The 66641-nt window shown below is 43.0% G+C and overlaps 6 protein-coding genes across 21 annotated transcripts in view; 2 read left to right on the forward strand and 4 right to left on the reverse strand.

Moving 5' to 3' along the window:
* The first annotated feature begins 7263 nt into the window (after positions 1 to 7263).
* Positions 7264 to 11699, forward strand: LOC135615411 (ABC transporter G family member 25-like). Of its 2 annotated transcripts, XM_065113863.1 has the most exons (5): positions 7264 to 7500; positions 7602 to 8430; positions 10306 to 10446; positions 10550 to 11174; positions 11271 to 11699. In XM_065113863.1, the coding sequence occupies exons 1-5, from the start codon at positions 7384 to 7386 to the stop codon at positions 11398 to 11400; spliced, it is 1842 nt and encodes a 613-aa protein (XP_064969935.1). In that variant the 5' UTR covers positions 7264 to 7383; the 3' UTR covers positions 11401 to 11699. The 2 variants fall into 2 exon arrangements, with proteins under 2 accessions (XP_064969935.1, XP_064969934.1); XM_065113862.1 differs by having other exon boundaries at positions 7265 to 7500; positions 10550 to 11699.
* A 944-nt stretch (positions 11700 to 12643) lies between these two features.
* On the reverse strand, positions 12644 to 31860 carry LOC103989070 (exosome complex component RRP45B). Of its 10 annotated transcripts, none has more exons than XR_010488015.1 (10): positions 31506 to 31860; positions 30213 to 30422; positions 29947 to 30042; positions 29745 to 29859; positions 29474 to 29554; positions 29177 to 29365; positions 27751 to 28010; positions 27575 to 27633; positions 26804 to 26875; positions 12644 to 12961 (listed from the first exon to the last, which is right to left on the reverse strand). XR_010488015.1 is itself a non-coding variant. In XM_009407814.3 (10 exons), the coding sequence occupies exons 1-9, from the start codon at positions 31640 to 31642 to the stop codon at positions 14580 to 14582; spliced, it is 1347 nt and encodes a 448-aa protein (XP_009406089.2). In that variant the 5' UTR covers positions 31643 to 31860; the 3' UTR covers positions 12644 to 12961; positions 14550 to 14579. The 10 variants fall into 10 exon arrangements, 8 of the variants coding, with proteins under 8 accessions (XP_009406089.2, XP_064969941.1, XP_018683667.2 ...); XM_009407814.3 differs by lacking the exon at positions 26804 to 26875 and adding an exon at positions 14550 to 14779; XM_065113869.1 differs by lacking the exon at positions 26804 to 26875 and adding an exon at positions 14550 to 14779 and having other exon boundaries at positions 30213 to 30415; positions 31506 to 31643.
* A 562-nt stretch (positions 31861 to 32422) lies between these two features.
* On the reverse strand, positions 32423 to 46352 carry LOC135586731 (uncharacterized). Of its 6 annotated transcripts, XM_065113864.1 has the most exons (15): positions 46171 to 46351; positions 45878 to 46028; positions 44211 to 44305; positions 43811 to 43872; positions 43629 to 43720; positions 43412 to 43547; positions 41601 to 41687; positions 40408 to 40495; positions 39835 to 39942; positions 38799 to 38899; positions 37260 to 37325; positions 37076 to 37163; positions 36256 to 36316; positions 33673 to 33736; positions 32423 to 32610 (listed from the first exon to the last, which is right to left on the reverse strand). In XM_065113864.1, exons 1-15 carry the CDS (start codon positions 46226 to 46228, stop codon positions 32476 to 32478), a joined length of 1392 nt encoding a protein of 463 aa, XP_064969936.1. In that variant the 5' UTR covers positions 46229 to 46351; the 3' UTR covers positions 32423 to 32475. The 6 variants fall into 6 exon arrangements, 4 of the variants coding, with proteins under 4 accessions (XP_064969936.1, XP_064969937.1, XP_064969939.1 ...); XM_065113865.1 differs by lacking the exon at positions 39835 to 39942 and having other exon boundaries at positions 46171 to 46352; XR_010488013.1 differs by lacking the exon at positions 32423 to 32610 and having other exon boundaries at positions 33691 to 33736; positions 37057 to 37163; positions 46171 to 46350.
* Positions 46353 to 53864: 7512 nt separating this feature from the next.
* Positions 53865 to 55820, forward strand: LOC135613624 (probable alkaline/neutral invertase D). Its single transcript, XM_065110653.1, has 4 exons — positions 53865 to 54251; positions 54338 to 54769; positions 54854 to 55412; positions 55525 to 55820. The coding sequence occupies exons 1-4, from the start codon at positions 54069 to 54071 to the stop codon at positions 55818 to 55820; spliced, it is 1470 nt and encodes a 489-aa protein (XP_064966725.1). The 5' UTR covers positions 53865 to 54068.
* Positions 55821 to 57825: 2005 nt separating this feature from the next.
* LOC135613625 (alpha-(1,4)-fucosyltransferase-like) lies at positions 57826 to 60122 on the reverse strand. Its single transcript, XM_065110654.1, has 3 exons — positions 59525 to 60122; positions 59266 to 59439; positions 57826 to 58577 (listed from the first exon to the last, which is right to left on the reverse strand). Exons 1-3 carry the CDS (start codon positions 60092 to 60094, stop codon positions 58014 to 58016), a joined length of 1308 nt encoding a protein of 435 aa, XP_064966726.1. The 5' UTR covers positions 60095 to 60122; the 3' UTR covers positions 57826 to 58013.
* Positions 60123 to 66078: 5956 nt separating this feature from the next.
* LOC103989073 (alpha-(1,4)-fucosyltransferase-like) overlaps positions 66079 to 66641 on the reverse strand; it is a 1457-nt gene continuing 894 nt past the window's right edge. Inside the window, exon 3 of the mRNA XM_009407824.3 lies at positions 66079 to 66641. This exon is cut by the window's right edge and continues 74 nt beyond it. Within this exon, the coding sequence (XP_009406099.2) occupies positions 66152 to 66641 (490 nt within the window). The 3' untranslated portion in view covers positions 66079 to 66151.

A 66641-nucleotide genomic window follows, 5' to 3' on the forward strand; every position in this document is an offset into this window, starting at 1 on the left:
AGAGAGAGAGAGAGAGAGAGAGAGTTTGGCTAATCTCCATGGGATTGTGGTTTGTGTTGGCTTATATGGGGCCATATGAATAAAGGTGGAACATGAAAATGGCAGAGACATAAGCGACTTGTCAAAGAGAGGTAGATTACTTCCTCCAATTCCATGCTTGAGTGACTTCAATCAACACGCACACAATTCCTGGCAACGTTTCTACCTAGTGCAGTTTTCACTGCACAAGCAACCTTGTCTTGCAATGGCAGCAAGCACGGCGATGGACTTCAATGGGGACCTAAACTCGATGAAACGACAAGTATGCCGCCCTCCCCGCCCCACTCTTCTCTCGTCCAGACACGGCGACATTGCTTCGACAACTCTCTTTACCTCGGACGACATGCATGCGTGCCTGCCATCCTTTTCCGCTCCACTGTCACTGGATCCACCACCGGCTTCCTTCCACGGCTCTTCTTGGTCTCAAAAGACGGACATGTACGAGTGTTCATCCTGGCAAGACGAGAGTGTGGAGTGTGGGAGTTGTTGGGTAAGATGTGACGAGTCCTCCTCGTGGTGAGGCTCGCTTGCAGTTTCCTAGGGCATCCATCATCTCATCACGAGTTAGTGGGCATGATGGGTGAGTGAGTTGGTTCCATCTCAACTTCGTCGCCGTGGGGCGAAACTATACATGGCGTGCATGCCACACGTGGAGGCTCACACTGCGCTCCGTGACACCAGCAGCCATTTGATACCTTTGAGGTTCTTTCTTTTTAGGTCAAATCTGATGCAACATCCATTAGCTTGACAACCCATTTGAGGAGATCTTGACCAGCTTATATTAATTGTTTCCTTTTCCACGGTGAGTGGGCAAATGGAGACCATCCTCTGACACACGTCCCTCCTTCCTCCTCATCTCGTTCCCACACCCTGAAGTCGTGCCATCTTTTCCCCCTTCTTCCGAGGGCTTCCGATGAGGCACGTCATGCCCACCATGCGAGATGATTGCATGGAGGCCTGAAGCGACCATGCTCCTTCACTGAGGGTTAGTTGGCCATTAGAGGAAGGAGTGGCTTTTCTTCATCCACTACCAGAAGCCGTTCTCTTCTTTCTTTCTTTCTGCACTAAACTATAAGGTGTCCTGTTGCAGTCCATCTAATTAGGAAGTCTCATATTCTATGCCCAGTGCGCCGGCAAAAGAAGACTGCAATATAAATATATATATATGGTCAATATTGGATAGTAGTACAATTTATAAATGGTCAATTCCAACATTTGTAGTATGGTATTTATAGCAACATGCGACTAAGCTTTTCAAAATTATCTCCAGAAAAATAAAGATGAAAATGTTTGGATTCAGGGGAATTTATAGGCATCTTCTTTTTTAGATAATGTCTTCTTAGATCTCACGTTTACTTTCTTTCCTTGATAAGAATGACAGTTCTACGGGAGAATAGAGAAGAAAGAGATTAGAATTAAACGAAGAAATAGAGAAAATACAAAATAATAAATTTGATAATTCAACTTGTAATGCTGTCGTCTTCCACGCTCATTTCCTCTTTTGATTACAAGTGTTGTAGGACTAATCTAAGGCTTATATTATATCATTATAATATATGAGATGTTAAGTTTATTTTCCAATAAAGGTATCAAAAATCAAATTATTGAAACCATGATTTAGAAAGATATGACTACCAATGTCTTCGTCAAACTCCATTGATTCCACTGTTCTTTGGCATAATAATGTTGGATGAGAAGTTGTTTTTTGTTTGCCTCTTTGCAGCTTCCAATGCTCTCCTCATCCTTGGCTGCTAACTCTCTTCCTTAACTCTTCTCTTTCTTGGAAGCAACACAGTCAAGTCGGGAAAGTAGCCATTTCCAAGAGAGACGACACAGGCACAATATTGCTCGAATGTTGCAAGGAAATTCTAGACATTTACCTATGATATTTAGATTATTTGCAAAAGTGTTCCTGTGATGGTTATTGAATCACATATCTGATGCATTTGTTAGAAGCACTATTCCTCCTAAACTTTGAGCAAGTAATTTTATATCCTTTAATTGATAACAAATAAATTCGGGGATAAGAAATTCAAGTTTGGAAAGACCTTTGCTTGAAAAATATTACCTTAAAAATTAAGGGTCTGTTGCTCTATAAATACTTCGAATGCTCCTAAGATTTTCTTCTAATAGATCAAGAGAGTTCGACGAAAAATTCTAGAGTATACAAGAGGCTTAAGGCTGATGTTTGAATTAACTCAAAATTATTCTCTTCCTTGTATACTATTTTTTTCCATGTAATGAAGAATTTAAGTCTTTTAAAGTTCATTATTTTTGTATCTATATTTATAATTTATTTTCTTGATTATTCTTTTGGTATCGGGATCTTTTCTTCCCAATAGTACCTCTCCATGGATCATGTAGAGAACTCTCCTTTTCTCCGGTCCTTTTGTTTAAGCCACTAATGTTTTGTCCCCCTCTTTTCTCATGGGGAGATCAACAACATTCTATTGCATTTCATATCTAGTGAACATTTCTCCTATAATCTAAGTGGACACATTAGTACTGCTTGTGGACTCTACTTATCTTTAATAATTGATTTTGTGGAAGCCCAAAAAGTAGAGTAGCCACTCCAAGTCAACCATTCACTGTGGTCTATCCCAACAAGTTTATTTTTTACTCGAGACTTCTAGAGGGTTGCTGACATCTACAATCTCTAGCTAGAGAGGTCTGAAATGGACATGTAAGGTTAGAGAAATTCTAGGAGTATGACATATATGTTATGCATACGTTTCTTTCAAGTGCAGGAGTCGACAAGGTTTTCAAGGCAGGACATGATGATGGCGGGGAGAGTCTTAGCCATGGAGAGTGCACTGGCACTATCAAGACCCACATGCCCGTGCCTTTCTCGGCCAAGAAATGTCAGGACTTCAATGAGTGTCACCATGAGATACCTGATAAGTCTCTGCAGGTCCTCTACATTCATTGACCATTCATCATTCATTGCATACTGCTTGTTGACCGGTCGCAGCTAAGCTGGTCCTCTCGATACATCTCCATGAGCTGTAGTGGTCAACTACGGCTTGGTATTATTATTTTTCGGCAGGGAATTGGACCGGCACGAAGATATCAAGTCACCAAGTATTTTAGCGCTCAATGCAAGGGTAGATGTATCGCGTATCGCGAGCCTCATGTTCGAGGAAGGAATCACTCTCCGATGAAGAACGCAGGATATATTAACTACGTTGCATGCGCCATGCACGTACGCAGGATTATAGTATACGTACTTTTAGATTGGCAAGCCTACATTTGATTCATCATCATATATCATCGTGACGTCTTTGAGCTAGCATGCATGACCTACAAGGAGCACTCACGTAAAGGCGACAAGTAGGGACCCGAAACCTGTTCCCTGGTCGAGAGATCTGCTCGAGGTGGGGCGGTGCCTGATCGATTTAGTGCACCCAAACGCCACCGTTTTCTCACTCGTGGAGCACGAGGAATGGTCATCGGCCATCAAACAACACCTAAAGGCTTATCATCTCAGCTTTCAAGGCTCATCAAACATCTCATCCCTGTTTACGCGTCATCATAAGTTCACGGACAAGAACATACTTAGCACCTCAACAACACGAAAACTATAAGCATCAAACTAAAGCGATTCTCGTGTCAGTGGCCAAGAAGATGAGAGGTACATGCACTCTTTTGCAAAGGAAAATGCTAATTGGGAAGGAGGACGATGCGTGGGGGTTAACATCATTGATGACATTTTTATAGAGTTGATGTTTCGGCAGATGAATGCTTGCATTGAATTATGATGTGCGAGTGCTACATGTTTCTTTAGGAATTGAGTGCTGCAGATTTTGACAAAGGATGGGAGCACAAGAGAGGCCAAACAGTCAAAATTGGAGACATTTATCATGTTGTTCCTATGAAATTATTTCTCAAATGGTTCATCTAAACTGCATATAGTATATGTAACATACTATATATGATGACTTATAAATTATCTTTCTTAAATGTGATATGTTTATTGATTAAAGCAAATCAACAATGATATGAATAAAAGTAGATGATTAGATTGTCAAAATGAGCATATTACCTAATGTTAGATATGATAATGAATGACGGTCAACATTACTATATCATATATCTATAAATACATATCGCTTCTTAAAGTAAAGAAGGTCAACTTTTCTTTTTTTTGTTTGAACATACTATTAAATATGTAGTATAATACATCATGAAATTATTGTTTTGTCCTCTGCTTGAAGTATTATAGTAAAGTGTGGATGACTAAGTCAAAGTCAGTTACTATTGACATGGATTTCCAAGGAATTGACATGACATGGTACCAATATTATAACTACACAATTTTGGCATATCAATGGTCTGACAACTACTCTTGTTGGTAGTCACAGTTTGGTCACTATGTGATATATGACCATCTTAATCACTACATGGCTATGTGTCATCGTTACATGACTCGCATGTGGCCGTCACATCATCACCATATTCTTTGTTGTCCCCATGGCAACTATTTAATCCTTTTACGTTGTACGACCCATCCAATCGTATTAATCTGGTTAGGTAGAGGCTAACACAAATACTCTTGACGAAAAGACTAATCTCGTTTTCTCGTGCTCTCGAAGCGCTTGCAACACCTGATCTGATATGTCTTGTTTGGTTCTTTGCGTCTTATTTGTTTTACTGTAGGGTTTTTGACTGGACAACGAGAGTTGGCCGTGAGCTATGCAATGCCATACACATGGAGGAGTCGTGTGAAGCTTAGCTTCCAACTTCATCCGATAACTCTCATCTGGTTAGTTTTCTTGCAGGGCCATTCATTCTCAGTCAAACGTAGCAACACTGGAGCAATAAATGAGATGTGTTTGATTACAGAGTAGAGGCATCACAAATCACTTCCGAGTATCATCTTTTTCTGCAGGATTGCCCTACCGAGACTTGCAGCCTGAGGTGACACCTTTGACTATATGGTGTACAGGGGTGGTTATGATCAATCCAAATTCTTTTTCTTTAAGGAAAGTTGGGTTGTCCCATCGGAGCTAATCATGCGATGGCAATGGCTATCAACCTGCGGTAAGCATGGTGCCACGCAGATGTTTAAAAAGTCAGTGTTGGCTGCTTCTCCATTTCTCCTAAAATGATGGTTGCTTTTCATTCATCATGCAGGAATGGGGATGATGCTCTCTTCTTCCTCTCATGCTTCCTTCGATCCCATGGTTTTTACACGAGAAATCGCTGTGGGTATTCGTTTCTTGTGTAGTTCGACCTCCGTGAGATAGCAGTAGTGACAGAATTTGGCGTTGCGGATCGTTGACCTTCACTGCACGTCTACCGAAGTAATTCCTCACTTCCGAAGCACACAGTTATTGCAAGCTTGTCCTACGCTAGACAGCCATAAAAATCTTTCTCCATCATGGTCATGGTGACGTTGTCATTATATCTACATGACGATCGAAGATAGCACAAATGCTCATGCCTCGCCTAGGTATCCGAACATACATTGGAATTGGCTCTCTTTCTCGCAGGATCCAACCGTATTCAATTGATATGAGGTCGATGTTTTCCAGGGAGGAGGAGGAGGAGGAGAAGACAAGGGTTTCAGCGGTAGATTGTGTGTTGGGAACCAACACATCCCAACGCTCTTGTTCCATATTCCTTGCTGTTTTAGGAAGGAAAATTTAGGGTTCTTACGGAGCAATGCTAATGCCGCTTCTCATGCAAATATTCTACGCAAGTGGGGTGGGTGGGTGGCATCTCATCCGTCAGCACCTTTTTCTGACGTGGCCTAATGAGAAGCTGCCGTGAATGTGTTGTGGCCCTTCTCGTGAGATTAGACGTGAAGGTGGGAGAGTCGTTCAAGTTTAGGATTAAGGATTTCCAATTACTGTTTCAGCATCCCACAAAGATGTTCCAGCTGGGTTATAATATGATCATCCTCGAAGAACATTATACTCTCTTCTTCTTTCGTGCAGATGCTGAAAACACTGTTACAGTGGAACAATTATTAGAGAAGGAAGATAATAATGTGCTAAGGCTCAGCAAAAAAGTTGCAATTATTAGAGAAGGTATTGGAGTCCAAAGAGGCACCGGTGGGACAATTTAACCGGTTTGGTAATGGTATCTTGTGCCTCCTCTGCTTCTCAGGCTTGTTTGCTGCACAGATATGTCTGTCTGAAAGATGTGATGTAGTGGCTGAGCCAAAAGAATGCACCACTTTTTGGATATTCCTGTAGGAGCGCCCTAAGAGCAAGCAAGCATCGATGCCATCGAAGACACACTGACACCTTCGCCTCCACAGTAACTACGTCCAATGGCATATCTCCAGCTCTCGGCCATGGAATTGGCAACTGTCCGGCTTCAACCCATCCGTCACCCAACCTTTCTCTCCTTTCCAACAGCTTGCTGTGCCTTTAGGCAAGTCTGTGGCTTTTCTCCCCTCCTTTAGATACCGCCTTAACATGGCACAGATCTCAGGTGGAGCAAACGTAGATCCTCCAAGACGAAGAGAGAGGACATGGGACAACCAGATGGCTCTTTTGGAGACCACTTGAGAGCTCAAACCGGCCTCATGATCCAAACAATGACACTTAGCATCCAAATGCATGCACCAGGCCTCCATTACTCCTTCGCAGATGCTGAGAGCACAGAGGAAAGGAAGAGAGAGCGAGAGAGAGGTGTCATAATAGCTGTCTTCCTTCTCCGGACAGCATCTTTTTCTTGAAGCGACTCTTCGAGTTACATTTCATATTTTTTTTCATTTAAGACCCCTCAAAATCTCTTATTGACCAAAATACCTCCAAAATTCACTAACCCGTTTAAGCTAATTTATGTGATTATGTATGATCTGGAGATAGAAATAATTGAAATGCGATATATTACTATAATGTCAATTTTATGTGATTTGAAGTGCAAAAATTTGGTCGCGGATATCAATCGTGGTCGGACAACGTTAGCAATGATATCATCTGTTTTGAATTTGAACCGGCCAATTCCGGTTGGGCCGGAGTAGGGCGTCAGGAACCGGTTCAGCGGGTTAATGATGGCTCGTAAGGGCCTTAAGTGGATATAAACATCCGAGGTAGGGGCTTTTATGGAAATACACCATTTTCTTTCGTTTTTCTTGTTGATGGGGGCCAGCTGGCCGCCGTGATTCTCTCACAGCTCGCCACGTACCGCTCACCTGTGGTGATCGCCCTTTGACGACGTGGACTCCACCACCCACCACTTACCTACTTATATACCTCCCCGTCTCGCCCAACCCGCAGCTCCGTGGACTCGTCACTGCTCCTCCCACCCCCACTCCCTGCTTCTTCGCGACCCGTGTCCTCTCTCTCTCGCTCGCTCTCTCGCAACAGTGTGCGAGGCTACGGGAACGAGATGCCTTCCGATCGTGACCTAGAGGCTGGTAGTCATGATGATATCAATGGAGGAGTTGCCACCGCAAGAGTGAACTCCATCACCTCCTCTGCTTCTTGCTTCCCATTCACTCTCAAAGTACTACTTCTCTGTCATTCATCTTTCCTCACTTGTACGCGTTCCGACGTGATCCGCTAACGGAGAAGTCGATACCTGATCTTCTTTTATCATGTGTGTAGTTTATGGATGTTTCCTACCGCCTCAAGCTCGATCCGATGTCGGGTTCCGGAGGTAATGGAATCAGGCGCATCCTCCACTCCGCTGGCAGTTCCTCTGCAGCTCCTGAAGAGAGAGTTATCCTCAATGGCATCAGCGGCATGGTGTCGCCCGGTGAGATGCTCGCCATCCTCGGCCCCTCCGGCAGCGGGAAGTCCACTCTGCTTAGCATCCTCGCGGGCCGACTGCAAGGAAAACACACCGGCACCGTGCTCGCCAACGGCCACCGGCTCACGAAGTCCGTCCTGCGACGGACCGGCTTCGTGACGCAGGACGACGTGCTCTACCCGCATTTGACCGTGCGAGAGACGCTGGTGTTCTGCGCCATGCTCCGGCTGCCGAGGACGGTGGAGAAGGCGGATAAGGTGGCGTCTGCCGAGGCGGTCATAGCGGAGCTGGGGCTGTCCAAGTGTGCTGACACCTCGGTGGGCGGGCCGTTCGTGCGGGGGATCTCCGGCGGGGAGCGGAAGCGGGTGTGCATCGGGCACGAGATGCTGGTGAACCCGAGCCTGTTGCTGCTCGACGAGCCGACGTCGGGGCTGGACTCGACGGCGGCGAGCCGGCTGGTGGCGACGCTGGGCGGGTTCGCGAGGCAAGGCAGGACGGTGGTGACGTCGGTGCACCAGCCGGCGAGCCGGGTGTACCAGATGTTCGATTCGGTGCTGCTGCTCTCGGAGGGCAGCTGCTTGTACTTCGGCAAGGCCAGGGACGCCATGGAGTATTTTGGCTCTGTTGGCTTTGCTCCAAAGTTCCATGTCAACCCCGCTGACTTCATGCTGGATTTGGCCAATGGTCAGTATATCTACTCCAATTCCCTTCATGTTTTTATGCTTATGCATCAATCTTTAGTATATATATATATATATACATATGCATATGTATATATTTTTTTGGAAGATCTCATACCTCTTAATAGATGAATTTCCAAGAGATGTTAAATGAAACTAAATCAACATCCTGTGTTCTTGCAGAAAACAAAGATCAAACAGTAAGTAATATAAAAAGGTGTTTAGGTGTTAGATTATTTCTGGCAGATTCCTGTCTACATAAACTTTTTTAGCTAAATAAACACAAAACAAGAAGAGAAAAATCTCAAAACCATGCAACACGCAAGTCAAAATCCCTTAAAATTTCCAACTTTGATGAGTTTTGCCATTTGGAGTAGAGAAAGGTGGGAATTATATTAGTGAAGGAAATCAGAATAATAGGTGTATTATTACATGCAAATCCATCTGCACATGCTTTGTGCTTGGCATCTACAATTCCAAAAGATGTGGTTCTTATTCTTCTCTCTTTACTCTTTAGACTTTGTTATGAGAGGTATGTGCACGAGTAGTGAGTCAAAGAGCAATGATACCCTCTTTGTGGGTGCTAGATTTGGTTCGGTATTTGCTGCTTTTGGTAGCTACCTCATGTAGAGTGTGGCATGGGCAATGCCAATGGCTGATACAGAGACCTTGCTGCAGTGTCTTGGTGCATAAACAAGCTAAGGTAAACAAGAGGAATCGTTGGGTGAGATGCTGTGATGAGATTGTTTAGGATCAGAGGTATAAAGCCTGTGTCCTCCTTGTGCTGCTCTTCTCCTCCATTGCCTCACTTTGGGCACCCAATAAACTAGAGAAGAGCATTGTTTCCTTGGGTCACACAGTTCTCTCCGCGATGCTAAATCTAATTAGGGGGAGTGTGATGTGTTTTACTTATCCGAAAGCTATAATCTTCGAATGCTTTGGTTGGATGGCTGTTCTTCATGACCACTCAGAGGACACCTGGTGGAGGTAGTGGGGGAATAAATGGATGATATCAATAAGTAGTAGTAGTACACTTTGTCTGGTTGAGGCAGATGATAGTGTTTTTGGGTCTACTTTATCTCTTTTTTGGCTTTCCTTTTGCAAGGAATTGACCCAACTTTTTTTGGCCCCTCCTTCTCCATCTAAAAACTGGATGTGAGATGTACCCTTGTGAAAAGGATTAATAATAAATGTGTTCTTATCCTTGCAAGCTGAGACACTATTTGTCTGACCCATCTTTAATTATTGGGTAGTAAAGAAGCAATCTTTGAAAGTAATTATTTAAAATATTGAGAAAAATCAAGAGAGAAAAGTTATAAGAATAAAGTTTTAGCTTCTGTTGAAAACCATGCAGGTTTAGGGACCAGCTTTAATTAGATGTTCTGTTGACTGAGCCCCCACTTGAAGCTTTGAGCTTTCTCTTGTGAAGGAAGAGAGCAAGCCTGAAAGTGACTGCATGCTTATTTAACTCAATGGCATTACCACAATGATCATTTAATACCCAATGTGTGGAGAACACAGTAAGGTTTCAGACATCCTAATCTGTTGTTGGTGTTCCACAAATCTTCTGCATGATTGTTCACTTGATCATTCTTTGGCATATAGAAAGAGGAGTCAAGAAAAGTGGGGTTGGAAACCAGAAATCAAGTTGTGTGCTGGCTGCATCCCTGAAAGTGTGATGGACCACCTGGACCACCCACAGCACTATCACCAGGAAACAACCTAGGCCAACCAGTTCTACTTTTCCATGTGTGTTCTTTTGATTTGGACCTTGATGATTCCCAAGTTTCCTTAGCTTGAACTTGATGAAGAATCATGTAAGATCAGAGTTTACATCTTAAACCCTCACTGGATGTGGTGGTGGTCCTTGTTGTTTCAGGGGTCACTCAAACAGATTACCAGGGTGATGCAGAGAAGTCAGCTGTGAAGCAGTCTCTGGTCTCGTCTTACAACAGAGTGTTGGCGCCAAAGGTGAGGGCGGGGCTGACTGCTGCTGTCCCCAGAAATGCCACTCACACAGGTAGGAATTGTTTGATGCTTGAATCGAATGTTGCATCATAGTGTGTAGTTGATCGAGAAGAGGTTGTGATGTGACGGAGTTTTGGGCTCTCTTGATGAAGCAGGGAAGGATGTCTGTGTCGAGAGAGGGAGGAAGGAGCAGAGGAGCATCAGCTGGTGCAGCCAGTTCTCCATCCTCCTCCAGAGAAGCCTCAAGGAGAGGCGGCACGAGTCCTTCAACTCCCTCCGAGTCTTCCAGGTCATGGCGGCCGCAGTACTCTCGGGGTCCATGTGGTGGCACTCCAGCATCCGTGACGTCCAAGACCGGCTCGGCCTCCTCTTCTTCATCACCATCTTCTGGGGCGTCTTCGCCTCCTTCAACGCCGTGTTCACGTTCCCGCAGGAGCGAGCCATCTTCATCAAGGAGCGGTCGTCCGGCATGTACAGCTTATCGTCCTACTTCGTGGCGAGAATGGCGGGCGACCTGCCGATGGAACTCATCCTCCCCACCGTATTCACCCTGATACTGTACTGGATGGCTGGGCTGAGAAGAGAGCCAGGGGCGTTCCTGCTCACGCTCGCGGTGCTCCTCGGGTACGTGCTGGTGGCGCAGGGCCTTGGGCTGGTTCTCGGCGCCGCAATCATGGACGCGAAGCAGGCTTCCACCATCGCCACCGTCACCATGCTCGCCTTCCTGCTCACCGGGGGATTTTACGTGCAGAACATACCGAGCTGCCTGGCGTGGTTGAAGTACATCTCCTTCACCTTCTACTGCTACAGGCTTCTCATCGTCATTCAGTACGGCGGCGGCCAAATGGATTACCTGCTCGCTTCGTCGCATCACAGGAACAAAAGGGACGCGGACGGCGAGCTGGTGGCGCAAGTCAGCACGTCGGTGTGCATCGCAGCGCTGCTCGCCATGTTCGTAGGGTACAGGGTCTTGGCGTACATGGCTCTCAGGCGCACCAAGGCATGAGCAGAGCAGTGATGATGGTGTGTCTGAGGCTTACCTACTACAATAAAGAAGACGAAGAAGTCCGGATGACGGAACACAGAAGCAAAAGTCGTGGGGAGTGAACCAAGTGTATAGTTGTCGTGGAAACTGGGAGTGCGTAGGAAGCTAACAAGAAGCAGAGATCGATTCAAATGCTTGGTGAATAGGAATGCAGTCTGTGGTGCTTGTGCACTGTAAGGAAGCAGAAAGGTGCTTCTCCTTCGTGTCACGAGGATGAACACCAACATGATGAACCAAATAAAATGATTGTTCTTGTTTGATATCGTTGCTTTTCTTGGTTGGAATCAACTATCAAGGAAACTATTCGTTTCAAGTATCATATCTGATCTTACAGTCATCATCTTATCATGAACATTAATGTTTGAGACTAAGCTTTATGAGAGCTTTTAATTGCATCCATCGGTGAAAGGGAAGGCAGAAGAACAAAAAGGGTGCAGATGGATGCAGAAGAGAAGCCTTTATTCCTTGGCAAGTCAGCTGCATGGATCCTTGCTATTTGAAGAACAAAGTGATGCAGTATTATTATTATTTGTGTGAAGCGTACAATGAGAGCATATGCATGTCGGCAAGTCTCCTATTGCAGAGAACATTGCATCCAGAAAAGAAGATAACGTGAGGAATAATGTCTGCTCATCTCATGTTTTGCATCAGCAAACAGTAAGTTATTCACAATGCTAAGAGAACACACCCTTTATTCCACCAAATTGTCTTCCGCAGATTGCATGATCAGTGACTGTTTAAAAGGGTTAGACAGCACCGGTGGTTTCTCCTTTATTCGCATGACATCGATAGAAAAGAATGGTTGGAAGAAAAGGATTGCTTGATATTGAGCCATTTATGTCACCATATGACAAGAATGGAAAGGTAGGCATATGAATTGTGGTAGTCATTTTCTTGGACACCATCTGCTGAGCCTCTTATTTCTAAAGCAGGATGTCAATGGGTTTTGGATATATGTCAGGTCAGAAACCAGCAATGGGAATGAGTATAACTTATTAACTGCTGAAGGATGTAAAAAAAAGAAATGGACCTTTTTTTCTCTTGGAGAGAGTCAGGAAAACTTCAAAGAATAAATGATAACTCTTTAGGACGGATTAGTGAGTTGCAATACTACTACTACTACAATTTAAATCTCCACAGCTAATTCTAGTTTACCACTTGAAACCCAGTGTCCATGAAACATCAGAAAGCATTTGTAAGTTGATTGAGATCTTAACATCTAGACCTTTCCTTGATTCTAATGTACAATAGAATAACAGACATGACTTGGTATAATCTCAAGCCAACCAAACTGAACTAATTTGATTTTGACACGATTTTTTTATGTGACCGCTTGAGTAAACAATATATGGCTTTTTATGAACAGCTGCAACAAATACAGCAAACTGAACTATGATTTTTTATGGATTCTAGAAACTAAGCAAAACATATTGTCATCCAAGAGAGTTTTCAGCGTGCAAGAGAGTTGTTTCTTCGGTCTCCAGTAAAAACGTCTTCGGTCCTAACAAAATGCACCAAAAGCCTGGCCATAACACATATATCTAAGTTAGCAAAGAAATGAAGCTTCAGGAAAAATGCCAACTAAATTTCTTAAAGGAGAGAAATCACCATAGGAAGGAAAAGGAAAAGGAAGTTAAGATCTCAAATTACAATAATCATCTTTAATACACAATCAACAGATTCCTATAAGGACCCAAATATCCCCTTACAACACTCGGAAATCTCTGATAACCCAGTTCAGCTACTTGATACATCTGATGTGATCGCCTAATCACACTAGATGGTTTGGTCAAACATAGCTAATAGAGTATGTATGCTCAAATGTAATTAAAATATACTGATTAATGATGGTGGTGTTTCAAACGCCGAAAAACCCAGCTGAAGTCTTCCAAAGTAGGATGCTAATGCAGCTCTTCTTTCAAATAGATGGTACATGCAAAATCAAATGGCAATCTAAGATCAAGCATACATAACAGCTTGTGTTGAAGGTTGTTCAGTTCAGGCTGTTCAGCTAGCTAAGAAGAGGATTGCATGGATTAATGTTTTATTAAGGGGAGAAATAATGAAAAAAAATCTAATCATCTAATGATGAGCAACTGTTCAACAACGATAACAACAACAACAAAACTGTAAGTCTCAACTATTTAAAGTCAGTTACATAGATCTTTTGTCGTCGTTGATAACTGTAAAGTGTCATATGCCTAGTTAAATTCAAAGTACTTAAGTTTTTATTTATAGTTTCTATTAAAGCCTTTATAGATCTTCCAATACCCTTTCTCGTACCACTAACATTAATCAATTCACCTCTTCTAACTAACCGCATCTAAAGGTCTCCTAGGTACATACCCGTACCATCTTAAATGATTTTCTCTTATCTTATCCTTTATCGAAGTGATATCTGGTTGTTCACAAATAAAAGTATTTCTTTTCTTATCTTTCCTAGCAACTCCATGGATCCATCTTAATATTTTCATCTTAACAACACAAACTTTTTGTATACGTTGTTTCTTAATTGCCCAACACTCAGATCCTTAAAGTACTGTTGGTCTTACAACTATCTTATAAAATCTTTCCTTTAATCTCAAAGGTATCCAATGATTACACATAACTCCGGGCACCCCTTGTTATTTTAATCATTCTATTTTTACCCTATAATCTATACAAAATATCTTTATCAATTTCTCCATCTTGTTGAATAATTGATCCAAGATACTTAAGACTCTTATTTAAAAGAACTTCTTCTCCATCGAACTTAACCATATTCTCTTATCTATTCATAGAATTACTAAGAATGCATCTCATATATTCAGTTTTAGTCCTACTCTCAACTAGGAAATTATCAATTTCTCATAAAAGAGCAAATCCAAAATAACATGGACAAAAAATGCTAGTGAAAACATATAAGAATTAAGGTGCAGGTTGAAAGTTCATTACATAAGTTGAGTATCTACATTCTTTATAATAGAAATGTTGAGAATATGTTAAATAATTCAAAGCTTCTAGAGTCGGAAGAAGGCAGATGGATCACACATTTTAAAATAATAAATTAACTGCAGTTCACGAAGCAGAAGCTTAGAAGCAACATTTATGTAGACATAAGATTAGCTTACCTTCAAGAGGTAATTTTTTGTAAATCTAGTTCAATTGCCACTCTTCCTTCTAGTTCTTAATTTCACAGCATCTTTTAAACTCTTTGGGCCTTTACTGTGCTGTCTCACGGCTGGAGCACCTAAGACTCTAGTGCTAGAACTAGAAGCACCTGTCGTATGCTCAACACTATATTCAACTGTCATCTCATTGCTTGTAACAACATTGTGTTCCTTAACTTTAGTTGAAGGACCTGTACATCCATCAATGGTGATCTGTTACAAGTAGCAGAAGAACTTCCGCAACAATAATATTATTCAGAATGAAAACATGATAGACATCTTCAGAAGAAAACAATCAAAAGCAGGGGGAACGCAAGATTAAATCTCTTCCAAAAAGTCAAATGCCTAGGTTGATTGGTCTTGTTCAGCTCTTCTTTACTAGACGTTGCCACAAACTGTCACATGCTATGCATGTGTCTATATCCTATTGGCTAAAATCTGCAGCACTGAATTCTCACCAGTGCTTTGCAAGTGTCCTCACTGCTAAAAACATTTTAATACCAAAAAGTGTATATTATCATGTCAGACAACATATGATAGGGTAAAACGCTGACGTGACGTAATACCCCGGATTAGACACGAAACGCCCCCCCACGTCGGACGCCCAGCGCAGCACGCCGCCCTAGAACGAGCATTAACGACGACGCGACACTCGCCCGCACCCATCGTACCCGAACAACCCCCTCGGCTGACCCCTTGGGGCCGGCCGAGGCAGGCGAAGGCACCGATTGACACCCCCCATACCCTGCGGCAGCTCGGCCCTCCACGCAACGCCCACGACGACAGACGCCGTCAGAGGTACGACCCTGCCCCGGCGAGATGGCACATCAGGTAACATCCAACCCACTTATAAATATCCCCCGGTTCCCAACGGAAAAGGGGGAGGCGAGAAAACAGACTCCTCTCCGCCATCACTAACTTGATCATCGGAGGGGTCGGGCCGAGCGACCGCCCCGACCTTCGTGCAGGTACCCGACCCGTTCCCGGACCCACTCGGCGCCACGGGGATTCCCAGTTAGATTCCTTCCATCAGCCACCACAACATCCCAAGGGGATCCTCACCCGATCCAGTCGTTTGGAGCCCCGAACCAGCCGCGTTGGCCCCCAGGTCACGGCTAAAAGGTTACTTACCGTAACAGATTGGCGCTAGAAGGAGGGCCTCCAAATGTCAGGCGATCAGCGATCCCACCTCGCCGGATCTTCGGCCGCTGAGCTCCCCGCTTTGGGGGAGCATCCCCTGCACAACGAAACTCACGACGACCGCCCCGCAGCAGTATCAGAACGCTACTGGCGGCTGTTCAACGACCCAGGCTTGCCACCTGCCGACGGCGCGCCCGCCGACCCGTTGCCGGTAACACCCGAGGCTTTCCACGACCTCGCCCACCAGGTCCGGACCCTGACAAGCATGGTCCAGACCATCATCCTGATCATCTCCCAGCGGACCCCGCCGCACGTGCCACAGCAAGAGGCCCCCGCTCAGACTCATGCACAACTTCCCGAGCGCCCCGTCTCACCCCAGAACCCCGCAGCGGAAGACACGGCGAGCCGACCTGAGCCTGCGGCTCCGACCGCCGACTCGACTAACGCCCTACGGGCTCAGCTGCGCCTTGTCAGCCAAAGGCTCGACGAGGTACAACAGGAAGTCCGCAAGTCAAAAGGAGAGCTCGGGACGGACGGACGCCTGGGATCCCCGTTTACCCCCGAGATACAAGATCAGGCGATCCCGCCCCACTTCCGCCTCCCGTCTCTCGATGCGTATGACGGTGCCACCGACCCGGCAGACCACGTGGCCGCTTTCCGCGCCCAGATGGCGCTGTTCGGGACTTCCGACGCCCTGATGTGCAGGGCATTCCCAACGACACTGCGGGGACCGGCCCGCACATGGTACAGCGGTCTGAAGCCCGGAACCGTCACCTCCTTCGACCAGCTCGCCAAGGATTTCGAGCTCAACTTCCTGGCGAACGCCCGACCTAAGCCGTCCATGGCGTTGCTTCTCGGACTCAACCAAAAAGAGGACGAGCCCCTCTCCCATTTTGTGAGCCAATTCGCAACCCAGATCCGCGGATTGTCGGATGCTCACCCTTCTTTCTTGATGCAGGCGTTCATGACAGGCCTGCGACCGTCCAGGTTCTTCTGGTCGCTCGTGGAGCGACCCCCCGTCACAGTCCCCGAAATGCTCCAGCGAGCCAGCCAGTTCGTCGCCGCGGAGACCTGGATGGCTGGAAGGCGGGAAGAACACAAAAAGGTCAAGTCAGAACCGCCCCGGCAGCAACAACCCGCCGTCTCCCGGCGAAAATTGGACCGACCCGACCCGAGGGCCCCCCTTCCCGCCTTGAATGCATCCCGGACCGAAATATTCCTACATGAGAAGGGAAAGGGGCTGCTCAAGGACCCTCGTCCGATGAGGAACCCCCGGGAACTCGCAGACCGCTCAAGATATTGCCGGTTCCATCGACAGCACGGGCACGACACCGAGAAATGCTATGAGCTGAAGAAGCAAATCGAGGAACTTATTCTCAGAGGGCACCTTGGCCGATACCTCCGGCCAAACAAGGAACAGTCGCCTCACCCCGAGGGTCCTGTTGAGCGGCACATCGATGTGATAGCCGAGGGCCCCGCGTCAGGGGGAGGTTCCATGGCAGGTAGGAAGGCGTACGCCCGAGCTGCTCCCGACAAAGCCTCGGGGCACGAGCCGGAACCCGAGATCACCTTCCCAACCGGAGCTTCCGAGCGGCCGGACCACGACGACGCCCTGGTAATATCAGCCAGGGTAGCCAACGCACAGATGAGGAGAATAATGGTCGACACGGGAAGCTCGGCTGACATACTCTACCTCAACGCCTTTCAGAAGCTGGGCTTGGTCAAGGAGAATCTAAGCCCGATGTGCTCAGCGCTCACCGGTTTCACGGGGGACTCGATATCACCCCTGGGGGCCGTTACTTTGCCCCTGACTCTAGGGACCCCGTCGAAATCAAAGACAGTGATGACCACCTTCCTGGTGGTCGACCTTCCTACCGCCTATAACGCCATACTCGGCCGGCCCACCCTCAACAAGGTCAGAGCGGTCGTCTCGACCTATTACCAGATCATTAAATTCCCAACTCACGCGGGAATCGGGGAAGCCACGGGGAGCCCCCGAGAGTCCAGGCGATGCTACCTTACCGCCGTATCATTGGGCAGGAGGGCCAGGACCGAGTCACCTCTGGAAGATCCGCGAGAAGCAAAGAAATCGACTTCTCATCCCGAGTCGAAAGGGACCACCATTGACATTCCTTTACGGGAAGCCCGACCGGACCAAACCATAAGGATCGGATCGGAACTGCCAGAGCGCGAACGGGGGCAGCTCGTCGGTCTCCTGCGGGAGAATACCGACGTCTTCGCCTGGACCCCATCGGACATGACAGGCGTCGACCCAAAGGTCGCCGAGCACCACCTCAATATCCCACCTGACGCCCGCCCGGTAAAGCAAAAGGCCCGGCGCCAGGCCCCTGACCGACAACGTGCGATACGAGAGGAGGTAGACCGACTCCTAGCCGCGGGCTTCATAGAAGAAGCCAAGTATCCCCAGTGGCTGTCCAATGTAGTCCTCGTAAAGAAACACAATGGAAGCTGGAGGATGTGTGTTGACTACACCAGTCTCAACGATGCATGCCCCAAAGACTGCTACCCCCTCCCAAAGATCGACCAGCTAGTCGACACAACAGCCGGTCACTCACGACTCTCTTTCATGGATGCCTACTCAGGGTATAACCAGATCAGGATGGCGCCCGACGACAGAGAACATACGGCCTTCCTCACCGATCAAGGTGTGTACTTCTACAAAGTCATGTCGTTCGGACTAAAGAACGCTGGAGCCACCTACCAGAGAACGGTAAATAAGATGTTCGCACATCAAATCGGGAGGAACATGGAGGTTTACGTGGACGACATGATCGTGAAGAGCCGAGAAGCCGGAACACACCTTGCCGACCTGGCCGAAGCCTTCACCACGCTGCGCAAGTTCGGCATGCGGCTCAACCCCGCAAAATGCGCTTTCGGCGTCACCTCCGGGAAGTTCCTGGGATTCATTGTGCACCAGAGAGGGATCGACGCCAACCCAGAGAAGGTTCAAGCAATAATCAATATGAAGTCTCCCCGGACGGTCAAAGACCTACAGCAACTCAACGGAAGACTTGTCGCCCTGTCTCGCTTCCTCTCCCGATCGGGCGATCGTTGTCTCCCATTCTTCAAGGCGCTCAAAAACCCGAAGAACTTCCAGTGGACGTCAGAGTGCGAGGAGGCTTTCAAACAAATAAAACAGCACCTGGCTGACCTCCCCCGGCTCGCCTCCGTCTCCACGGGCGAGAAGCTGGGCCTCTACTTGGCGGCCTCCCAGCACGCAGTCAGCTCGGTCCTGGTCAAGGAGAGCTCCGACCAACAACTCCCGATCTACTACGTCAGCCACGTCCTAAGTGGACCCGAGGAGCGTTACCCGCCGATGGAGAAACTCGCGCTCGCCCTAGTGCTCTCGGCCCGGAAGTTGCGCCCCTACTTCCAGGCACATCCGGTGGAGATCATCACCGACCAACCTCTTCGGCAGGTCTTAACGAAATTTGATGTTGCAGGACGGCTCCTCAAATGGGCGGTAGAGCTCGGCGAGCATGACATAAGGTACGCGCCCCAGACCGCCATCAAGGCACAGGCGGTAGCCGACTTCATCACGGAGCTGATGCAGCCAGAGGACACGGATCTGGAGAGGGTTCCCGAAGCCTGGACCCTACACGTCGACGGCTCGGCCAACTTGAAGGGCGCTGGGGCAGGACTAGTCCTCCTCGCCCCCGATGGACGCTCGTTCGAACGATCCCTTCGCTTCAGGTTCAGAGCCACCAACAACGAGGCCGAGTACGAGGCGCTCTTAGCGGGGCTAAGGCTAGCCCTCGAAATGCAGGTGACCGCGATACATGTCCTCACCGACTCCCAACTCGTGGCCGAGCAGCTCAACGGCGGATACGAGGCTCGGGACGCAACCATGGCGAAATACCTGGCGCGGGTAAGGGACCTGACCACCAAGTTCCGCTATTTTACATTATCTAACGTTCCAAGGGAAGAGAACGGATGAGCCGACGCGCTAGCTAAGCTGGCGTCGAAGCCAACCCCCGAAGCGTGGCCGGAAGTGGAGGAGCTCCCTGCCCGGGCAGTCGAAATTGCAACCACAGCCCCCAGCGGCACTCCAGCCACGTGGGTACAGGAGCTGCTGCGCTTCAAGCAGGACGGAACCCTCCCCACTGATGAGGGTGCAGCTTGGCGCCTGCGTCGTACGCACGTGTGGTACACCGTGGAGTGCGGCCGCCTTTACAAGCGATCCTTTACCTATCCCCTCCTGCGGTGTTTAGAGCCTGACGAAGCCCAGATGGTTCTAACCGAAACCCACGAGGGGGTATGCGGCGGGCATATCGGCGGACGAACCCTGGCGCACAAGATACTCCGTCAGGGCTATTACTGGCCAACCATGCGCCGAGATGCCAAAGCCTACGTTCAGCGGTGCGGGTCGTGCCAGCAGCATGCCCGCGCGCCCCGACAGCCCGCAGTCCCGCTCAGTCCCATCGACTGCGCGTGGCCGTTTGCTCAGTGGGGCTTGGACCTGCTTGGACCCTTCCCACCAGCCTCCGGACAAAGGAAGTACATAATTGTAGGGGTGGACTATTTCACAAAGTGGGTCGAGGCCGAACCGCTGGCGTCGATCACGGAACACCAAGTGGAGAAGTTCGTGTGGAAGAACCTTGTAACCTGGTTCGGGTTACCCAAGGCCATTATCACGGACAACGGGCCGCAGTTCGCCGGCGGAAGGTTCCGGAAGTTCTGTGCCGATCAGGGCATCCAGCTGAGGTTCAGCTCGGTTGCCCACCCTCAGACCAACGGGCTAGCCGAGGTAACCAACCGATCCCTCTTGGAGGGACTCAAAAGAAGAGTGTCCTCGGCCCAATCGGCCTGGACAGACGAGCTCCCCAACGTCCTGTGGTCGCTGCGCACCACCCCCAAGGCGGCAACCGGGGAGTCCCCGTATAGCTTGACGTTCGGGACCGAAGCCGTCTTGCCACCCGAGATAGCTATCTCCACCCTCCGGACGAAGGGCTACGACAAGGAAGTCTCCAACGAGGGACTTCGCGCAAACCTCGACGCGCTCGAGGAGCGACGCGCCGATGCGCACTTGAAGGTCCTCTCTTATCAGAGAGCAATCGCCAGGGTCTACAACAGGAAAGTACGCCCTCGGCCGATAAAGTTAGGCGACCTGGTCCTCCGAAAGACCGAAGTCAGCGACCCGACCCGAGCCAGGGGAAAGCTGGCCCCCAAATGGGAAGGACCTTATCGGGTCGTCGAGGTAGTCCGACCAGGCACTTACCGACTCACGACGGCAAACGGTCGCCCTTTACCAAGAACCTGGAACACCGAGAACCTTAAGAAGTTCTTCGTATGAAACAAGGAAGCTTTTCCAGAGAAGAAAACGATAAAGACCAAGGGAGAAAAAAGTTTTTCTATTGAAGATAACAAAAAACGTCATACAAGACCCGACTTACAAAAGACCGACCAACTAGCAAAAACAAAAGCATAGGACCCCTGTCTTTATTGCTGAGGCTCCTCCAGGTGATCGTCGAAAGGGACCTCCTCGGGCATGTCCACCCCCAGATCCTCGGGATGACGAGCGAAAGGGTTCTCCTCCACCTCGAGACCAGGGTGGCGAACGCGGAAGCGGGACGTGGCAACCCGGTACCCATATTCAAAAGATACGCGCCCCGTCCGCGTCAGCCCGAGCTCAAACCCCCTCGACTTCTTGTACGCCTCGAGGGCCTCCTTGTCCTTCACAGGGCAAAGCCGGACCTCCTCTGCCAGTGCGTCCGAGGCCGCCTTCGCCTCGGCCTTCGCCTCCTCCAGCTGCTTACTGAGGGAGCTTGCCTCCGACTTCACAAGGCGGAGCTCAGTCCGCTCCACCCTTATTGTCTTTTGAAGGCCTTCGTTGGCCTTCTTAGAGGCCCCGAGCTCCAACCGGAGGCATGCCGCTTCTGCCTCCAGGTCCGATGCCCGCTGCTCGGCAGCCGCCACAGCCTCCGGGCCAGCCCCGGCCCGAACCTCCTCGATCTGCCGATGCAACTTGGCATTGCGGTTGACGAGGCCACCAATAACGCGGCCGGCGTCGCGCACCCTGTCCATCAGGGTCACAGCGTGGTGGAGACCCTGCATTAAGAGGAACAGTTCAGGAAGACCGGCGTCGGACGGGTGAACATAAAAACAGAAACGTACGTACCCAGGTCAGCGACTGGGCGGACTTATTAAGCAACTCGTCCGACGGAAGAATGTACAAGTCCCGAGCCATGTCGGGATGGAGCGCCCCTCGGAGGAACGTGGCGGAGGGATCCCCTCCAGCCCACACCCTATCCCCCCGGGTCAAGCCTTCCCAACGCGCCACCAGAGGCTCGCTGGACTCCCCGGGTGGGACCTCGCTCGCCAGCCGCGTCTGGAACGGTTCCCCATCGCCGGCTGGGAGTCGACACAGGTCACACACGGAGACCGGGCGGGGACGTTTCCCGGTTGCCCGTCGGCTAGGTCCGGCCCCGCCATGACGCGGGCCCGCCTCAGGGACCCTCGACGGGGTCGTCTTCGCCTTCTTCGAAGGGCGCTCAGCCTCGACCTCCAGCGGAGCCGCCTCTGAGCCAGGCTGCGGGCCAGCCGGCGGGGCGGGGAGAGAGGGTTCCGGGTCGACCGACGGAGCAGGAAGAGGGGGCTCAGGCGTCTCGGCCCCCAGAAGCGAGTGGAGGTTCACCATTTCTGCAGGAAACAAAACGGGTTAGTCCCGAAAAGCCAGCCACGCCAAAACCCAAACCAAATGCCGTCAAAACATACCCTGAGGCATCGGGCTAAGGCCCGCCTCGACCAGCCACTGCTCGGTCATAGTCCGAATGGCCTGTGACCTAGGGAGGATCTCTCGGAGCCTCCCCAGGGCTTGCCGCTCTGCGTCGCCCAAACAGGGGGCGGTGTTGTCGACCGCCCTCGCGGACCATCGAACCCCGAAACCCCAGTCTTGAGAGCGGCTGATGTAGAAAAACCTCCCCTTCCACCCCTTGTTGCTGGAAGGGGCCCCCCCGACACGAAAACCCGTCCGGGCCGACAGGAAATAGCCCCCCGAACCCTTGCAAAGACGATAACAAGAGAGGAAAAGGTCGAGGCTAGGGGTAATGTCGGCGTAGTGACATTCCCCCAGGAATGCCACTAGGTAACGCCAAGAGTTAGGTGCCATCTGGGATGGCGATATCCGCCAAAGGGACAGGCAAGAAACGATGAGAGGGTGAAGAGGAAAGCGCAAGCCCGCCTCCAGGGCATCAAGGGACAGGGCAAAGCCCTTAGGGACCGGGTCATACGCCCGCTGCCCCGGCTCGGGGGCGCTGAGAAGGTGGTCCTCCGGGATACTGTAATACTCCCGGAGTCCCCCCAGCGCAGACCCGCTCACAACGGAGTCCAGGTCGTGCGGCCACATTAAGGCTTCGAGAGCCCGTGCCGCTTCCGCATCGGAAGATTCAGCGGGGGACGAGGGAGGGTCCCCCTCCCCGGCTCCGACGATGGAAGAAGAAGAAGAGGACGGAGTGGGAGAGGAAGAGAAAGAAGAGGAAGAAGGCGACATCTCCACTGACCTTAGGAAGAGGAAAGGATGATGCAGGGGGCCGGGAAAGGGACTGAGGGAGCGACAACGGCACCCGAAGGGAGGAACGCTGCAGCAAGAAGACAGAGGTAAACTCTAACGACTGCTACTTAAAGGCGATGCCTCACCAGGATCAAGGCCCTTCCGCCTCCCGAGGGTGGGCAACAGCTCACCAGCGCACGCGCATGGCCGTCGCGTCGCATCGGAAGACACCCAACGACGGCCTGCCTTAATGAGGCCTCGACGTGGCAACCCCGCGGAAGCGGCAGCAGCCGGACGCCTCGACTCCAACGCCCGAAGACGTGCGGCCAGCTCCCCCTTTCGGAGGACAAAGTCAAAGTGCGGTAACTATTTCGACCCCCGCTGCCGCCAAAATCAAAATCAGAGCCCTCGGCCCCCGGCTCTACGCCTTCCCGAGATCGCCCTTGCACGGTCACCCCGCCTGCATGGCGCTCCTCGGCCCCCGGCTCTACGCTTTCCCGAGATCGCTCTTGCACGATCACCCCGCCTGCATGGCGCTCCTCGGCCCCCGGCTCTACGCCTTCCCGAGATCGCTCTTGCACGGTCACCCCGCTTGCATGGCGCTTCTCGGCCCCCGGCTCCACGCCTTCCCGAGATCGCTCTTGCACGGTCACCCCACCTGCATGGCACTCCTCGGCCCCCGGCTCTACGCCTTCCCGAGATCGCCCTTGCATGGTCACCCCGCCTGCATGGCGCTCCTCGGCCCCCGGCTCTACGCTTTCCCGAGATCGCTCTTGCACGGTCACCCCGCCTGCATGGCGCTCCTCGGCCCCCGGCTCTACGCCTTCCCGAGATCGCTCTTGCACGGTGACCCCGCTTGCATGGCGCTCCTCGGCCCCCGGCTCCACGCCTTCCCGAGATCGCTCTTGCACGGTCACCCCGCCTGCATGGCACTCCTCGGCCCCCGGCTCTACGCCTTCCCGAGATCGCTCTTGCACGGTCACCCCGCCTGCATGGCGCTCCTCGGCCCCCGGCTCCACGCCTTCCCGAGATCGCTCTTGCACGGTCACCCCGTCTGCATGGCGCTCCTCGGCCCCCGGCTCTACGCCTTCCCGAGATCGCTCTTGCACGGTCACCCCGCTTGCATGGCGCGCCTCGGCCCCCGGCTCCACGCCTTCCCGAGATCGCTCTTGCACGGTCACCCCGCCTGCATGGCACTCCTCGGCCCCCGGCTCTACGCCTTCCCGAGATCGCTCTTGCACGGTCACCCCGCCTGCATGGCGCTCCTCGGCCCCCGGCTCCACGCCTTCCCGAGATCGCTCTTGCACGGTCACCCCGTCTGCATGGCGCTCCTCGGCCCCCGGCTCCACGCCTTCCCGAGATCGCTCTTGCACGGTCACCCCGCCTGCATGGCGCTCCTCGGCCCCCGGCTCTACGCCTTCCCGAGATCGCCTCTGCGCGGTCACCCCGCCTGCATGGTGCTCCTCGGCTCTCGCTTCCATCACCTCCCAAGACCGCACCCGAGCAGTCATCCCGCCTGCACCACGCCCCTCGGTCCTCATCGGCCCCATTGCCCTCAACTCCAGCCCTGCTCGGCCTCCCGTTCAAACGGCGTGTCTCGACCTGGCGCCGCTCGGGGAGCATTCACGCGACCGACCCGTCCACGGCACGCCGCTCGGGCCTGGCTAAGGGACGCACTTGAAGCAGGAAGCCATGCGCCGAACTTCCCACATGCCGAACTGACGCATGGCTCCTCTTGGGGGGGGGGGGGGGGGGGGGGGGGATATGATAGGGTAAAACGCTGACGTGACGTAATACCCCGGATTAGACACGAAACGTCCCCCCACGTCGGACGCCCAGCGCAGCACGCCGCCCTAGAACGAGCATTAACGACGACGCGACACTCGCCCGCACCCACCGTACCCGAACAACCCCCTCGGCTGACCCCTTGGGGCCGGCCGAGGCAGGCGAAGGCACCGATTGACACCCCCCATACCCTGCGGCAGCTCGGCCCTCCACGCAACGCCCACGACGACAGACGCCGTCAGAGGTACGACCCTGCCCCGGCGAGATGGCACATCAGGTAACATCCAACCCACTTATAAATACCCCCCGGTTCCCAACGGAAAAAGGGGAGGCGAGAAAACAGACTCCTCTCCGCCATCACTAACTTGATCATCGGAGGGGTCGGGCCGAGCGACCGCCCCGACCTTCGTGCAGGTACCCGACCCGTTCCCGGACCCACTCGGCGCCACGGGGATTCCCAGTCAGATTCCTTCCATCAGCCACCACAACATCCCAAGGGGATCCTCACCCGATCCAGTCGTTTGGAGCCCCGAACCAGCCGCGTTGGCCCCCAGGTCACGGCTAAAAGGTTACTTACCGTAACAATTACTACTGTGCATTAGTATCCTAATAAAAATCTATCACTTAGCTGAAACAAAAACTTAATCAGGGCAAAAAACATTTTTCAGAAACAATGCTAAATCAAATTTTCATCGTTGCATCGATGCACAATGGCAGAACAGACATAGCAAGCTGTATCTTGGTTTCACATAGCTGAAACAAAAACTTAATCAGGGGAAACAAAATTTTCAGGAAACATGCTAAATCAAATTTTCATCATTGCATAAAGGCACAATGGAGGAGCGAACGTAGCAAGCAGCAACTTGATTTCACAATAACTCATTTAACTGGAATAACTTTGATGCTTATGGATGGTTTGTGACAACTAGGTATTTGTTGGTTTACAAGAGTGATTATGTTATATGGATATTTAGAGCATAAACACAATCTGGCAAACTTTTAAGGGTATACATGCCCAAAAAATTTAACGTATAGATATCTTGGGGTTCAGATAAAAATATGGGAATAAAAGGTTGTGATTTTACCAGTCATCAAGGTATATTACTTGCCTGATGCCTTAATGAGACCACAAAAAAAAATCATAAAATCCATCTCAAGAGGTAGGACAATAGGGGGAAAAGTATTCAAATACTGCTAGAAAAAGAAATGGATGCAATTTTGCTCTCCTGTAAACTTTTTGTGATGGTTGCCAACTGGGTCATATAATATATTCAAAAGACTATTGTTTTGCGTCAGTGAACAACTGCAAATCTTTATTATGGATTTTTCTTAAAGAATGTTTTCTTGAAGCCCAAAGCATCTTGTTATCTTGGTTTTCCCCCTCTTGGGTTTTCCTTCAGCTTCAAATCTCCCTTTTCCCACCAGTCTTCTAGAACTGGACCAACTGATTGAACGAGTTGACCTGAGCATCTGTGTCACAGAACCTTATTTCTAGCCAAATCTCACACTCTTAAAATTCAGCTCATCTTAATCAAGATCACATTCAACTCAAGAAAACACCAAAACAATCATAACAATAACTGCCTACTATCACAGACTTCAGATAAGTAAGAATCAGCTAGGATGTTTATGAGTGACAAAATTCTGTTAAATTACATACACAATATTTATAATTTTGTATTCTGAGGGTATTCCCACCTTTTTGTAGTCAGAGAGCAAGGTAACAGTTGATAGCATCCCTACAAAATAAATTGCATGTATTCCTAAGAGGATCACTAACCATATGTAGTCAAGTGATGTAACCACCAAGAGGATCCCTACCTTCATGTAATAGCATATTATGTTCGACTACCTGAGACACAAATATAAAAGTATCTAAAAGATTCAATTATATGATCAATAAATCATGTCTTCTGGGACTCAAATTATTGATCATAAAGTTCAAAATGTTTAGCTTCAAATTTAGAATTAACGAATCATACATCCCAAGAGGCATACAACAATTCACAATACATATTTCATAGTTTTTCTCTGTCTTTATACTAGATTAGAATGTTTCATGAGTTCCTGAATATTACAGATTTTTAGTTATTCTTATATTATTATTTTTCTCATTTTTACATTTTTAATTTTATTGAATTTCTAATACATATTATAAATCTCACCAAACTGAAATCTCAGTAATCCATATCACCTACTCTGGATCTTCATACAATTCTTCAAAAATCTACTCTTGATCCTGTTTTCAACTTTTTAAGCATTCACAAACAAGACTAGATTGAATGCATGGATAAGAAAAAAATATTGACAAATGTGATTCAAAAGTTTAAACCTTGTTCCTGAAAAGGTAAATACATTGCTAACTAAAATTTACTAATCGTAAGGGGCAAATATCTCTGATGCTTGGAGTGTTGTGCACTATTTAATGGCTAACTGACTAGAACCATCTTTGGACTCACATAATTGGCAGAAAAAATAGCTGGATATAAATTCAACCAGGGGCAACAAAATGATGCAGAGGACAAGCATGTCCTAAAAGATCAAGTTATACCAGGTAAAGTTGGAAAGCTTGTAGCCAAACGTGAAGAAATCCCCCTTGAGTATGGATCCCTAAAATTGGAATAGATAATTCTTCACATGATTAATACAACTAAAATAAAGTTTAAGATTCAACACTGGAATATATAGTAATATAACAAAAGCAACACAATTATACAGAAAAGTTACCAATTTGCAGGACCACGAACAAATGCACGAGTATATCTTCCTTGGCTAATGCTCTCGTGCCTTGTTCTTGTGTCAACTGCCAACGCATCACCTTGATTAGAGTTCTCTAGTTCATCCAATGGCATATATGCTAGCTGTTCTATTAAGTTCTCAACTTGTTTCTCCTTCATGATGACATCAGAAAGACTAACTTGGTTTGCCACTTCTAATAAATAATGGTTAGCCTTCTGTGATGCTCTCTCAGTGTTGTATATCTCTACCTGAAAATCCAGTAGAACAATTTTATACAACTGCCAGAGAGTTGGCTAACATAAAATAAAAAAGTTCTCCGAGATCAATGACAAGTTACTAGGTCATATGTGTCGTATGGTCTCACAGAAATATATATCAAATACTCCAAAACATCCTTTAAGGGAAGTTATTGTGGACAATTAATCCAAGAATTATACTCGGGCAACAAAAAAAGGCTCCACCATTGGGTTCATTTGGTTGGGATAATAAATTTTGCTATTGTTGTTGCACAATAATTTTTTTAATTGATAGTCACAGGTCTACTGTTAGATAATAAGATAATCAGCAAAAAATTCCTTTATTAATTTATAGCTAGCTATCCAATGCTCCATATAAGAAAAATAGTTGTATTATGTACTTGAACCCCCTCACATGGTGGCCCCTTTGGTTATGCAAATTTTTTTTTCTAGCAGGATTGCATTTTTGAAAGTTCGAGTTTTAACAAGAATACTTCACTCTGACAATTATAAATAAGAGAGCATGCAAGTCCAAGAGGCATATTGATAAATCATTATCTTATTTAAAAAATTAATCGTTACTTATCCTTGTTGAGCATTGTGAATCATTATCTTACTTCAAAACTAATCTTTACTTTAGTTATCTTTGTTTAGCATTGGTTTAATCCATACTTAATAGCTTTGGGTATAACTCTCTCCCATGAAGTAGATAATCAAAAAGAGCACCAGTAATTGATATATGTTAGAAGAGGATCATTACATGAACAAAACACCCTGCTATACATAGAACTTAGCAGTACAATCAACCCAAAAAAGAAGGAACATCTCATATGCAAATCATAGTTCATTCAATCATAATATCAGAAAGAACCTAGATATGCTATTAAATCCAATAACCATTTTTTAGTTATCATATAGGCATAGAAATATTATGATGATACAAGAGCTAAAATTAGAAATACAAGCCCATATGCACATACTGACTAAAACTACTCCACAAGGAAGGATATGCCATATGCAATTCTGAGCCATGCAACCATGAAAACAACTAAACATCCTACTGTTTTAGCCAACCACATTTGTCATGCTCTTACAGATAAAAACCTACCATATGTACAAAATTCTATCACATCTAAACAAACAAGCAAACACAAAAGAGAGGATCTTGTCAGACTCACTGCATGCTTTATTTTACTTGTAATATCAGCAGCTTTCGCAGAAGCAATTTGTAAACACTGCATTATTAAGCTTGACATGACACCCACTCCTCCAGCCTTCTGAACAGCACAAATGTCACCATTCGAGTTCATTGTAAAAGTCATCCTGCCGCCCATCACCATCTCTTCCTTATGTGTTGGATCAATCACCTAGAGAACATAATATTCCAGATCAGTTGGCATGAACTAGAAAAAACTAGTTCATTACCTCTAGCAAAAATTTTAAGAACTTGATTTTGAACGTACTCTTCATCATACCATGATGTTACCCTCACCAAAAACTGCAAAAGTTACTGCAATAGGAAGATGATGGATTATTAGAGGCAATGGTTCCCTAACCTGAAAAAATATGAGATAAATAATGATATATTTGCATGTTTGCTAAAATAGGCATTCTGGTTTTGAAGTTTAGCTAGTGAAATAAAGCTAAACAAGAAATTTTAAGATAATTTAGACATACAGCTTATGGTAGCCAAATATGGCAAAGAACTTTTGAATTTTACATTGAGGTGATAAGATTTGACTTAACCTCAGCATCATGCATTATGAGCTCCTGACCATCATCACCTCCTAATGTACAATCAGGCCTCCGAAACGTCAAGAGGGCAACCAAAGCGGCGATATTAGCAGCATCAATGAGATTTCTAATTATTAGAAACAGACAATCAGCATTTGAAAGAAGAATATTGCTTAAAAGGATATTATTTAGAAACTACAACTCCTTTCCATACCCTCCATTATCAACAATGTGAAGATCCACACGTATGGACCATACTGATTTCCCTACAACAACACATAACGATTCCATATCCATAGCGCTGCTTTCCCTGTAATATAACTTTATTTTAAGTAGATTGTAGTTTGTCCATAATTTGAATTGAAAATGATTCCATTATTTTTATGCCCAATATCAAGCCCGCTAATGTGAAATCATGTATGTAAGATCTTTAGCATGTTGGAGTATCAATATGCACCAGTACATTACAACAAAACTCACCGAAGTCCACGATCTATAACACGGCCAAGTTCAACAGCAAATTCTCCAGGACGTCCTGCCTCAAAAGATGGATCAGCCATTGGTGAAAATTCAGTAAAAATTGAGAGAGTCCCTTCATTTGGCCTATCTCGATAAGGTTGCACCAGCTGAGAAGTCACGTAGCTCATCACACGTGTCTGACCTAGTTGCACTTCTGATAAACCCTGTTCTCTGCAGGTAAAATTAAGTCCTGACTAATGACTTTTGAAAGCTAGTCATTTAATGATGCACATACAGTGTTCAAAGTGAATACAAGGACACAAAGCTCATATCTCTTACATGGGAACTTACAGTAGGCAGGTACAAATGACAGTAGAAGCTACCATTGGAATAACAGATAATGTGTCAGTTAAACACTGATATACAAGTGTACATAAATGTAGTATGAACACATCAGAAACCAGAAGCTGTAGATAACATAGATCAAGAATATGTAAAAGTGACAAGAAAAAGGTGTAGCAAGACAACTAAGAAAATTAAGAATGAAAAAACCATGTATATATCTCCAGAAGATGCATTTCTACTTGCTATTAGTAAATTCCAACCAAAAACTTAAAAAGAGAAAAACACTAAAAGGAAGAAAGCAAGTGAAAAATTTCCTTTCTCACTTGTTCTTGTAAGATACACCAAATCATTTTCAGTTACAACTTTTTTTCCATTTTGAGGAACGGGAGGGAGGGTTACTTTGGCATCCCCAATCCACTAAATGTAACCAAATCAACAAGGACAGTATTCCAATTTGGTTCTCACCTCACCTACAATTATAAACATGCTTTCTCTCCGGCAGGTAAAATACTTGGAGGCAACCAAGAAGAGTTGCACAATCATCGCAGGAAACTAAGCTAAGCACGGGCATAGTAAGTCTCATACTATTTCAATGGTATTCTAATTGTAAAATAGTTCCTTTTGAACAAAGATGTGATCACACAAGATTTAGTATCTATTAATTCTTAGGCACTTCAAATGAAGAATAGACACAGTTTTATAAAGTTCCTCAGGACTTAGGACGAACCATATCTTAATCGGTGAATCTGACACGAACGTAAAAAGAACCAAAGATAGGCGACGAAGAAACGGGGAGATTCTCCCTTATAATAACATTAATACTTTGGAGACTCCGTTTCCATTATTGTGACCAAACCACATATGGATCTTTACCTTCTTAAAACTGGCAAAACCGAGGAGCTATGTATGAATCTCCAAGAAAAAGGAACAAGAATTAGAGCAGGGTAGGGTGGCGAAAGAAACACATGCCTCCCGAACTTAATGGTCAAATCACGGTAATCGAAGGGGCGGCGGCCGTCAACTCGGAGGTCGGAAGCGAGCACGCTCGCTATGAACTTCTTCTCGTTATTGGTCATCCGCCAAGTATTTGCTAATCTCTGCTCCATCTTTTCCGCTTCACTTGAAATCTTCAAAAGGAGTGGGGAGAAGAAGAAAAAGACGGGGAATAGGTTTGAGATACAGAAAAAATTCTCCACGAAATACTTCAAACCCTAAATAAAGGAGGGGAGGGACGAACAGAGTGAAGAGAGAGGGAAAAAAGAACGCGATCACAAATTAACCACTAAGCAAAGCAATCACAAATCGGGCCGCGAGGAAATAAAGACAGTACCCAATCTCGGTGTTATGTTCTTGGAATCGATAATATATATTTGTTTGGTATTAGACTCGACCCAAATCGGTTTAAATCAGATGTGGATACATTTAATATATTTTATAATAAAAAATCCAAGTTATATTCTAATACCTAAAATTAAAATAGTGAATACCCTAATCATTATCAATTATAATATAAGGAATGATAATAGGATGGATTTTTTCCGAACATTCTAAATCAGGTTTAGTATCCTTCAATCTGGTCCGTTAATGGCAGCATGCAATAACCTAATGTATGATCTTAAGAAATAAGATTGCAACCGAAAAGAAATTTGATGTGATATGATACAATATGGAACTCAAAACGCTTTAATGATGGATTAAGCAAAATACATCTAGAGAAAATAAGCTGTAAGAACAATCGACGTTATTGAGGAATAGACGAACAAAACCATCCGAGACCAGATTACTTGTATAAACATCTCATGGATAGATAACTAATAGTATATCAGTTAAGCAAAATACATCAAAACTAACAATAGATACAACAAAGGAAAAGACTTCACAGTACCTGCACAATTTTTGGTAGATTGCCTTGAGAATAATTATATAAATATAGAAGATGTTACATATTTATGTTCCCCCTAGTTGGGCGACAAACATGGTTTCTCTTCCTGGCATGTTCTTCATTGTGTTGTTGGGTACGACAGAGATGACCATACCAGCAGTTATCCCTGTTCGATGCATCAGACGGGAGAAGCTGAACAGTGGACCATCAAAGATGAGCACCAGACAATGTTAGTATTCATCAACTTCATTATCTATTATTCATCTGAGAGCGGATAACATCCAATAATAGAATTAAACAAGAAATGTTTCATCAAACATTGAGTGGACTGAATCACTTCTGAAATTTCTCATTGGTGATTCACTCCACCTGGATAGTGTTTTCCAAACTCTAATGGCAATTAAGATGCTGCACATAAACACTTCCGTAAACAATAGGTATCTGGCACTCGTCACAGATTATCAAAATAAAATATCTTCCAGGCCATTGTATCTACCATTATTTTTATCATAAGACAAGGGTTGCAAGTGCATTGTAACATCCTATACATTTAAAACATTATACCTTTTTCTAGTGGAATAAATTCTGATCCCAACATGAACAATTCTATTTCTTAGAAAAAAAGGTAAATACTAGAAACTTTTTCATAAATTTGATGAGTCCATTTTTAATTTAATGTAAACATGAAAATGGCATACCTTAATTACTCTGATCAAAGACAATTATGAATGGATCAAGAATATAAACCTTTTGATGAGATTTAAGAATGATGAAATTGCATATAACTGATCAAACCCACCAAATTGCAGCCATATTGAAATACTTATGCCAAAAAAATTAGTGAATATTGATTTCAAAGGGGATTTTGGATCAAGAGCTTTCAACAGAATTGCATGAATCTTTGCAGTATTAATATCTTGCACAAACATATTTATAGGTATGTGTTTAAATATCAGCATCTGATTCTGAGTAGGCATGTGTTTTGGAGAATTCATGTTTCTTTGGTTGCTTTCTAATGCAAACAAGAACTTAGAAAGGATGGTGAAGACTCTTTATCTTGCAAGTAACTATTAATGTAATCTTATTTTGAACTGGCCCTTTTAACTTCTTGTCACTGCAGAAGCGTGCAAATATAAATTCAGCAGCACATACATAAAATCCATGCCAATAAGCACAGATCTACAAGCTATAGGTGAATGCCTAACACTTCGAAGTGCCATAAAAGTCTAACAGAATTTGTGAAAAAGCACTTACATGACTAGGCAATGACACGCGAAACCAGTATAACAGATAATCAACCAATTTGTTATAACAATCACTGCATCCATTTGAAACGAATAATTAACAAATCATTTTGATAAAGATGAACACTGACACAATTTTAACCCAAAAAGATGATTTAAAAGTCACACATACAACCTGATGGCAATCAACTGTTTAACAAATGACAACTTACAGAGTTACAAAAGATAATGAAAAGCTCACCTCTAGTTACTAACAAAAACAATCTTAGTTCACTATGTCACCTATAGACCCAAAATAAACACACCTACTGCCATGGGATAAACAGTTGTATTCTTTGAGAGAATGGGCATTCTTAATCATATTACAATAGCAGAAAGTATGTAAAAATGACGAGGCCTGCAAACAAAGAAATGTTTAATGTAGGGATGCATATGATCATGCCAGCAAGTTTCCTTCAGAAGAATTAGATTACCTCAGGTTCATCCCAAGCTCAGATTGTAAGAATCAGGCCTAACAGAAAATTGACAACAAAATGCTTAGGGCATCATAAAATATTATTTTATTATTATATAGTTGTGCCTAGTATTCTCAATCTAATGTATGCTGCTGCCAACTTGTCCTGCACACCTGTATGCAGCATCACTACCTAGCCATTGTCCTTGACTAAGATGCCACCAAAGGCCTGCAACTCAGTTGCTATTAACCATGCCGCACATCTCTGAAGATCTCCTTTCTCGTCCTAATGTATAAAGCCTAAATAGTTCACTTCTTCAGTCAATTGACCACTATGAGCGATTTGATATTGAGATTCTGAATTTCTATTTTTTTAGATTCTGAACTTCTTGATTTTCAATGTGGCGCAACCTTTTTCATCTGTAAAGTAATTTGAGGGTCATGGAAAATTTTAGAAGTAGCCCACAAGTAACCTCATCATCTCACCCTTAAATGTCAACAAACTATAAATACCCCTCGAACATGTTCCCTTTCCCTTCAAATCCCTTGCTAATGAAAAAGACCCTTGAAACAAGTTTGTGCCAAACCAGAACATAAGTATGCCAATAATCAATTGAACTATTTTCTCAAACAGAATTCAGTTTGAGCAGAGAATGAAGAGCTGAAAACATAGACTGAGCTCATATGTAACACATTTAACAGCTTCATCCAGGTTTAACATAAAACTGACAACTGTTTCCATATAGTAACATAAACAAAACAAAAAAAACTATATTTAGATTGTTTAAAAGTGTATTATATTGATTAAGTAGCATTATATTTATTAAGCAGCATGACTAAAAGTTTGGGGCAATGCATTTCATCAGGCGATAAACGAATTGGAAGAAGGTCCTATTAGAGCCGTCAATCTTCAATAAATCTGTGATCTCATAAAAAATGACATCTCTTGATATCACTAACTTACGGTCCTACTAGAGCCATCAATCGTCAATAAATGTGTGATCTAATAAAAAAGACATCTCTTAATATCACTTGTTAGTCAAACAAGCTACTTGCTTTATTGCCAAAGTACAGCCAAGGTTCGAAAAAAATGAGTCCCATGTGGTGTAAGTCTGCAAGTACTAAAAAATGCTTTGATGTTACGCAGCTGGGCCTTTCATTTTTTGACTTTTATTCAAATCCCTCTACTGACCACTGTTCACCACCAATCACCTCTCTTAAGATTCCTTTGATCAAGATTCAGGCAATACAGTTCCCCACTTCCGGCTCCTCTTTTGTCAAGTGGAAAGAGAATTATCCACTCACACTGGCCAATTCTTAGTAAACACAAAAATGATATTGTATGATTGCATTGTAAAAGATAATCAAGCATGATAAATCTTCCCGCCAGCCGACAAGAATTCAAATGAAATTTTTACTAAAGGTTAGATTCTTAACTACCCTACACCATCAATCCCTGATTGGCAGGATCTGTGTACATGCAGAAAGATTGTGACCAATATACAATCTATCAAGATAGGCAGGACTTCAGAATTCAGAATCTGATACACTCTCTCTGTGTGTCTAATATGCATGGATTATCCACAACTAAGCTATGCTTCTATCTTGAAAGCAGATACAATGGTCACTGGCTCCACTGAGATTTCTTGACCTACAGAATATAGTACACATAAGATATAAGACTCAGCACATGCAAAGAACATAATAGGCATTGTCAGAGGTAATGTGAATAGGAACATGTTTTGATAATGCAGTTATTCCAGAGTGGGGAATTACATATGCAATTTCTCATGCAAGATCTACCAAGGGGGACAAAAAAAGAGAGCTGGCAAATTTGCACCTGCCTATTTAGTCCTTACCCAGGATGCTCATGTACAATAGTAAAAAATCTGGTAAAGAAACAAACAAATTCTGACAGCACAGTTTGAAAACACATCTACCAGTTCAAGTACCTAATACTGCTGCATTTAGCCAAGTTTATATCTTTAAAATGCATAATCAAGAATAAATTTTCACTCTAGGAATTCAAAGAATCAAAAGAGATGGTGTTTAAATCTTCCAAATCAATAAAACGCTATAAAAAGGGGTAAAATATTGAAACTATGTAATGCTTTATGTATCACACCATGTGAAACTTACTTGCAAAGGTGTGTCATGGGAGTGATCATCTCCACATGATTCAATTGCAGGTTTGTTCTATCTGCACAAGAAGAAACTCATATAGATGGTAGTTTATAGAAGTAATAACCATGAAACTAAAAGAACTATTTGAAACAGTTATGTCAGGATTTATAAAAAACCTTGTTTCTTTTAAAAATTTATCACACTAGAATTACTTGAATGATGACAATGCCCAGTAGTGAAAACGTGTATACTAGAAGTTATAAGGAAAACCTATAAACAATCATAGGTAATGTGTTATGTAGGAGAGGAACCAAACATTTGGATCTTATTACCATGGACAAAATCGGCCTACAACATCACATACTACACTAAAATAAAAAAACTTCTATTTGAAGTTTTACATTGGAGGCCACCACCCAAAATTCTAACCAATGTGGTTAATACATCTGATGTTGATGCAGTGATGCCAAGTTAAAAGAAAGCAATGAACAACTGAAGAATCTAAAGAAGCCCCTCTCCACTGCCCAAGACCACATAAAGAAAATTTATAACTAGCGACATAGGAAAGAAATTTTAATAGGAGATTGGATGCAATGATACTCTGACTCCCCAAAAATGAGTAAGCTACTTGAAAGCTATTGTATGCTTTATAAGCTACAGCTATTATTTCATAGTTCTATGGACCAAAGGTTGTCATTTCGCCTAGACTGGCTCATACCAGCCAGTATTTACGGGTCCAGACATGCATCGCTCCTTCCTTACATATAAAAAAATGAGTAGAACAAAGAAAAAGACAAACATGTAATGCCCATTTACCATGCAAATGGAACATTACCAAGTTCTTTATTGTCAAACTTTATGATCCAATCTGAGATGACAGCCTGCAGTGTCTTCCCTGTTCGCTGTATACACCTTTCTGTGATCTTAAATAACAATTTTTCACATAATAAGAGCGGAGTTACTATAAGCATAGTAGTATGAATACTGCAAATAAAGATGGCATTAGAATGTCTTCATACATCTCTTTCAAATTGATTATTCTGGTGAACCAACTCAGGAATTCTTGAAATTGTACGCTCTGAGACCTGCAGAGAAAAACACTTAGAAAAGATCAGCATAGGGACAAAGAATTTGGAACTAGACCAAGCTGCAAAAAAATGCCAAAAAAAATCTTCTGCAAATAATCTACACTTGTTGGTGTCGTCACCAACTATTTAGGTGGATAGAGTTTCAGAGAACTAAGTCAATAACTGGATGCACAAATCAGGAAAATGTGCCACCCTTCATAAGAATGATAATATCATCCAAACTCCTCATAAAGAGCTAAAAACAACCAACTTATCACCAAGACAAAATGGAAACTAAATATATTTTTAATAAGTAGAATCATTACTCCTTATGGTGAAACAAGTTCCAATCAGATTGTCAATGGTGTTGTTTATCAAAAGAATTTTGAATCAATGAGAACCTAACCATTTCATATGACCTAAAAGATTTTTCTATGCTCATAATATTTAACAAACTTGTCTATCTCATCTTTCTATTCTATAAAAATCTTATGAGCCAATTCCCAAAATGAAGCGCAACATAAAACCACTAAACGAAAACAGAGACAGAAAGTCATTAGAAATTTAGCATAGAAGCAGAAGCAAATTTGTACAGTATTTAAGATGTCTGAGATAAGCAATGCCATTACAAAAGGAAAACAGGGTACCATTAATGTTAGCGTTGTACACAAAGCTAGAAGATTTTGCAACTGTCAGTAACTTAACAGTCCACCCGCTCCTAAGATTTCTTGCTGGGGAACTAGATATTGTTTACTGTATGTTTACTAGCTGTCCTAATCAGTGAAATTGGTCAGCATAATATAGCTTAATATAAAGAATCACAGGAACTTAAATGGGCGGTATCACCCAATACAAACCGTATAAAGATATCAGCAAGGCAGGAGACTAGGCCATATACCTTACATGTTGAGTTATGTCAGCTCATAGTGACTGGCAAGAACTCAAATGGCAATAACATTGGAACAGAAAATAGGGGTGTTATGTGCACCATTCTACAAGCTTTAGTTACAATTTTTCTTGGTGTCTCTTCATAGAAAGTTGATCATGTAGCAAAATAAGACAACCTACCAAGAAAACCAAAGAGCTACAAGAATCACATGTCAACCAAATAATAATTAGTGTATAGCAATATAAATAGAACACGATCTGACTTAAGTAGAAAAAAAAATTAACACACTAGGTATGGATTATTCTCAAGCCTCAAAAGGTTGATGAATATCAAAAATCAAAATAATTGCTTAAGCGGTAAGTTGTCCAAAATTTATAAACAAAGGGCGTCAAAAATATAAATTTCCAGATGGTAGTAATGTATCACATAAATAAATCTCGATATTTGCCTATTTCAGATAGAAAAGATACTGAATAAACTCAAATTAAAATTGCATAATATGATGCAAATGCAACAAAGACACAGTCATACAAGGAGAGATAACAACGAGAGAACTATGAATAGGAAAGAAACAAACAGAGAAATCATGGAAGCATTAATACAGGTTTGAATGTTTCGTGATGGCAAATCATGTTGAATTCCCTTGCATCTACACCTTGAGCAGCCCAGTAAGCCCCACAGAATGCTCTATCGCATCCTAAGCCTGCAACAAAGTTGGTTTAACACTAACAAAATGCACACTGAAAATGTGGTCAAGATAGTCAAGGAAAAATATGAAAAAGATGATAAAAAAACATAGTGGCCATTATTATTAACATATTATGGAAGAATTGCATGATATCAAACTGGACATGGATATAATTGTTCGTTTCCCTAAAATTAAGCATAGCATATACTGTAAGTATCAAAATAAGAAGCTTATTGACAAGTGTGGTTTAATTACATGAACTGAAGCAACGAACAGCCAGAGATTAAATGATTTAAGGAACAAAGTCAGACAACGACATGGAAGCATGAGATATTTGACTCATATAACTAGCTTAATTTATATGCCTATAAACAAATCATTAGTTGATTTACTTTTAAGATTTCCAAGTACATCATATGAATTCAAATTAAAGATGAATCAGCATGATCGTCTCAATGAACACTTAGCATACTCTATATGTAAATCTTGATATAAAATACACAGAAATTAACTGAAAATATTTATTTAAACCGAAGAATGAAATTGAAACAATGATGGAGAATGAAAGAAATGAGAGCAGGAAAATTTTGTAATAGTTAGAAACTTAACATATTACTCATTTCGTGTAATATCAGTAATTCAGTATTTAACATCAGTCGAACGAGTAATATAAATGTAAACAAAATCAAGAAATTATATTTTTAATAATAAATAGGTGAATGAATTATGCCTCTCTTTTAATATTGAGAAATATATAGGCCGGTAGCTGATGCATTGCATATAATAGGAATCAGTCCTGCGATTTCAGGCAGCGTGATTATGCATGTACATCAGTTTTGCAGAAATAGAAAATAGAACAAAAAGTCGATAAATTGTATACCAAAATATACTGAAACTTCTCTTTTGATCCATGCTAAAATACAAAGAAATAAGATGATTGTTGCACTTACACTTTTGTGGTACAACAGAATCAGATCTAAAAGGCATCATTCCACCACATCCTTGACAGTGCAAGTGAGTGGTAGTTCTGTTGCATCTAAATCCACCAAGTTCATTTCCTGTTCAAAGTTTTAAATCAACAATATGGCGCGCCCTCATGAGAAAAGAATCAATAATCAGCAGCTACTTTCAAATTTAAGATGGAAAAAAAAAGTGAATGATCCAAGTTTGCACAACAGGGTGCAGGCCATAGAAAAGTTTTTCAAAGACCTAATTTAAATGCATCAGTGCAAGAAAAATTAATTTAATTTCCCAATAATTTTAGTAAGTATCTCACAACTTGTCACTTAATATTAATAGATTTTTCAGATCTTTTTTGATACAATCAGAAATTTCAAAATATTAAATACCAGGCCTGTGAGGTTTAGTAGTTATTTTGTATAAAATTTTCTTAAACATGATATCTGTTTCTCACAAGAAAATCAAATTAAGAACCACTAAATTATATAGAGAAAATACCAGGTATAACCTATAACAATAAGCCACACAAACGCTTCATTAGAGTAGATAAGTTGGTAAATTACCACATTGAGGACATGGAAGCGCAATTTCGTTGCTGTCATCATTAGAAAGTGAGTGTGGCCTCTTTCTAGATGTGTGCATGCCCACAACCTGCAGCAAGTAATGCACTGAGGCATCAGATACCAGTCAAATAAACAACAGTTTCATGATCTCAACATTTTAGCTATAGAACTCATGCACAATGTTGCAATCAACTCAGCATTTTGGCAAAGGAAGCCAAGATATGCAGTTTCGAATAATACCGCCTGTACCGGACGGTATGTACCGATCCGTCAGCTGACCGATACACGGACCGTCCGTTACCGGACGGTGTATATATATATATATATATACCGAACGGTATACCGCTCGGTATACTGTATCGTACCGTACCGAGCGAATGTCGAAACGCCGGTACGATACGATATTTCAAACCTTGCAGGAAGCATATACATGAAGAAGCTCAAAGGCCTAAGAAGTTGTGAATCATAATGATTAAAGAGTATGTTTCATAGGTAATCTGCACCGACAATAAGAATGCTGGCAATTAGGTGTCAAAGAAACTATTTCCTCTTCTTGATGTAAATGCACAGGAAGCTTAACAAATATCAAATATTAATTCTGGAAGGTGCAAACTAACCGGTATCATGTTTCTATGATTTTGACTGATCATTTTTATGTCTTTTATGAGTCATGTCTTGTACACATATATTTGAGTCACTAGCTGCATTATCACCAAATGTTTGGAAATACAATTCATCTCATATTGGATATCTCTTCTTTTTCAAAAAAAAAAAAAAAAAAAAAAACAAGTACAATGATGCCAAGACTAAAATTTCTATTTATATTTAAAGGATACAATAGCTTGAAACAGATGCATTTCAACAAGAAACTATAGCTAAGCAACAAATAATAACTTCAATATATGGAATAATTTTCACTCGGCATAATATTCTTAAATGATCTTTCCTCAGTGAAAATAGAGTCTTTTGATGTAATTATATATACAAAAAGTTTCTCTGTCTCCACCATAACAATTTTGCAGAATGAAAAAAGAAAAGAGTTAGCTGGTAGTCTAGCTTGTCCAATAATTAGGAAATTATACACTCTTGAGCAATATGAATCAGAACTCAGAAAGAAAGTATCACTAAACATTCTATAATTTTTATAAGCAAATATTACCTTACAAATAAAAACTAAAGAATAGAGGACTTACAATATTAGACTTAATTGAAGCATAAGTATTCAATAAAGCAATTTCTTCATCGGAACGCTTTAGAGACGAAAATGTTTGCAAGATAGCCTACAAAAAGAGATTAAAAATCAGCTTAGTCACTACAAAAAGAACAATCAGAACTTCAAAGCAAAAAAATGTAGAGGGAAAATAGAAACAAGCAGAACAACATGAAGCAACAAACCCAAAGAGCTATCTGATGACATCTTTGAGAAATACATATGACCTTGTTCATTTTATCTTGATACACACATAAAAAAATGTCAGATAGTAAATTCATCCAAAATAGATCTTTAATAGAAAAAAGTACAATTCAGTAAATATAGACATTTTATCTTGATACTCATGTCCCAATAAAGTAAATCACACTGTTGGTTGCAAAGACGGGATATCTTTTCAAAATAAAAGTTGAAAATTTAGAATCATAAAAGATTGAAGTCCCTGTGAGTGGGATACAGGTCCTCCCTTTCTCACTTGGGAAACCTTGGAAGAAGATGAAATTACATGAACAGCAGAAGTTGTGGACAAGAAATTGCTGCAAGTTGTACCCCATGATGGCACATGGTAAAGTAAAAAATACGAAGTAAGAAAGAAAACAAAATAGATGCAAGAAAAGGTTTAGAGTTACTTCATTGTTAACTCCAGAAAGACATCTTTCACCCTCTTTCCAACTCCCATCTAGCACTACATGTGATCCTATCTGACTCTCATCTGTTAAATGAAGCGAAATCCAAAAGGTTGGAGACAATAAGAATGAATAGATTCATAGAGACTAAGAGCTATGTCTTTTCATTTGGAGAACACTTGTAGCCATCGCAGTAGTAGTTAGTTGCTGCCAAATTATTTCCTGTTCTTTGGAACAAGACTAGCAGCCACAATCACAACATTAAGTTCACACCCACGTGAAAAAAGCCATTCTTTAAAGGCTTTGATGCCTTCAACACCATTAAGAGCTAAAACCACAAATGGCCTCTGATTCTTTTTATAAGAAATGGAACAGATATTCAAGGACACAATCATTTTCCAAATGCAACAATACAATAAAGTGGCCTTTAGGGTACGAATGTTTCAACGAACCAACTGTTTACCCATATACTCCCAGATCAACTTAAAAATCCATCTAAAGAAGTCAACAAAAGGAAACTGACATGCATAAAAGACACTAAAATACGGTATCATGCACCAAAATGGTACCTACAAGGGACCATCTGTGTGGGCTATCATGCACCAAAATGGTATGTTCATGCAAAATGGCAGTGTTCCTAGATTAATCATAGTGAAAGCCATGACTATCTGGACTTTATGTAGAGACATGACTAGGGGAAATAATGACACTTAAATAGTTATAGACTTGAAAATAAGGATTCGATTAGAATATGCAACTCAACAGCCAACTATTAATAACTTATGCTTAAGTATTTCATAACACGTGATAGGACATACCTCAACTTTGAACTAGTAGGTAGATCTTGTTGCATGCAGGTGCAAATTCATTTTATTTTTTATCTTAGATGATAGAGGCATGTCGTAACACGAGCATGCATCTGCAACAGAGACATTATTTTTTGAACTGGGATTCAACCTAGCCCTCGCAAGTAGACCAGAAATATCTTGCAAATTTCTGGAGCATATTCTGGCTCACAAAGAAAGAATATATCACTTAATATGAACATGCCACAAGCTATTGTGATGTGCATTCATTTCATTGTTAATTTAACAATGAAAAAAGGAACAGATAGCTAATGACTGAGGAGAATAGAAATAAAAGTGAAAAAAATGGTGGAAACAGCAACCTCTTCAATATTATGCAAAAAATGATTTCTTCCAACTGAAAATACAACTGCTCTGCATTGTGGACATACAACACTTTGTGCTCTATTGTTGAACTTGGTAGATGACCTTCTTAACCATTCTGAGAAGCACCCATTACTGTATGAAGGAAGGGAAGTTCTAAATGAAGAATCCAAAAGCATGCTCATATAAGAAAGGCATGTATGACAAAAACATTACCAGAAGTTATGGAGACAAGGAGCAACTGTCACAACATCATGCCATATGTTTAAGCATATGCTGCATTTTGCATGCTCGACATCTAATGATATCTAGCATATAGAAAACTAGCAATATCAACCAGTATAAAGAAAACAAAGAACATAATATAAATTAAATGGCACAAGGTAAAAAGAAGAGACCTCTATTATTTTTTCATTGTTTCTGTGAGAAGGCATTGCCTCAAAAATATAGGTCAAGAATACTGATCAGTAGAACCAGCACAAGAAAAAAAGAAAGTTAGCTTAAAATGCAATACCAAGAAAATAACTAATTGTGTTCAAGTTACAAGAGCCTTAATTTATATTTTCCTTTTTTTTTCAGATAGTCTGCACAAGCCAAAAAGACTGTCTAATTTAGACACCTATTTCTTTGAGACCACAATTAAAAAGGACATTTAAAATTGAGAAACCATGACATCATAAACAAATAGACAATTTTAAGACGTGACAAACTCAACACGTAAGAGTAATGAAGTGTGGAGTTAAACGAACAGGCATTGAGTAAAAGAAGAACATAATAGTCAAGGCAAAAAAATCTAACCTTCTCTATCAGGTCCTGAAGTGATTTCACTGCCACTTATAATGTTCACTGTTTCTTCTCCAACAACTTTCCCATCAATGATGATGACATTTGAACTTGATCCAAAAAGGTAGCGAAAAGGCAAAAGAATAACAACTTTAGCTAAAGAGATGTAGGCTTTACAGATAAGAAGCAACCAGTGCTAAATTATCATACAAGACACTACATAAACATTGCTTATATAAGGGTGAGATTTTCTTATCAAAGCAGCTCAGTGTTGGTGAAATTTCTTATAAAAAAGGGTTATGAATAACTACAACAAGCAGCTCAGCGTCCCATCTACTTATGGTTAGTTACATTTGGCTACATGAATCTTTGACTGCCATTAAGCTTTGTAGAAGACAATATCCCTATTTAAATCAAAAGCATTATAATCTTTCTTATTGATTCTCATAAAGTTTCTCTCCCTTGTGTTTTCTAACACCATTAAGCATGATAAACTCATCTCATTCAACCAAGGCATCTATAGTCACCTACAAACATGTTAATAACATCTTGGATGAATTCGCAACATTTTATCAGTTACTGAGGCTACACCTAATTATTCACAAATGAAATAATTCTTATTCTATATTTTGTAATAACAACCCACACATCTATCTTGACATTCTAATCTCAACCACAATGAGTTTTTGTAGATGCTTTTTAACTGCCCAACACTTCATATATAAAGCATGTTTGGCCTTCCAATTGTCACATAAATGTTCCTTTTCATCTAACAGGCATACAATAATCAAAAGTCACTCTTCTCCATGAACAATACCTTTGTCAACTTCTCCTACATATTTGATAGATTTGAGATACTCGAAACTTTTACTTGAAGAAACTTATCAATCGATTGTAACTACATTTTAAGCTTTTCTTTGAATATTGCCAAAAATTGGCCTTGGCACATTCAATCTTAGTCCTACTCATTATAAAACCTTTCATATCTACGGTTTGCCTCCACAACTCAAAATCTAAATTAATCTCAACTGAACTTTTATCAAATTGTACAATGTCATCAACAAAAAAAATTAACCATGCTCCATTTTTGTATATGGTTGATAAGTTCATTCATTAAAAAAAGAAATGACTTAAATTTGATCTTTGATGTAACCCTATCTGTTACAACTCAACAAATAGCACTGACATAGTGTTTAACATGGATTTCAACTCCAAATATCATTCTACGATGGCAAAAAGAGCATTTTCTATGATGTGGCTCAAACAAGGATATATAATTGTAAACTAATTTGATGTTGCTGTGGTTTCAGTGTAACAAACTAATATAGAAGTCATTTGGTACCCTTGAATCATCGAATAAAATTGTTTGGATCGCCAAAAACCATAGCCAGGAAAGATAAAGTTAAGAAAATGTGTAGAGCTGGGAACAAGGCCTATTTCTTTCAGAAGGAAAAGCCAATACTTCCACCTATAATAATTATCCAAATTTGATCCTTAGCCAGGAGAACTCCTACAAATCCAGAAATGCTCTTGCCAAGGAAGACACTCCTTACTCGGAGTGTGGTTTGACACACCTCATCACCGGTTTAAAACAAAATGTTAAACAAGGAAAGACGTCTTACAACCCGAGCATCAACAAACCACTGCCGAAAGTGCAAGATTTCAGACATCGAATTACAAACCTCAAGTTTCTAATCATCGCCGAATCTTTGTCCGGATTCCACTTTATCTCGCACCATGGATGCTTCTCAATCGACGAGCTCGTAATCTCCGAACATATGACGGCCTCCCGCGATCTTATCTCTATCGGGGGATACGTGGAATCAGTGGGCACTGCACCGCAGCAAAGAATCAACACCCATCGGAGGTCGAACCACCACAAGCACAAGAAACCAATGACAGATCTTCTTGCAAGAAGATGAAACATGCGGTAAACCCTAAAGCATTGTTGCAGATGGAGAGAGGGAAGGAATACCTAGTTTGGCCCAGACGTCGGAGTCTTCTTTGCTGCGAGAAGATTCGGCCGGCTCCATTGTTGGATTATCGGATGGAGACCAAACGGCCGCCTCTTATAAGCCGCAAACGGAAGCGGTGAACGAGAGAGGCTTCTTCCGAGGGAAGACTCGCAAGATAGACCTTAACGACTCACCGCTTTGAATCGTGCTCTGTCGTGTCCGAGCTCTTTATTATTTTTCAGAAGTATATTAAGAATTAATTAGAAAATATAAAGGGCGAATACCCGAAATTAGTCGATTATCCTATTTTTTTAAAAAATAAAAATATATATATATATATATATATATTTTTTAAATAAATATTTTATCTATCCAACTCAATCTACCGGCCAATGTCTTTATTATCATCCAACGGTATGTGATAATAATACTCACTCGGAGTTAGTGGGAAATAATCTCAAGCACAAGAAAGGAAGACAATCAATCCTCGCAGAATATAACCTTACGCATGATAGAAGAAGATGACCAACCCTCACACAAGGGTTGCATACGGGACAGTCGCAGATGCAACAAAAGACGATGACTAACCTTTGCACGAGGGTTGTAGGCATAGGAAAACTATCCCGCATGACGAATGGGGGCAATGACGAGATGATAGAAACGACAATAGATCTAATGAAAAAAATGATAAAATTATTTTTTTATATAATCCGGAGTGTTGTTTCAAAAATTTTCAAGATAGAATCAGAAAATTTAAAAAGTAGAGGCTTATTTTGATTGAAAATTCATCCAAATATAAATTATTCTCATAAGGAGTAATACGAAGCCAAAAAAAAGTGACTTTATTCACTTTATTGTGAAAATAGTTCATGATCTCAAGAACGTGTCCGGAGAGATTTTTCTTGTCAACTAAGCTAATGGAAAGAAAATTCATTATATCACTTTTAGAGCATTGAAAACCTGATCTATCGACATCTGTTGGTTTGAGTTTAATTTCTGATATCTGATATTTCTAAATATTACTTTTAATGTGTTACACATCGGTGAACTAAAACTTAGACTAATTTATAATGGTAGAATCTAAGCTTAACTATTTTAGGTTAGTACTTCAACCTCAACCAAATTAATAGTTTGTTGTCTCATCAAATTGGGTTGTGATATATTATTTTTAGACATTTATCTTATATCACAAAATCTTGCAGCTCGTAGTGGCCTAGATTTGAAAACTATATCAGGGGCATACTTAATAAGACCCCTTCGATATTTAAGTTAATAAGGATTTAAATAATTCGATCAATGTATTTAGTCATAGAGTATTTGTTGATAAGAATACAATCGGGATCTTTTTAGAGTGTGGTAGATAACTGTAAAATTAAGTTTTTGCTAATTATTAAGAATGATTATGTGCATCATTCAGTAATTTATTAATGGATCATGAAATCATGCATTATAATTAATTGTGTTAGCCTTGTAGGTCCGACCAAGTTGTGTTATATTTTATGACTATAATTAATTGGTTAAGATGTATTGAGATCCTAATTGGATTATAATTAACGCTATTGACTAATAGAAAGGAAGTATGATATGTTAGGATATCTTAAGAGATGATCTTGATGGGAGGAACTTCTCAGAATCATGAAAATAGAAAAAAAAAAAGTTTAATTTATAGAGATTTTTTTTCTCGTCTTCTCATAAGTCATAAAAATAAGAAAAGAGGAGAAAGAGAGTCTAATTTTCCCTTATGCAGATTACCAACTTAGGAAAATCATATGATGTGTTACTTCATAACATCGGAGATACCTTGTTGTGTTCAAAAGTATGCACCATCCATTTTTATCTAGAATATTTCATTTCAATCCTAATATTAAATTTACATAAATAATTTTATTTTTTTTATAATTGATATCAAAGTTGTGTCATTGAAATTTAAATTAACGTAGATCTATTTTTTTTTATCTATTTATGCATTAGATCTATTTTAATTATATCTAATTATTATTTTTATTCCAACCAGCACTTGCACCATGTGATCCACGTCGATCGCTAGGCTCAAAGCTTCATATGCATCATTTAAGTATGCTCGAGTCTTGCAATCTGTTTGTTCGCTTGCTTGCAGGCCTTACAACGTGGGTGGCACTACATTGGATGGTGTGCTACTCGTTTTCATCGGTGGGCTATCGTAGGCAACTGACCGTCGTAACAACACTGTGAAGGGTGGTGGTCTAAGCTACACCGGTGGCATTGTTGTTGCGTGCAGCGATGACTGTTGTGTGCAGCAGTCCAATAGTGGTGGTGGCCTATTGTGGTCATCGACCTTGCCAAAGGTAGCGACGACTGCGTGAGGCGACAATGTCACTCTGTGCAACTGCTGTCGAGGTGCTGCGGCGGCCTTTGGTGCACACAATAGAGTGGCCGACACTGGGTTCTTCGGCCATGCATGGCGATCGTCAGATGGTTGGACAACGGTGTTACGGGGTAGCTGCGGGGGTGCAACTCCCTTGGTGAGGGTGGCCTATCGTAGGAGTTGGTCGTGGTTGAGTGTTGTGTCCTCACGCATGCGAGCGGCGAACATCGACGCACGGAAATGCTATACAAACTTATAGACTAAAAGTTTTCTTAACAAAATATTTTGATAAAAAAAAGTTACGTGAAGAATAACTATAAGCTTTGATACGAAAGAAAAGATATAAACATCGTGTTTTGAATCAAATGTTACAGAAGTTTCATTTATTATTTGGACGAATGTCTTTAGTGCTTCAACTTGTATTATAAATAATTTATAATAATTAATTTTAACATGAAGATAAAAAAAAAAGATAGATTTATCGTTATAGAGAATCATCTTAATGTGAAAATGATAGTATTTAGTATTTATTGCTTATGCTTAGAGATAGCTTATTTGATGTATCTTGATGATGTATATTATATTCCTATAATTCTAGAATTTTAATTTTTTATTTATAATTATTAAAATATTATTTTTCTTTGGTGATAATAAACTTAATATATTTATAATTCATTTAAAGTTAGTTATGAAATTATTAAGATAATATTTTCTTTTGGTGGTGGTAAGTTCAATATATTTATGATTCAGTTAAAGTTGATTATGAAAATCTAAATGATCGTTTGTACATAATTAATCTTAAGCTTCAAACAATTCTGTAATTAAATATTGGCATGACATATAGTTTCATAAACTCCTTATACTTACATATGGCCTACTCTATATTTCCTATTTTATCGAGAGATATTTTACTACTTTTATAATTGATCCATTAAAATTAGAATATATATATATATATATATATATATATATATATATGAGATTCATGTAATGTCTCAAGCTTGACATTACATAAATCTAAATATAAATATTAAGATTATCAAATTCGATATGGGTGATAAATTTTATGATAGATAAATTTTATGAGCTCAATCAGAATTTTGATTCTTTTGCTATATATTTAGGAAAGTAGGATATTCAATATGCTTTATCAAGTTCGGCACAATAGAAAAAATTATTAAAAGATAAAATCGTACTATTATAAATATAATAAGAAGCAAGATAGTTATTTTTTATACTTGAATTAAGATGAAGTATATCTTGAATATGATTCCTAGTAAGTTAGTTTCATCAATTCCTTTTGAGTTATGGACCAGTAGAAAATCCAACTAAGATATTTACATATTTGAGATTTGTCTTACAAAAATAAGAGTTTTTAATTCACATGAAAAGAAATTAGATTCAATTATTATTTTAAATATTTTATTATTTATCAAAAAAAAAAAAGATATATATTTTATTATCTTAATCATAGTACGAGGATAATTGAATCTAGTAATATAAGATTATTAAAAAAAATAAATTAGTAGAAGTGATCTTAAATTTAATCTTAATATGGAGGAGATATAGGTTGATATTCTTTTATCATTTTATATTTAAGAAGTTATTCTTCAAATCACTAAACAACTTGATAAAAAGAATAACAAAATAACATTAATAAACTCTCGCATAATGTTAATATTATTGCTGATTACTTATATAACAACTACAATTTATAAATTTGAGAAACTTTTAAATGGAAAAGAGATGTATCATTTTTTTTAATGTGATATATCGATAAAAATTAGATTATGATATAGGAATAAAAAATAATTCTTCATTTTTTTCATAAGTTTTGAAAAGTGATGATTTTGAGAACATAATATGATAAAATAAAAAAAGAGTTGAAATAATGGACCAAAATGATGTATGAAAACTCGTTGACTTACCTAATAATTATAAAAGAGTTTTTAAAACTAAAGGTAAGAATAATGCTGAACGATATACACAGTCAAAATTATGATAACATTTTTTATATAAAAAAGATTAATTATTATGAGATAATTTTTAAGATTCAATAAAAATCAATATTGTTTAAAATTGACTTAGAAAAGAGTCAACTAAAAGAATAAATGAAAGAAATTATTTCTTATATTACACAATTGAAACTTTATTATATGGTCTTACCTATACTAAATCAGATATCAATTTTATAATTATAATATTGGGTATATACTAGAATTAATCAAGAATAAAATATTGAAAAGCTATAAAAGAATAAAAGTAAGATATCCATGAGCAACGAGACTATATGCTCAGATATAAGAAATCAGAATATATTAAAATAATAATATTTTTATATATTTATTTTATAAATTACTTTGATAGTAAGAAGTTTATTTTATGATTTATGTTTATATTAACTATAGTGACAATTTATAAGAATAAAATAATATAAGTTGTATTATTAATAGTAGAAGTTGATTTCATGGTATACTTTAAAACCATTAATCAAGCATTATTACTATAAAATGTCATCTTAAGATTTAGTATAGTGCTTAATTGTCAAAATATTGAAAAATATTTTATGATATACTATAGTAACTTTCTTTTGTAAGAATAGTAAGTATTATAGTGGTTTTAACTATATTGACATAAATTACTTTATCGCTAAAGAAAAAGTCCAGAACAACTAATGTTAGTTAAGAACTTGAATTCTACTGTATTGATTATTGATACATTTAATAACGCCTTACAATTTAAATCTAAAATGTTTAAGAGAATATGTTCTTATGATTGAGTTTATAAATAACCATGAAAGATACGATGATGTATACTTGATGGGCATCATAATTAATATTTTTATTTATATATTTAAAATTATTTATTTGTATTATCTTATTCATATTTATATATATACAACTGAATATGATAAAATAATTTATCTTGATAAGATAAATTATATGGGTCATTATGAACTTCATTAAAAAGAACTAACAATGTTATACTATATAGAAGAAAGTATAATATTGATAATACACAACTACTATAACTTTGCATTGCCAGTCAAACTTAATGGGTATTATTATATTTATTATACCTATTGACCTATTTTTAAATTCGTGTGTATAAAAGCTTTTCCAAATTTTAGAATCCAATTAAGTAAAAAAAATTTTAAATAAATTTAATTTTATTATTTTGATTATAAACTATTTTGTATCTTATCAATTAATGGGTCAAGTGAAAAAATATTATATTTTATGAACCTAATTAATTGATTAAAATATATTAAGATTCTAATTAATGTTATGGACCAATAGAAAGAAAATCTATGTATGTCATTATATATTAGAAGATGATTTTAATGGAGAAACTTTTTGAAGTATCATATCATCACACATTATTTCTTTTATCATATCATCACACATGAACCTAATTAATTGATTATATATTAGAAGATGATTTTAATGGAGAAACTTTTTGAAGTATCGTATCATCACACATGATTTTTACTTCATTAATTATAATGGTCCTAAAATAAGAAAAGAGGAAGAGAGTTTAGTTATTTCTTATGCAAATTAATAACACATGCATATTATCATGGTGCGTTGCTTCATAATATTTATGGTACTCTATTTATTATCGTGTTCAGAGGTATATTATCTTTCATCTTTATTTACAATATTTAATTTTAGTTTTGGTATTAAATTTTTACATAATATTTTTTTTATTTATTATAAATTAAAATAACATGTCGATCAGATGAAGATGATAATTAACGATGTGTCATATTTCCCTTATCAACTTGAAGGAGGAGAATTTGCAAATAAAAGGTAAGTCATAATTCAATAAAACTCAGAAGCAAAATAAGATTAACAATTTTGGATTATTATAATCTTATTTATTTAAAATATTTACTTATCACACAGTAAGCAACTGAGATGAGATGCAAGCATCAATCTTAAGGATTAATTCAAAGTGTTTAAGTTGTCAGAACAAAAAAAAAAGGTTTTAGTACTTCATATTTCAATTATACAACACAATAACGATTGACAAGTCTAATGTAAAGAAATCAAGGGGATTCAATAAATGATTAAGCAAAAACTGCATCAAGACTTATTAGACAAAAACCCATTTAATAATGTGTATTAGATCCTTTTATGATAAGCTTAGATAAATTTTCGATTAAAATAGAGAATTAATTTATGACATTATTCTATCATTATTTAGTTGTGAAAACATGAGCTGAACTGTTCGATGTTACTATTATTAGCACAATAACATGTGAGGATGGATAAGATCTTATATCCATTATCATATCTACTCAAAAAGTATTCCACACTAATCGAATAACCTAAATCCTTAATCGATATTACGGAATAGATAGACACTATGACTCATCAAACCTTGTCTCTCTCTCTCTGATATCATCAGAGTTTTACTGACTACCATATTTTTGACGTCTGATATCACTTGAGATACACATCCCATTCACAGAGTAGGATCGAGCTACTATAATTCATCGCCCATTGGAAGCCTATCTCATATGTAACATAAGATTCATTGAATTCGAGCATTGCAATCTTATAACACACCGTTATAATCTGCCAAATTCGAAGCACCACTCTCGGATAAGGGTTTCACCCTTCACCGTATTCACCACGTGTTCCTCTTGTCGCGTGACTTCCGCCTCCCGACGCCTCGGCGTTCGTGCTGCCACACCCGAAGCGAACCGTGGCCGTTCGATTAACCTGACGCGAGATTAACAGCGCTGGGTGCCATTGACTCACTTCTTCCATGTCAGCGTGTGACCTTTTCATGAGATGTGGGTCCCGGTCAACGATTGTCTTCACTTCCAACCGAATCACGACCCATCGCGTACCTTGCTGGTAGTTGGACGGAAGGCATGGGTCTCGCGTGGAGCCCGCAGATGGTTTTGGTTTTTAGTTCTCCGAGATGTACAAAGCCGGTGGCACCGGATAATCCAACAGCGGACTACGTGGAGTCACCGGCTGCAGCCGGTGGCCTTCTCGAGTACGAAGAAGAGGGAGCGCAACGGACACAGACTTGCCATTTCGGTCTCCCTCCGGCCATCGACCATATAAGTGACACCGTCCGCCCGCCCTAATCTCATTCTCTCTTCGATCTCCAGCGTTCGTGCTCCCCCTCATCCTCGAACTCATGTAATATTTTCTCTTTTTCCCACATTTATTTTAGCTTGTTTGGTTTCTGACCTCATTCCCTTCATTTTATACTATTATGGTGCTTAATCTTGGTTATTTTGTTGGTTTTAGATCGATTATTTCGCTTCCGTTCCATTAAATGTAGCTCCTTTTGAGTCTGAATGTTGATTGCTGATTCAGTTGATAAGGATTTGCCTCGAGAATGGCTGAAGCAGTGGACGGGGCGCACGAGGCGGTTGTCTGGAAGGTGGAGCCGCACTCCTCCGTGGCGGAGGCCGACGACTTCGACCGCTCGTCGAGGCAGCTCGATCGGCCGAGGTTTAAGATCGAGCGGAGGCTGTCGTTCGAGGAACGGTCGCTCAGCGATCTCTCCATCACCGGTAATCTCAGGCAGGTCGACAGCTACGGCAGCATGCACTCCTTTGGCGCGGTGCCCACGCCGACCTCGCCGGATTGGAGCCCGTTCGAGCTGCCTCCGATGGTCGATGAGGCATGGGATGCCCTCAGGAAGTCCGTCGTCTTCTTCCGGGGGCAGCCGGTGGGGACAGTAGCCGCCGTCGATCACGCCTCGGGGGAAGTCCTTAACTACGACCAGGTACACCCAATGAAGACACGCCTGTTCGACCCAATACCTCTGTAATAGTTGAGCCTTTAGATATGTGGTTTCGGCCCTTGGATCAGGTGTTTGTCCGTGACTTTGTGCCAAGTGCTCTGGCTTTTCTAATGACCGGTGAGCATGAGATCGTTAAGAACTTTCTCTTGAAGACAATTCACCTTCAAAGTTTGGAAAAGAAGATAGATCAATTCAAGCTCGGGGAAGGGGTGATGCCAGCGAGCTTCAAGGTGAACAATAATCCAACCAGGAAAACTGAAACTCTAATGGCGGATTTTGGTGAGAGTGCGATAGGGAGGGTTGCACCCGTGGACTCTGGTTTTTGGTGGATCATTCTTCTCCGTGCCTACACAAAATCTACTGGTGATCTATCCTTGTCAGAAACCCCTGAATGCCAAAATGGGATGAGGCTTATCTTATCGTTATGCCTTTCCGAGGGGTTCGACACATTTCCCACCTTGCTTTGTGCCGATGGATGCTCAATGATTGATCGTAGAATGGTAAGTTTGTCGACATGTTGTTCTTAGTTTGCAGTTCTCTTCCTCGTATAATGATTGTGTGTGTGGTGCAAACAAAATTTACAGGGTGTTTATGGCTACCCCATCGAAATCCAAGCTCTGTTCTTCATGGCACTGAGATGTGCTCTAGCGATGCTTAAATCTGATGCAAAAGGCAAGGAGTTCATGGAGAGAATAATGAAGCGCTTGCATGCCTTAGGTTACCACATGCGACGTTACTTTTGGCTTGACTTCCAACAGTTGAACGATATATATCGCTACAAGACCGAAGAATACTCCCACACAGCAGTAAACAAGTTCAATGTCATTCCTGATTCGATCCCGGACTGGATATTTGACTTCATGCCTTGCCGTGGTGGCTACTTCGTCGGCAATGTGAGCCCTGCAAGAATGGACTTCCGATGGTTTGCTCTTGGTAATTGCATTGCCATACTGTCTTCGCTTGCTACACCAGAGCAGTCAGACGCAATAATGGACCTAATCGAAGAGAGGTGGGAGGAACTGGTGGGTGAAATGCCATTGAAGATATCTTATCCTGCTTTAGAAGGCCATGAATGGAGGATCGTGACAGGTTGTGATCCCAAAAACACCAGATGGAGCTACCACAACGGAGGTTCTTGGCCAGGTAATTAGTGGCAGTTCTCTCTTTCTCTCTCGGTTCTTTTACGCTGTATCATCAAACCCGCAGCTAACTCTGAGTTTGTATTCTCTTCTTCATGCGATGCTGTTGACTGTAGTGCTTCTATGGCTGCTCACTGCAGCCTGCGTCAAGACAGGCAGGCCGCAGATTGCTAGAAGAGCGATCGAGCTTGCCGAGAACAGGCTGTCGAAGGATGGATGGCCGGAGTACTATGATGGGAAGCTTGGGAGGTACGTCGGAAAGCAAGCCAGGAAGTTTCAGACGTGGTCAATCGCCGCTTATTTGGTGGCTAAAATGCTGCTCGAGGACCCTTCTCATCTTGGGATGATATCTCTGGAGGAGGACAAGGTGAAGGCGCCTCCCATGAAGAGGCCGGCTTCATGGACTGCGTAAATGTCAACCTTCTCTCACACCATTCTTTGTTGGAAAGTCATCGTTCCTGTGTCCGCCGTCCCAACTTTGGTAGCTTCGAGTGTATTAGAACATTAACCTGATCTCAATGTCGCGATGAACTGTGATCCACTCGATTGAAATATAATGAAGTTTACTTTTGTTGGATTCATCTCAACTCGAGGCTCCAAATCAATTTGTTGAAGTGTACAAGCAAGTGATGTGAGATGTTCATATCAGGTCTTATGTATCGTTCGATCAATCGTCAACAGGTCGTGCAAACTCCATGATGTTAGATTATGTTCTAGTAAATATAACAGCTGTTGTAACAGCTTTCGGATTATATTAAATGATATGATCTCCGTAACGGTTTACAGTAGCGTTATGATTGAATATAACGCCAGTTTTCTTCGAACCTTAAAAGTTACAAGCTTCGCCAAAACGGTTAATCGATCTCCGTCTCGTTCCTTATTCCCTGAGATGGCTGGCGGAGTACCCGATGACGACGGCAGCCGCGGCGACGCCCAAACAGCCGCCACCTCCCGACCCTATCCTCTCCCCCCAGCCTCCCCAGGCGGCCTTCCGCCGCCGATCGGTGGAGTGGCGCCTGATGACTTCGACCCTTCTTGTACCCGTATCTGACATGAAGGTAATCTGCATTCGTCAATATAGGATTGCTTGTTTCGGAATTTTAATGTCTTTTCGATTCATTTATATGGCTATTCTGCGATGTTGTTAGGCAATCACCGATCTTCATTACTTTTCGCCTCATTATGATGCTGACACTACATTGTGAGGATTAGCTGATCCTTCACCAAATGTTTTCGTAAATTTAGCTGGATCCTTGATAGGTATTTGGATGGTTGTCGGCGTTGCTAGACTGCTAAGTGGTCTCAAATAAACCTTAGGGAGAATTCCAGATTTGTCTTGCATGATCTCTTTGGTGTCTATCATCCCCTTCTCTCCTTAATGAACTAGTATTTCACCAGAACTTTGAATTTAGACAAAATTACACTTTAACTTGAACACTATATTAGTTTAATTAGTCTCTTGTTTGTTGATACATGTTAGGAGGCATTGTCTCCTCCGTGAATTGGATAGAACACTGGTAGGAGATGATCAACCATGACTTTCATAGTGAACCATGCAACAAGAATTTTATTTTTTTGTCAAGAGGCCTAATTACATGCTTGCTATGGTAGCATCTAATCTGATATAAATTAATGCAAAATTGAGGAGACAGTTCCAACTAGTAGTAATATTATCCTAACTAGATGCCCTAAAATCTTGTTCAATCCTTCCATGAAATCTTATTTATCATGAGAACAACCTGCACTGCATCAGGACATGTCCAAAGAAGATCTTTAGATGCACCAGTTAGATGAGTTGAATAAATTACAATTAGTAGTACGAGGAGAGAACCTAGAAAACTTTGTTGAAAACCAAAAAAAAAAAGATTACTCTTAATTTGACTAGCGGTTTTGCTCCACCCCAAATAGTTCAGACATTATGGTTTGTTGTTGGCATGGAGGTATCAAGTATTCCAATCACCCATCTGCATGAGTCCCGTGCCACATTCCCATATATTTTTGGACATGGGTCTTACACATGCCATTGCATAGTGTTCATAGCCTGTTGGTGCATTATGTTCTGCTTGGTATGTGCAAAATGATCTGTACTTTTATGAATGGTAACGCTATGATGTTTTCAATGCAATTGCTTATAGATTAATTATTATTGTGATTTTTTTAAATCTTATTACATATATAGTTAGACTAGTTGAAATCTTAGTTCAGCGGTGTTGGTGGTGGTAGTAGTCGTTGCAAAAGATGTTATGCTTTCATGGTGGACTTCTTTATATTCTTAGGTTTAGATGCTTAGACCTGTAGCTTGTGTTGATCTGGTGTTTGTTTAATTTAGTCATTTTTGGGGAATTTGTTGGAAAATTCAGTGTAGGATGTTTTGGTAAATGGTAGTCTGAGACAGATCTAAAATCCAGAATAGTTTTGACAATCTCATTGTTTTATCATTGAAGGGAATAGTTCTGAGTTCAAGAATAACCAGGTTCAATTCCTACTGCAATTATTACGCTGACATTTCAAGAATAGAATTCATGTAAAGATTGCCATAACATCCAAACTTCCTTACAGCTAAATTGACTTGATCATTTGATGTTTACAAGTTCCTGCTTTGCCATCACGCAGCATCTCTTCCGCCTTTCCTGCTCACATACTCGCACAGCCGGCACGGCAGCGCATCGAGGCTGGTGGCACGGTTCTTCCTGTAGTAACCCATCACACCGCACCTCCTCCAAGCATGGTACTCTGCATAGGCAATGGGGTCATCTGCCACAGCCTTCACATACGAAGCCAGCGCTTCCATGGAGTCAAACTTGGATCCATCAATGATAGAATGCGGAGGGACGAAGCTTTCGACATCCGGTGCCCCAAAGTAGATGGGCACTGCACCAGCATCAAGAGCATAGTAGAGCTTCTCGGTGATGTAGCTGTCCGTCTTGGTGTTTTCAATGGCGAGGACAAACTTGTAATGTGACATGGCACAGTGTACGTGCCCCCACCAGTGTTGTTTGGCGACCAGCTCCATTTTGCACTCGGGGTAGAAGGAAAGTGCTGCATCACTACCCCCTACATTGTTCACGCAACCTCCAAAAGAATGATGGGTGATGTGGGCAAAAAACTTCTCGGCAAGTTCGTTTCGGAACTGGAAACACCGCGAAGAAGACCAGTAGACAAGGATGTCCTGAGAAGATTTGGAAGGTAAGAAAAGAGTAAAGATAACATATAGTCATTTTGCTATTTTTCAGAAAGCAATCTATATAAAACCACACGCTACTGTAGTCATGACAATTACTGCATTTGATTGACATGGTCAATGGGATATTATCAAAACTCTAAGTTCTTAATTTCAGGCATATTTGTAGTCATTTCTATCATTCAGTAATCAGGATTTTAAATTGTAGAAGAATTTTCCAAGTTTCTTTCAAACATAGAAGTAAAATGCTTAAATTTGTTTGATGTGATTTTGAAGCTCACCATCAATCAATATTTTAAGTATAAGATTTGGAACTTGTACACCACCATCAGATTCGAAATAATGACTAGCTTATTTGGCAACAAGATTTTGAGTGATAATGGTAAGATCTTGAGATCAAATTTCATTTGTACTACTTGTCCTTGTAGAAAAAAAAAGCTAAATTTTAGTTTGGTAAAACATTTTAATTTGAACCATGTCTAAAATGAGAATATGAAATAGTAATATTTTCTTCTTGTAAATAGAGAGCAAGCAAGCTTATAAGGAGATGAACAATAAAGTTCACACATATTATAACTCATGCAATTTGGAAAAAAGCAATAATATCAAAAGACACCACATTAAGTATCCAAATATATCCACTTGTGACTCCAGGAAAAGAGAAGTGATAGCTTACGCTTCGTTTCTTAGAGGAGACATGGTAATTCCGGGATTTATGAATAAGGGAAGCAGGGTATGTGCACTGCACATCATCCTTGGCATGATAACCAACAAATATGTCTTCATATCCTGATCGTTTCCTAGTGGGTTCGATATCCATATACACTCGAAGCGGTTCACCCTTTTGCCTCTGTCGGCAACAAAAAGAGAGTTATTAGAACAAAGATGTAGTAGACAATTGGGGATACACAAGTGGTTCGCCTTAAACGTCTTACCGTCTTCGGAGGCGAATCCCACTCGAAGAACACGGCGTCGGGCTTGTCGGCTAGGGCTTCGGATTTGGTCCAGAGGCAGGTCATCCCGCACCGGCACGAGTACAGATCATCCATCTCGTCCGGGATCCAACTCCACCCCTTCACCAGAATGCTGACGTGCCTGGCGCCGAGGCTCGAGCAGTCGCCGGCCTCCGCGTCCTGGATCGCCGACGGGTCCGCGGTCCAGTTACTGTAACCGTGCTTCTCCCGGAACCGATCGCAGCCCACCTCCTCGTCCCATCTCGCGAACGCGGCGGCGAGGTCAGTGAAGGTCTCGGGCGGATGGTCAGGGGTAGGGGCGGTGTCGGGGAGCGGCTCCGCGAGCCTCCCAACGTTGTCGGCGAGGGCTGGGGCGGGGGCAGGGCCGGGGTCGGCGATGGTCCTGGCGGCGGCAGCGAAGGAGGAGGAAGAGAAGCGGAAGTGAGATGAGAGGGAGGAGAAGTCAACGTAGGTGGTGAGGAGGAGGACAAGGAGGACGAGAACGGAGGAGGGGAGGAAGCGAAGGAGGGCGTGGTTGTTTACCGGCGGCATCGGGCCAAGAGAGAAGAGTGGAGGGAGAGTGGCCGTTGTTTGCTGTTATACTTCATTTTGCCTCGTTATTTTATTTTAAGTTCGTGATATAATATATATATATATATATATATATATTATAAGTTAGAAATCCAACTACCAATTAACTTAAAGTTATTGATATAAAATTAACTTATACGGATATATATAATTATAATTATAATTATATTGAGAGAAGCGAGCATGGCGTGGGAGACGAGATGGGTGCGGGGCCACTCAACATGTGAGTTGGGAGCCACGAACTACGCAATCGAAACTTATAATCTACTCAAATGTTGCACATAAATGCATGTACTAAAAAGTCTACCGAAGCTTATGGTGTGGTCATGTGATTATATTTGGGTGACACGTTAATATTTTGTGTCAATATGCTTTGGTAACTTGTCATATTCAAAGTGAAAGAAAGTAAGTGTTATGGTAAATAACTTTTTTAGCCGTGGCCTCGGGCCGACGCGGCTCGTTTAGGGGTCCGAATGTCCGGGGTCTCGGGTAGACGTCCCCCAGGGCCTCCATGGGGTTCGAGGGACGATGGTTCGGGTTGGGAGGAAGCTCCGCTGCAGCGCCGGGAGGAGGCGACACCGCTCAGGCACCTGCACACAGGTTGAGCCGGGAGCTCGGCCCGACCCCTCCGACGATCAAGTTAGAAGACGTGGAGGGGGTTTTGGGAGGAAGAGAGTTTTTATAGCGAAGAAGTGTCCTCCAAGTGTGTTGCGCTTGTGTTCGTCCCCCCTCGTTTAGAACTGGGGGGTATTTATAGATGAGTTTGATGTTACCTGATGTGGCTGCCTGTAGGGGCAGGACATTACCTCTCGTGGCATCTGACATCGCCACTGGGGTTGCGTGGAGAATCGGGCAACCGCAGGGTATGGGTGTGCCTCGATCGACGTGCTCTGCCTCGGCCGAGCACACGGAGTCAAAGCTGAGGTTGTTGGCTGAGAGATGGTGACGTTGGCGCCCATCAGGTCGGCATTAATGCTTACTTCTTCGGACAATGCGTCCATCTAGCATGGCTGACGTCATGGCATGTCACATCGCCATTTTTTCCCTTATCATATTCCTCCCCCGAAAGGAGCTATGCATCGGTTGTCACGCAAGTGGAGTCCGATGCATGGCTTCTGTCTTCAGGTGGGCTGGCCGTGCGGACGCAGTTTCAGGGAGAACGGAGCAGAGGGGCCGAGGAGCACGACGCAGGCGGGCTAGCCGTGCAGGTGTGTCCTAGGTGGCGTAAAGCCGAAGAGCCGAGGAGCACGACGCAGGCAGGCTGGCCGCGCAGGCGTGGTCTCGGGTGGCGTAAAGCCGGAAAGCCGAGGAGCACGACGCAGGCGGGCTGGCCGCGCAGGCGTGGTCTCGGGTGGCGTAAAGCCAGAAAGCCGAGGAGCACGACGCAAGCGGGCTAGCTGCGCAGGCGTGGTCTCGGGTGGCGTAAAGCCGAAGAGCTGAGGAGCACGATGCAGGCGAGCTGGCCGCGTAGGCGTGGTCTCGGGTGGCGTAAAGCCGAAGAGCCTAGGAGCACGACGCAGGCGGGCTGGTCGCGCAGGTGTGTCTCGGGTGGCATAAAGCCGAAGAGCCGAGGAGCACGACGCAGGCGGGCTGGCCGCGCAGGTGTATCTCGGGAGCATGGGGCCAAGGAACACGGCGCAAGCGGGCTGGCCAAGCAGGTGTGGTCTTGGGTGGCGTAAAGCCGAAGAGCCGAGGAGATGGGCTCAGGTCGAGAGACAACTCAGGCGGGCAGGCCGCGCTGAGGTGAACTCGACAGTGAATGGCCGAGAAGCTCGGCGCAGGCAGGCTGCGGCCGAGTGACACCGCTCAGACGGGCAGACCGCTCTAAGGGGAGCTCGGCAGCGTGTGGCAAAGGGGCTCGGCGTAGGAGGGCCGATCGCGCCGGTGTGTCTCGGGAACATGGGGCCAAGGAGCACGATGCAGGCGGGGAGGCCGCGTGGGTCTGTCTCGGGAACATGGGGCCAAGGAGCACGGCGTAGGTGGGTTGGCCGAGCAGGTGTGGTCTCGGGTGGCGTAAAGCCGAAGAGCCGAGGAGCACGACGCAGACGGGCAGACCGCGCAGGTGTGGTCGCGAGGGCCATGCGGTCGAGTAGCACGACGCAGGCGGGCCGACCGCGCAGGTGTGATCGCGAGGGCCATGTGGCCGAGTAGCACGACGCAGACGGACAGACCGCGCAAGTGCGCCTCGGGCATTATGCGGTTGAGGAGGTAGGCTCGGGCCAAGAGACAACTCAGGCGGGCAGGCCACGCTGAGATGAACTCGACAGTGAATGGCCGAGAAGCTCGGCGCTGGCAGGTTGCGGCCGAGTGACACCGCTCAAGCGGGCAGGCCGCTATGAGGGGAGCTCGGCAGCGTGTGGCCGAGGGGCTCGGCGCAGGAGGGCCGACCGCGCCGGTGTGTCTCGGGAACATGGGGCCAAGGAACAAGGCGCAGGCGGGCTGGTCGAGCAGGTGTGGTCTCAGGCGGCGTAAAGCCGAAGAGCCAAGGAGCACGACACAGACGGGCAGACCGCACAAGCGTGGTCGCGAGGGCCATGCGGCCGAGTAGCACGACGCAGGCGGGCCGACCGCGCAGGTGTGGTCGTGAGGGCCATGTGGCCGAGTAGCATGACGCAGACGGACATACCGCGCAAGTGCGCCTCGGGCATTATGCGGCTGAGGAGGTAGGCTCGGGCCGAGAGACAACTCAGGCGGGCAGGCCGCGCTGAGGTGAACTCGGGCAGACTGTGACCGAGCCGTGTGAATGCAGAAAAGAGGGGGGTTAGACTGAAGATAACCGTGAGCCAAGAGGCGGTCAGGTAAGCATGGAGCCTTCGCTTGGAAGAGACTGAGGAAGGGGCTAGATTCCTTGCATGAGGATTACACCGAATAGCGACCGCGGGCGCTTGACTGCTGCTACGGGGCCCGTCGCCCAGTGTCACTCTTCCTTGCGGTCGCCCAAGCTTCCGTCGGATGTACCGGTTGGCTCGCTGGAGCATATCTGTTACTGTGGTGGGGGATCACTCTACGAGGGACCAGTAGAATCTGGAAGGTCGCAAGCCTACCATGAATGCCTGCATTAACAGAGAGGGGTGAGTGTCCGGTAAGCTCTGGATTTGCGTGGCAAAGCGATCCACGAAATGTGAGAGGGGCTCGTCCTCTCTTTGTTTGAGTCCAAGGAGCAGTGCCGTGGAGGGCTTCGGCCGGGCATGGGCTGCGAAGTGGAGCTCGAAGTCCTTGGTGAGTTGCCTGAAGGAAGTGATCGTTCCGATCTTCAGGCCGCTATACCATGTGCGGGCCGGACCTCTCAGGGTTGTGGGAAACGCCCTGCACATTAAAGCGTCAGACGTTCCATACAGCGCCAGCTGGACACGGAAAGCGGCGACATGGTCCGCTGGGTCAGTGGCGCCATCGTATGCGTCCAGAGAAGGGAGCTGGAAGTTCGGGGGAACCGCGTGATCTCGTATCTCTGGTGCGAACGGAGATCCTCGGTTTGTGTCCACCCCGAGCTCTCCCTTTGAGTTGCGAAGCTCCTTCTCTAGTTTGTCGAGCCGCTGACTAAGAAAGCATAGCTGGGCTCGTAGGGAGTCCGTTGATTCCGGAGATGATACCTCGGGCTGAGTCATGTGGGCCCGAGCGGGCGGCTCTTGTTGTCGTAGCGGCTGAGTCATAAGTGGGGGTGTCAGTTGGGAGACGAGCGGGATGATGGTTCGCACCATATCCGTTAGAGCTCGGACTTGATGAGCGAGGTTGTGAAAGGCCTCGGATAATACCGGCGAGGGGACGCTCGGAGCACCCTCGGGCGAAAGCAGATCCGGATTGTCGAATGAACGCCAGCGGCGTTCAGAGGTCGCGGGGAGGTCGTCAGCCCACGGCTCGTCACGCAAGGGACGCACGGCCTGCGCTCCTACTAAGAACGATCCCTTGGCAGGGAGTTCGTCGGGATCAGTCTGAGGATCCCTCGACATTCGGGCCCTCCTTCTAGCGCCAATTTGTTATGGTAAATAACTTTTTTAGCCGTGGCCTCGGGGCCGACGCGGCTCGTTCAGGGGTCCGAATGCCGAGGGTCTCGGGCAGACATCCCTCGGGGCCTCCCTGGGGTTCGAGGGATGATGGTTCGGGTCGGGAGGAAGCTCCGTTGCAGCGCCGGGAGGAGGCGACATCGCTCAGGCACCTGCACACAGGTCGGGCCGGGAGCTCGGCCCGACCCCTCCGACGATCAAGTTAGAAGACGTGGAGGCAGTTTTGGGAGGAAGAGAGTTTTTATAGTGAAGAAGTGTCCTCCAAGTGTGTTGCGCTTGTGTTCGTCCCCCCTCGTTTAGAACTCGGGGGTATTTATAGATGAGTTTGATGTTACCTGATGTGGTTGCCTGCAGGGGCAGGACATTACCTCTCGTGGCGTCTGACATTGCCACTGGGGTTGCGTGGAGAACCGGGCTACCGTAGGGTATGGGCGCGTCTCGGTCGACATGCTCTGCCTCGGCCGAGCGCACGGAGTCAAAGCTGAGGTTGTTAGCTGAGAGCTGATGACGTTGGCGCCCATCAGGTCGGCATTAATGCTTGCTTCTTCCGGCAGTGCGTCCATCTAGCGTGACTGACGTCATGGCATGTCACATCGTCATTTTTACCCTTATCAGTAATTACCTCACATCAAAGTCAAGAAACATATTCTACACTTGAATCGTACAAGATAGGATTTAGAATTAACTACGTATGAACTTGCAAAGACATTTTTTTCCTTTTTCTTTTTCTTAATCACCAACCTTCTTCTTCTTCTTCTTCTTCTTCTTCTTCTTCTTCTTCTTTTCTATACCATTCATGAGCATCGGATTTAGTGGCAAGCTAAAGCTGGTCAATGCAAATCCTCCCAAACAAGGCATGTGCCAACAATTTGATGAGAGATTAGGTTTTGTTAGATTCACTCAAAGGCACCTTGGGAGCATCCACAAGCTGTATTTTATCTCCCCACTATGAGATCATGTCTCGATATTTTTAATAGAGCACATATCTAATAGACTATTCCCTCTATGTCGGATAAAACAAAATTACATATGTATCCTCTAAGGTCAATGATGCTTGTATTTGTCACTCAAGTTTAACATATATGACATAATATTGACATCTTTGAATCTCGTAATGTACAGATCATTCATTAAGATAATAGTAAAAAAAAATAAAAATTATGGATCTTGATGATTTGATCAACTTAATACTATCAAAAGACGTATATATATATATTCATCAAATATCTCTATCGTGAAAATATGATTATAAATGTTACGAGTAATTCAGCCAAAAAAACAAAACTCTGAATCACTATTTTTAGGTTTTATGTTCAAATTACACTTATAGAGTCACAATTTTCGATTATGAAAAATGAAGATGACCGACATAAATAAACTTTCCTTTTGTTTTATTTGTGAAAGAAAAAAAAATTTTCTTCTAATGAGCAAACTATTGTTATTGAAATTAATCATTTATCGGAGCTAATCCATTTTCAACAATTATCACATCTAGATAAAAATATCAATCCGAAAAATCTTACTGTCAATATGCAAGTGCAAATATTATGTTATTGCATAAGGATAAACTAATATCAAGCCTCAAATCTTAGATCATATATATATTTTCTGGATCAGTTCTGATTTGGATAATATATATAATATAACTCCTGTATTAAATTATTAATTTTTAATGTGTTTAGCGTTGGTATGGTAAATGTGACGTGAAAACACTTTCAATTGAGCTATTTGTCCTCCTTGCATTGCCTCCTGTGATTCAAGTATGTAACCTTCATAGCCTGCTAACTCTCCCCACCAGTTGAAGAACAACACTTCTCGTATCATTAGCCTATCTATATTTATGTCACTAAAATCTCACCCTTACCTTCCTAGCTTCTAAGCAGCAGCTGCATTGGTGTTTAAGCTGAATCATTAAAATTGAGACATGAAATAAGATACTAATCGTAAGATTGACTTGTGATCTCTGTTTCTATCATCTATCTTTACCATCTGCTACAGGATTCATCGGGGCATCCTATCATTCAGCACCTCTTCCACCTTTCCTGCTCACGTACTCACATAACCGGCACGGCAGCGTATCAAGAGACGCGGCACGGTTCCTCCCGTAGTAGCCCATCACACCACACCTCCTCCAAGCATGGTACTCCGAGTAAGCCACCGGGTCTTCTGCCACAGCCTTCACGTACGTCGCCAGCTCTTCCATGGACCTAAACTTGGATCCATCTATGATGGAATGCGGAGGGACGAAGATTTGCACGTCCGGCGCCCCAAAGTAGATCGGCACCGAACCAGCATCCAGAGCATAGTAGAGCTTCTCGGTGACGTAGCTCTCCGCCATGGTGTTCTCGATGGCGAGGACGAACTTGTACTGCGACATGGCACAGTGCAGATGATCCCACCAATGTGGCTCGGCAGTCGGCTCCAACCTGCACTCGGGGTACAAGGAAATGGCGGCGTCTCTGCCCCCTACGTTGTTCAAGCAGCTTCCGAAGGAGTGATGCGAGATG

Source organism: Musa acuminata, chromosome BXJ2-6 (genome assembly GCF_036884655.1).
Source record: "Musa acuminata AAA Group cultivar baxijiao chromosome BXJ2-6, Cavendish_Baxijiao_AAA, whole genome shotgun sequence".
NCBI classification, from domain to species: Eukaryota; Viridiplantae; Streptophyta; class Magnoliopsida; order Zingiberales; family Musaceae; genus Musa; species Musa acuminata.

Excerpts from the sequence above, each read along its gene's own strand:
- LOC135615411 (XM_065113862.1), top strand. The coding sequence starts at position 7,384 with ATGCCTTCCGATCGTGACCTAGAGGCTGGTAGTCATGATGATATCAAT. Across the intron at positions 7,501-7,601 it reads GCTTCCCATTCACTCTCAAA|TTTATGGATGTTTCCTACCG; the intron begins GTACTACTTCTC and ends TCATGTGTGTAG. Across the intron at positions 10,447-10,549 it reads CAGAAATGCCACTCACACAG|GGAAGGATGTCTGTGTCGAG; the intron begins GTAGGAATTGTT and ends TTGATGAAGCAG.
- LOC103989070 (XM_009407814.3), bottom strand. The coding sequence starts at position 31,642 with ATGGAGCAGAGATTAGCAAATACTTGGCGGATGACCAATAACGAGAAG. Across the intron at positions 30,423-31,505 it reads TTGACCATTAAGTTCGGGAG|AGAACAGGGTTTATCAGAAG; the intron begins GCATGTGTTTCT and ends TTTTACCTGCAG. Across the intron at positions 29,860-29,946 it reads CACATTGTTGATAATGGAGG|AAATCTCATTGATGCTGCTA; the intron begins GTATGGAAAGGA and ends TCTAATAATTAG.
- LOC135586731 (XM_065113864.1), bottom strand. The coding sequence starts at position 46,228 with ATGGAGCCGGCCGAATCTTCTCGCAGCAAAGAAGACTCCGACGTCTGG. Across the intron at positions 43,721-43,810 it reads ACAATGAAAAAATAATAGAG|ATATCATTAGATGTCGAGCA; the intron begins GTCTCTTCTTTT and ends TCTATATGCTAG. Across the intron at positions 43,548-43,628 it reads CCTTGTCTCCATAACTTCTG|TAATGGGTGCTTCTCAGAAT; the intron begins GTAATGTTTTTG and ends TCCTTCATACAG.
- LOC135613624 (XM_065110653.1), top strand. The coding sequence starts at position 54,069 with ATGCACTCCTTTGGCGCGGTGCCCACGCCGACCTCGCCGGATTGGAGC. Across the intron at positions 54,252-54,337 it reads AAGTCCTTAACTACGACCAG|GTGTTTGTCCGTGACTTTGT; the intron begins GTACACCCAATG and ends CCCTTGGATCAG. Across the intron at positions 54,770-54,853 it reads CAATGATTGATCGTAGAATG|GGTGTTTATGGCTACCCCAT; the intron begins GTAAGTTTGTCG and ends CAAAATTTACAG.
- LOC135613625 (XM_065110654.1), bottom strand. The coding sequence starts at position 60,094 with ATGCCGCCGGTAAACAACCACGCCCTCCTTCGCTTCCTCCCCTCCTCC. Across the intron at positions 59,440-59,524 it reads GGGATTCGCCTCCGAAGACG|AGGCAAAAGGGTGAACCGCT; the intron begins GTAAGACGTTTA and ends TGTTGCCGACAG. Across the intron at positions 58,578-59,265 it reads TCTCCTCTAAGAAACGAAGC|GACATCCTTGTCTACTGGTC; the intron begins GTAAGCTATCAC and ends AAATCTTCTCAG.